Source organism: Choristoneura fumiferana, chromosome 4 (genome assembly GCF_025370935.1).
Source record: "Choristoneura fumiferana chromosome 4, NRCan_CFum_1, whole genome shotgun sequence".
In the NCBI taxonomy this organism is placed as follows: Eukaryota; Metazoa; Arthropoda; class Insecta; order Lepidoptera; family Tortricidae; genus Choristoneura; species Choristoneura fumiferana.
The window spans coordinates 899,494-964,249 of NC_133475.1; the positions used below are offsets into that span (position 1 = coordinate 899,494).

The window sequence follows — 64,756 nt, forward strand, 5'->3', positions numbered from 1 at the left end:
GTTCTTTATAATAGAAATACCTGTGTTTTTTGTTTTGAAGGAGTCAGGTATGTAGCATATTGTTTTTTAAATAACCATTTTAATAGTAATATGCATTATTCATATTTGTAAAGTATACTTTTGGCGGTGACTTAAAACAATTCTACTGCACACGATTGAACTGTTTAAGCCGGTGTTGCCATAACAATATATATTGTTTATTTTTTATTAGTAAGTTTTAGATAAGGTCCTCACTGAAAATCAGCGCCACGGCTTGCCGCGGCATTATGCTGAGTGGGGACCTATTTAGCGTCATGTATGTCTGTAGTTCCCAATCCGCACTGGGCCCGCGCGTGGAACTACTGCCCCAAGCCCTCTCATTCTGAGGGGAAGGCCTGTGGCCTGGCAGTGGGGACGTATATAGCTGGGATGATGATGATGTCTTTATTTGTTCTATGTTTGTTTTATGGCGTTAAATAAATGTATTTTCTTTCTTTCTTCTTTCTTTCTTTCTTTTTTACGCAAAAACTACTTGACGGATTTGCATGAAATTTGACGTACATGTAATGTATGGTTCGTGTGGGATCAAAAAGTTTTAAACTACATAATAATTCTCCGCGCGAGCGAAGTTCGCGGGCAAAAGCTACTTTAGTACACAAATAAATAATGATACCATTCCACCATAGACTTCTTTTATTTTTTTTAAATCTATACTTACGGATAGGATTATTCTATAAGTATAATTCACACTCATTTTTAACCGACTTCAAAAAAAGGAGGAGGTTATCAATTCGGTTGTATTTTTTTTTAATAAACATTTTAGGCCCCGTAGTTTCGAAGTTATTATTCGCCATAAACATCCGGATTGACCGACCGTTTTATTATGTTAATTATTTATTTAAAACACAGGTAGATTTAGTGTTAGGTTAGGTGATAAAATTGGCAAAGAGTCAATTTGGCGGGGACAATCAGATTATACCTAGGTACCTGCCAAGAATTGCTTACTTCATTGTTAACGCAGAGCATTTTTTACTAGTGGCATAATTTATGTTTAGAGTTCCTAAAATATCACTCAAATTTTAATCAGAATAGTACATTAATAACACAGTGTAATACTAATAAAATCAATAGAGTATTTTAATACTAATAATTATTTGTTTGTCCCACTGGCGGGGAGATGATCGGTTGCTGGGGCTACGAGGCAATACTTTTTCTTAAAATAGTTTGGCGCCATCTTCGTAAGAGAGGACCCCCGCACTGGGTCGTTTCTTGTGCAAAGGTTGTCCACTGCTGTCCACTGCGGCAACGCGGCGAGTGTATAGGGCACCTAAGCATAATATGTTATGTATAAGTTAATTAATGTAATTAATTTTAAAATTGCCACGCCCCAACAGGGCATCATTTTTTATATTTTTTTGTAAAAGGTGTTGCAATGCATAAATACTGAATACTGAATACCTGTGCACCTCTACCCTTAGTGTAAGTTTTTGGTAACTAAATACGTCTCGATCGCGTTCGCGTTAAAATCTCAATTTGTATGGAAACACGAATAGCGCCTCTAGCGGAACGTTTGCGAATAAGACCTACACTAAGGGTACTGGTAAGGCGCGGGGCGGGTTATTTGACTGATCGTGTGTCTATTTATCTGTCTTTACTGTTATTTATTTAAATTTGTGTAAATTGACATGTTTTCTTTAATAAATGATTACATTAATTTATAGGGTATAATATACCATTATTTTTTGTGTTTGATATCATTAATCAATAAATTCCATGGCACAGTTTTAACAAAAATACCAGCCAAGTGTGTGTCGGGCATCGTGTAGTGAAGTTCTGTAAGAATTTATGATATTATGTTTTTGACAAATATTCCTGAAAAGTTAGACACTTTTTTTTTTATTCAACTGGATGGCAAACGAGCAAGTGGGTCACCTGATGATAAGAGATCACCACCGCCCATAGACACCTGCAACACCAGGGGGATCGCAGATGCGTTGCCAACCTAGAGGCTTAAGATGGGATACCTCAAGTGCCAGTAATTTCACCGGCTGTCTTACTCTCCACGCCGAAATACAACAGTGCAAGCACTGCTGTTTCACGGCAGGATTAGTGAGCAAGATGGTGGTAGCAATCCGGGCGGACACATGAAATAATATTAGAAACATGATAATAATGACGACCGAATAGCTAAGTTGTTGTAAGCTAAATCTCTTCCTATTTTCAAAAATCTCGTCAAGGCTCACTTCCTGACACTGCCTTCTTAGCTCTGTCCTCAGTCTTTCTGTGTTTATCTATTTTATTTCCTAATTTCTTATCCTTTTTCTCCCATTGCGGACTTATTGTTAATTTATATTGCTGTATTATGTTAGCGGTCTATGTTTTGTATAGTATTGCATGTATGTATTTGTAAAGTTGTTTCATTTGTATTTATTTTATTTTAATGTTATTGATATTTTGTTTGTTTTTATTTTCTGTTTCTGTTTCCGCCACCTATTTTTGTAACGTTTATATTAATTTCTTTGTCCCAAATGGTTGTCTGGAAGAGATCGCTTTTTAAGCGATAAGACGCCTATTGTCTACTAAGTGTTTATATTATAAGTATTTTTACTGCTTTATGGTGTGCAATAAAGAATATTTGTTGTTGTTGTTGTTGTTGTTGTTGTTAGTACCCTGACTACGAAGCTAGCGGTTGCGGGTTTGATCCTCGGACGGGCAATTATTTCTATGATTAATACGAATGTTTTTACTTGAATCTTTAATTGGTTGTTTGTATGTATTGAAATATATATTTATCTAATATAATATATGTCTATTAGTTGTCCAGCACCCATAGTAGGTACATGCTTTGCTTAGTTTGGGGCTAGACCAATTGATGTCATTTGTTCCAAGATATTATATTATTATTATTATTTATTAAGATATTATAGATACTCGGTAAAAGTTCTTTAAAACTGGCCTTTAGAGCTCTAATCTACATAAAGCCACTATTAATAGAATACCTAAATGTTATTATAACGGATAACTCACGTCTTAAACCGAGTTTAGCTCGACATGTTTCGGGCTATTTCGTAGCCCTTCCTCTCAGGAGCACGCGACCGGCGGCTGCCGCAACACGCACACTACGCGCCACCGCTTTGCTCGCACGACTGTCCGACGAAACTAACACCGACTCGAGCTAAACTCGGTTTAAGACGTGAGTTATCCGTTATAATAACATTTAATATGAGTGAGTCTCACGGTAGCTTTTATGTTCAAAATAGAATACCTACCTGAGAAGTAGCTACAAACATCTAAATTAGCGTCTAGAACTAAACCCAGGGGCGTTAGCATTCCTAACCTGCCCATTAAGCTCAGCTAAAACACTAAATCAATCGTTCTGGTCAACCTAGATCCAATTCTCCAGCTAATTTAGTGGCTCACCTTTACACAACAATGCGATCGATAAATCGCTAACACCTCGGGCTGTCGTCGGCGCGCGCGCGAGTCGCGTGCTTGCGGCGTGCCGTCTGCGTGCTTGCTGCGTGCCGGCTGCGTGCTGGCTGCGTTCCGGCGTGCCGGGCGATGCTAGGGCTGGCGATAGCCCCGACACAAAAAGAAGAGTGTTATAAGTTTAACGCCAATTTTGTCTGTTGCATCGTAGTTTTTAAACGGATAGACCGATTTTGATGCGATTTTTTACGAGATAGCAAGTTTTATTTCGGTTTTTAGCTATGCTGTATTAAAATCCATTTAACCGTTTATGAGATGAACTTTGACTTTGATTTGCAGTATTATTTTCATTTAATTGTTATTTAAGGTAAACGTATGAATGCTCGTCGCTGTCCCAATAGTTGTCATCTTTAATCTTATGTCATTAGCAATAGAGATGACAGCAGGGTGTCCTCCATTGGGCATCAGCGTGTCGAGCACTCGGACGTTAACCTTACTGTTTTCTAAAAAAAAAACTGTTTAATATAAGGTTTTAATTTGAACGAAGAACCAAAGTCGGATCGTATCGTACGGTCCCTCTTAATCTTATACTCATACACATACTCATACTCTTTTATTGGTAATATCATTATTACATTTTATTGGTATTATCATTATGTTAAGTAATATTAGGCAAGATACGAATTTTGAATTTTGCACTTCGTAGTAAGTATAGGGTAAGGTTACAAAACCTCCCCACACTCGAATTCCATCTCTTTCTATCATAAACATCCAATATACTCAACCCCGGCTCGCACCTCTGAGTTTTTCAAAATTCATGTGCGGAATTACATTTGAAATTTACCACGAGCTTTGCGGTGAAGGAAAACATCGTGAGGAAACCTGCACAAACCTGCGAAAGCAATTCAATGGTGCGTGTGAAGTTCCCAATCCGGACTGGGCCCGCGTGGGAACTTATGGCCCAAGCCCTCTTGTTCTGAGAGGAGGCCTCTGCCCTACAGTGGGACGTATATAGGCTGGAATGATGATGATGACTCAACATACCAGGCCAGTGGCAACCCTAGCTGCGCAGGAGTGGCCAGTAAACGCCGGGGCGTGCGCGACCGGTGCAACCCCGCAGCTTATTACGCGTGCACTAAAGGTGAGATATTTGGACTTGATATAGGGAAATGATCTATTATAAGCGAAGGTGTGTTCATTGATGCATTGTTCTGAATTGTTGGCCACTTGTTTATCCCCGCGACTTTGCTTGGGTTACAATAAAAATAACCTAACCATAAAAAAACATTTTGAATACAATTTTTTTTGCTGACTGTACTTTTTATTGACTGTACTTGCATTGTCATCCAAACTACATTTGCATACCAAATTTCAAGTTGATGCTATTAGCCGTTGAAGCCGTTGGACTACCAGAATGTCAATACTAGATTGTATTGTCACGCGATTTACATAAGTATTAAATTTAAAGATTTACATAAGTTTTAAATTTGAAGTCTATCTGACTACTGAAAGTTAGTCAAATTTAACTTGCAAGATTTGATTACAGACAGACAGGCAACGGGACAGGTGAAACTAAATAAAAGCTTGTAAAAAAACACACACACACACACACAAAAATCACGCCTGTGTTCCCAAATAGGGTAGCCACTTTTAGCAATTCTAGGTTTTAAGTTTGACAATAGAATAGAATAGAATAGAAATATTTATTCGCTCTTTGCACAAAACATAATAAAAATACATTAAAGAAAAAAAACAACAATATGCGAAATAGCGAAGCGGTCCCAGCTCAGCATAGTCCCCTCCCTTTCCTTAGTAGGCTGTGAATCCTTCGCTACATTCTGGATTCAATGTAGGTACGCAACACACCATTTTGCTCCCTTGTGACACAAATAACTATTTTGCCGGTTCAGTTTTTTTTACGGTGGAGACTTGGGGTTTTAAAGGCGCGCGGTGAACGTTTGGTCATTTTAAAGCTACACGAAAACTCATTTATTCTTAAAATTTTCCGCTTTCAAACAGCTTTCCCAATGTTTTTGTTATGGCATACGCGTGATGCGCAATAAAATCTAATCAGCAACGCGCTAAAGAAATAAATAGCGGTCGAAAATAAACAGCGGCCAGCTGTAAATTACCTGTTGGCTCTGTGAGCCTGATCGATAGATGTGGGTGAAACTCTTTGATACTTGATAAGTATAATAATAATGTTGAAAATAGCCTGAATGGCTTCGAGAAAAGTATGACGGCCGTGCTTTTGTTTTTGTTTTGCTCGACTTGGCGGGGGCACTTCCGTGCCCCCGGATATTTTTTTAACACTGAAAGTGGGGTAGAAGTACCGTTTTTGGCCAGTTGACATTTGAAGTAATATATAGATTGAAACAATATGTTTAGTGTCGAAAATACAAACTGAGTCATGGATGCACAGAAAAACCAGAAAAAGAGACCAGTACTGGGAATCGAACAGTGCAGCGAGCGTGTTCTGGTTTTTCTGTGCATACATTTTTCAGTTTGTATTTTCGATATGGTTTCACGGGATACCCGTAAAAGTAACAAATTTGGAGTTGAAATTAAATATTAGAAAAAGACTCCAATAACCATTCATAATTATGTTTAGTGAGTTTTCAAATGTTTATACTGAAACGAATAAAGTTTGTAATGTTTTATTACTATAAATCTATTTCAAACGTGTATTTAAACAATAAATGGCCATAAACGGTACTTCTGCCCTATAGTCGCAAGTTTGCGAATCCGTATATGTATTGTATTGTTTAATCCTTTATCCGACTATTATAAATGCGAAAGTTTGTAAATTTGTTTGTTTGTTACCTTTTCACGTCTAAACCACTGAACCAGTTTAGGTAAAATTGGGTATACAGATTGTTTGAGTCTCTGAAAAGGACATAGATAGTTTTTTTTCCCGGAAAATTGCATAGTTTCCACGGGATAGCGATAACATATTCTACGCGAACGGAGACGAGGGCAATAGCTAGTTGTAAATAAAACGAAGAATACGCAAATTAAAGTGAACATAACCGTTGGGGAAGAAGGTCTTCGGGTAGCCATCATGAAATGGAAGACGAAGCATTGGCGCTACTGGTGGATGCAAACGGTGTTGTAAGGGGCCGGCCTTTGTTCAACGGTGGACGTCTTTCGGCTTATGAGAGAGAGAGAGAGAGAGAAAGATTTATCTACACATATTCGATACACATAAAAATACATTAGATGGAGAGAACAAAAAAAAATAACATCGAATAGTATAAAGTGGACCCCACTCAGCATACTGTTACGGCAAGCCGCAACGCTGTTTTTCAGTGGGACCCATTTAAAAAACTAAAACATATAAAAACATACAACACACTATGACGACACGAACGCCAGCGGAAGGAAGTTCGCAACCGGAAATAATGGCAACACTCGATCAGTTTAACCATCTTCGAAACAGACGATGACATAAATATAAAAATATATATTACGGGACAATTCACACCAATTGACCTAGTCCCAAAGTAAGCTTAGCAAAGCTTGTGTTATGGGTACTAAGCAACGGATAAATATAATTATATAGATATAGATACATACTTAAATACATATTAAACACCCAAGACCCGAGAACAAACATTCGTATTTTTTATGCAAATATCTGCCCCGACACGGGAATTGAACCCGGAACCTCAAGCTTCGTAGTCAGGTTCTCTAACCATTAGGCCATCTGGTCTTCTTAAATAATCCACTAGTTGCTATCGGACACTTGATGTATGTCGCTCTCCCGCGGAAACTTTGCAATTTTCTACAGTAAAAATAATTATATGTGTTTATTTGTTTTGTGTCAAAATTAAAAAAAAACATTTAAACGAAACATGTTCACAAAAGTTTAAACAGTAACAAACATTTAGGGGCTGTTTCACCATCCATTGATTAGTGTTAACTGGCGGTTAGGTGTGATGCCGTCTCTATTTGTTTTGTTCAAATAGACGGAGACGGCAGCACATTTAACCGTCGGTCAACGCTAATCAATGGATGGTGAAACAGCCCCTTGATCTTCCAAACATTCATATTTATAATATTAGTTTGAAGTACCATCAGCCAAATAAGTGGTCTATCAATTTTTAAACAAGTTTCTACGAAATTAATATGTCGCTAAAGTCGAACTTTCAATTTTACAGATACGTCTATTGGCATTAATGTTTTGTGACATGCAACGATTATCAATTTTAGGGTGGTAGACCACATATTAGGCTGATGGTACGATTTGTAGGATTTATTGAAAGTATCAAGACCGTCCGCGCACCGCGGGCCATGTGGCTATCGTCGCACGCGCATCCCGCAATCACCATTACCTGCTTGGATATTTTTACGCGCTATTCGTACGCTTATGTGCTCGATTGGGCTTAATGCTGTTTAAACTGACGCCATTTGGGATATTGCTGTACTAAAATTAGATTAATAAACGGTAAAATGTTATAGAAAAGTTTTTAGCCCTCTTTATTTCGTACTAGCTCTCGCCCACGGCTTCGTCCGCGTGGAATTCGGTTACTTCGGGAACTGTGTAATTTTCCGGGATCAACTTATAGAAAAGTAAGATCCCGGAAAATTATCCAAGTAAGTATCATTAAGTATCTTACCATCAGGAGACCCGCTTGCTCGTTTGCCACCCAGTCGAAAAAAAAAACTAAAATAAAGCATCAGGTACCAGGCTACTTACCTGGCCTATATCACTCTATTGCCCATAAACTATCTCTATGCCAAAAATCACGTCGATCCGTCGCTCCATTGCGACGTGAAAGACGGACAAACATACAAACACACACACTATTACACACATTTATAATATTAGTCAGCGCTTGCTACCTTGCTAGGTACCTGATGCTTTATTTTAGTTTTTTTTTCGACTGGATGGCAAACGAGCAAGCGGGTCTCCTGATGGTAAGATACCACCACCGCCTATAGACACCTGCAACACCTGGGGGATTGCAGATGCGTTGCCAACCTAGAGGCCTAAGATGGGATACCTCACGTGCCAGTAATTTCACCGGCTGTCTTACTCTCCACGCCGAAACACAACAGTGCAAGCACTGCTTCACGGCAGGATTAGCGAGCAAGATCGTGGTAGCAATCCGGGCGTACCTTGCACAAGGTCCTACCACCTGCAAAAAGTAAGTTTAAAAAGTAATTAAAATTGAAGTTAATATCACAAGTACGGTTACTCTAGAATTGCTAATGTGGGTAACAAACGGTACCGTATTAATGTCGCTACACACTGTCCGTCAATATGCAGGTCTGTCCATCACCGATACAGATTTCTGAAATTTATACATAATGAGTATGTACATACTTTATTGCCGCTATAGCAAGATATACCTACAATTTAGATCTGTGCGAAACCAGCAATGCGCGACTCCAACTCGCACTTAGCCATGTTTTTACACGAAAGCTCAAAATAAATGTATATTGTGACTAATTGAATTTCAATTTAGTCTCTGTTCAAGTGATCCCACAGTAAGGAAAAATAGGAGCTTTAATGCATTGTAACTTTGATAATTGTGATAAACAGCTATATATAGACATAAAGTCGACATGAGCAACAAACAATAAAAATTACCTGCGACTATAAGAGAAGTAGCACGAGTTATAAAGTCAAACTAAGCCCCCGCCATTTGCCGCTAATGAACTGCGTGGAGAGATGGGATAGAACAATAATAATTGTATATATCGATAATCTCTGAAACCTCTTACTGGATGGCCATTTGATGATAAACACATGCTGAATAAATGAACTAAAATCGGCGACTTGCTTCGAAGAAAATGCAAGTTGAAGTGGCAAAGGGGCGGGCCAAATCACTTGAAGGGCAGGTAACCATTGTTGGTGAAAGGTTCTGGAATGGTAGCCACGAACTGGAAGACGAAGAGTTGGCAGGCCTCCCTAGGTGGACTGACGACATCACACAAGAGTTCTATGTTGCGTTCTAAGGGAGACTGTTGAACAGCAGATGCCTCCAGCTGATGATGATGATGATACTGTCAGTCAGGTAACAAAACTACATCAAGTCTCTTCAAAGAACTCTTTGACACAAAGGTCAAATCTTTACACTTTTAGGTACTGTCAATTTTATGCTTTCTGACAATTTTATATAGTGTAAATGTAAACAATATAATATCTTTGACCGCGGCTCTAGGTGCAATGATTATTAAATCAAAATAACCTTCAGTTTTTAAACTCACCTTGCTATTTCTCGAAATCCGCCTGGAAATGAAACGCAAATAGTATGAATGGCAGTTGATGAGCAGTTTGTTAAACATAAATCAACGGGGATCCGGTGCAAGACCGTGTTATAGCTCCGATCCTAATTATAAAGTGTATTACGAAGAAAAACAATAATGGATATGAAGGTAAGTATAAAAATGACTAGGTAACTACTGAAAAAGGTAACTCGTTGTTTAATTTCACCAGATCTGTTTAGTTATTTGATAAAATCTCTGTAACACGTCAGTGGGGTTCAGTAAAGTTCATGATCATCATCATGTCGGCCGAAAGACGTACACCACTGGACATAGGCCTCCCCCAAGGCTCGCCACTCAGACTGGTCTTGTGCTTTCCGCATCCACCGCGATCCCGCTATCTTAACCAGGTCGTCGCTCCATCTTGTTGGAGACCTACCGACAGCTCGTCTCCCGGTCCACGGACGCCATTCGAGAACCGTCTGACCCCATCGGCCATCAGTCCTACGAGCAATGTGCCTTATGTGCCCCGCCCACTGCCACTTCAGTTTCGCAATTCTTCGAGCTAGTAGAGTTCTGTATATAATTTTATTCACTAGACACGTTCAGTGACTACGATAAAGATAATATAGGTAATTTGTTTGTTTCAATTTTATTCATTCTATTTATTTTTATTTTTATGTCATTATGGATTCATCTAGTCTGAAAAATACGAATTTGTTTGTTTATAATTTACTCTGTGTCAATGCTGAATTATGATTCACCTCTCATACAATCAAAAGTTGTCACCGATCTCTTAAAGTAATAAAAATGTAATACTTGTCAGTTGTCCTCATTTTTTATTTTTTACAGTAAAGCTATACGCTGGCACAATTGACTCTAAAAGGAAACGTAATGTCGATAAATGGAAAATTTCAACCACCACAACACTACTAACACATCAGGGTTGTCACAAAATGAAATTATATAACGATTCGCATATACTGCAATACACGCGATTGTTTACCTTCTCCAATTACCTTCGTTCACGGTAAACCCGACTCTGCTTAGTCGCATTAAGGGTATACAAAACGCATGTGAACTTAAGCTTAACACAACCTGTTTCATGAGTAAGTCTTTATCTTAAGGTGACACAGTGCGGTTTGTTATTTTGCGTAGAAATGAGTCGAGAAACTTAGAAAATAATGGGGAAGTGTTAAGTCTATTTACATTAGGGAGAGTGGTGTTATTTTTTACAGGATTAAATTTTAAATGCATTATAACTTTTGTTGTTGGTAAATCGTGTTTTTTGGACAAGAAACGTTGTGCACGACTGTGCATATATAACCTTGTTTTTCTATGTCTTTTGTTCCTTTTTTTTATGATTAGTATTGTCTTTGGATTGCTAGAATAATGTCAATTGAAAAATAAAAGATTTGGTTACAAAAAATGCTAATATTGTCTCTATTTTAATATTAGTAGACCAAATAATGGTCCTTCTGTTAATATAACAAATAATACAACCAGTGTAATACAGTGCAGTGCTACAAAATGGTTGTCACACGTAGCCAAACAAAATTAATACAATCGGCTACAGATAATCAGGAACCTCCTTCAGGTAATGTTTCAAGGCACGTACAAATACCTCAAGGCCCCAGTGAGAGCGAAGCAGTGACATCGCGGGAACACCAAACTGATTCCGCCACTGCCGCGCCCGTGGCCGGCCCCTCAAATACACGCTCGACAACATCGCGCACGAGCCGCTCCTCGGCGACGGTTACTGCGAGGAAACTCGCAGTAGAGGCACAGCACGCCCGTCACCTCGCACAATTGGAGTTGCATGCCAGAAAAGTGGAGCTCGAGCGGAGGACGGCCGAGCTGGAATACCAGGCTGAGCTCGCAGCTATTGACGCGTGTAGTGAACATGGTTCCGTTAGTAGTAGGAGGCATAATAGTGTCAAAGAATGGGTACAATCTACAGCCAGCCGTACTGGCATGCCCGAAATTTGTAATGACACCTTTAACATGTTGCCTTATGGTTATAACCAAATCGGCAACCCAACTGTAGGCTCAGGAACAGGTGAGTTAAATAATAATGCTATTCCTCAGCATGTGCCTACTAACTCTGCCTACTATTTACAGATTCCTTTACCGAGCTTGAACATCGACAAGAATGACACGATCCATCGTTACCATCGTTATTAGCAGCGGAACAGCCGACGACGTCCCAGCCCAATAATTGCCGAGACATCTACGAGGCGACCGACTGTACTACTCCGGTCAATTTCTGCTCTCATGACGGCGTGGATAACGTGTCTCGATTAGTAAAGACATTTGAACGCTTGGTAAATAAAGTCGAACCTAGTAAACGCAATAAATATAAAATAAAGCTTCCGACCTATGACGGCAAGTCCCCTATGGACTGGCTTGTTTTTAAAAGGTCATACTTCGACTCGAACAAATCATTCTCAGCAGCAGAAAATGTAGCTCGATTGAGTGCAGCCTTAACAGGGGTCGCGCGTGATGCGGTCTGCATGCTTCTTGCAACAGCGCCAGAACCCGACATCATAATAGCAGAGTTGGAAAGTCGTTTTGGACGACCAGAGCAGATAGTGTTGCGGGAAGTTGCAGCGATTCGCGCCCTGCCCAGAATCACCGGCGACCTAAAGGACCTAGCAACTTTTGCCGCTCGTGTGCGTAACTGCGTTGAAGTAGTCAAGCTGTTGAACGAAACCGACTATTTACGTTCACCGGAATTATTTAGCGCACTTATCAACAAACTTCATCCGCTCCTACGCACACGATGGCTAGACTACGCCGCAGCACAGGCTTACACCGCGGCGCCGTCTAGCAGCGCAAAAGTAGAGTTATTATCCCAATTTTTGTCGCGAGAAGTGGATCTACACATAAAGTTCGATTCACCGGCCGATGTCCCACACGTGCAGCGAGAACGCACGCACGCTACATCGGAATCAGAACCAGGGCTACGTAAGTATTCTGATACAGGTAATACACCTAAAAACAGGAAAAAATATCAGAGCATTGTGTGTGCACTTTGTAAACAAAGTCATGACTTGTCATTATGTGACACCTTCAAAGCAATGACAGTAGATGATAGGTGGAGTTTCATTAAAGAAAATAAAATATGTTATCGATGTTTGCAAAAAGGTTCGCATAGTTTTAGGTTGTGCAACAAAAATAAAAATAAGTGCGAAATAAATGATTGTCATCGCAAACATCACACTTTGTTACACAATCCAAACTTCCTTCCCATAACATCGGATCGCAAAAATGAACGCGCTAATTACGCACAAGCCACACCTTCATTAATGTCAAATACAACTAGCTCAAACGACACAAGTCATGAAAGGGACGTTACCGCTCACACCACCGCTAACCCGAGTTCTCTTAGTCCAATCAACGTTAATCCTACATCTCGGCCTCTCTTGAAGATAGTCGCAGTAACAGTCTCCGGGCCAGCAGGAAGTGTTGACACGTTTGCCCTCTTGGATGACGGGTCGACGTCATCATTTATAGATTCCGACATCTGCTCTCGTATCGGAGTACGAGGACCGGAAGGGCAAATTCACGTTGATTGTGTGGGTGGTTTACATCGAGAAGCGTCAGTACAATATGTTGATTTTGAGATAAAAGGGCGACACACTAGTCAAACATTTTCAGTATATAGAGCACGGTCGATTGAAAACTTAGGACTAGCATGCAAGCAGTCAGTCAAGTCAGTTGATTTGCGGCAATATCCGTACCTAACAGACTTATGCGCTGAATTGTGTTACGACAATGCTATTCCTACGTTAATAATAGGGATTGATAACTGGCATTTGTCGGTTGCGATCGCCATCAGGAAAGGCACAAAGTCGCAACCTGCAGCAATTCAAACGGCGTTAGGTTGGGTTCTTTTTGGATTCACCAGTTCTAAAACAAAGCCAATTGACTCGCTATATCACGCCTTTTCAATTGATTCTGAAAACCCTAGGTCTGAGCTCGAAGAGCTTATTAAAGCTCAATACAAATTAGATGGCATCGGAATCACCAAGTACGAGGCACGTAGCACCGATGATCAACGTGCGCTAGAAATTTTAGATCGCACCGCTCGTCGACTTCCTTCCGGGCGTTTTGAAGTAGGTTTACTTTGGAAATCAGACCAACTTACCGCGCCTGAAAGTTACCCCTTAGCATTGTCGAGGTTCAAATGCTTGGAGAAAAAGATGTCTAGGGAGCCCGACTATGCTGAGCGGTACCGAAAAAACATTCAGGACACACTGGATAAAGGTTACGCCGAAGAATGCACCGGGGCAGAACCTTCGGGTATATGTTGGTATTTACCACATTTTGGGGTGATAAATGCCAATAAACCCGCAAAACTTCGCGTAGTTCATGACGCAGCTGCGCGGTCTCAGGGAGTGTCTCTAAATTCAATGTTACTTACAGGGCCCGATCTTTTACAAAATCAGCTTAGTATTTTGATGCGTTTTAGGGAAGGACGGATCGCCCTATCAGCTGATATCAAGGAAATGTTTCCACAAGTAAAAATAATAGATAAAGATAGGGACGCTCAACGATTCTTGTGGCGCGACGATCTTTCCGGCCCTATTAAGACCTTTCGCATGAGCTCAATGATTTTTGGTGCCTGTTCAAGTCCCTCGACTGCAATCTATATAACTAACCTAAACGCATCAGAGTTTCGAAAAGAGTTCCCCGAGACCGTGGAGGTTATTAAAAGCGATACCTACATGGACGATTTTATCAGCAGTGTTGACAACGTGGAGAAAGCAAATCGTCTAGCCACTGAAGTGGTAACCATTTATAAACGTGGCGGGTTTGAAATGCGCGGCTGGACTACAAACAAGCCAGAAGCTGTAGCCTCGTTGCCGGACGATTTGCTATCAGACACTGTCAACAATATAACACAAGACGTGGATTTGTGTAAGGATGCCATTTCCCGCACTTTGGGTCTCATTTGGCAACCTCTTCATGACGAGTTGACATTTAACTCTGGCCTATCGAAAGACTCATGTGCCCCCTTAACCAAGCGCCAAGCCCTTACACAAGTCATGCGCATTTATGATCCTTTAGGGATATTATCACCGATTGTAGTAAAAGGTCGAATTCTCTTTCAAATTTTGTGGCGAAAGGGATTGGAATGGGACGAACAGCTTTGCGAGGTGGATTGCAAGGCGTGGCACGAGTGGTTCGAAAGCCTAAAGTCAATTTCAGATATACGAATACCTCGGTGGTATAATATGAGTAACGTGGAAGTGGTAGAACGGGAATTGCACGTGTTCTGCGATGCAAGCGAGTTGGCGTATACCGCTGTCGCATACTGGCGATATGTTCATGTCTCTGGCCAAGTTACGCTAGCACTTATTGCCAGCAAAATACGCGTAGCACCGTTAAAACCAGCGTCTATTCCAAGGTTAGAACTTCAAGGCAGTTTGATAGCCACTCGCCTTGCCACATTTATTTGTGAGTCTCACCGCGCTAAACCCAGCCGACGTTACTTTTGGACTGACTCGATGTCTGTATTGGGTTGGTTGCGAAGTGACGCTCGGAAATATAAGCCCTTTGTGGCAAATCGAGTAGGCGAAATTTTGGAAAACAGCTCTGTGGCCGAATGGCGGTGGGTCCCCACGGACCTTAATGTTGCTGACGATGCTACACGTATTAAACCTAGTACATTTGGTGTAGAGTCACGCTGGATATCTGGCCCAGGATTTTTGCTCACTGATCCAAGTGACTGGCCTCCTAATCCATCAAATAGTGGCACCGTTGGACCACTCGATCAAATAGAATTAAAACCATTAGAGCGCACCATCAAATCATCATCTGCACGCTTAAATTCATCTTCGACTTCAGCACTTAGTAATGTTGCTTGCCACTACAATGAAGTAAACGAGTTGCCCGTAGCTGTAGTTGCGGATCCGACACATTTTAGTTCGTGGTTAAAACTAGTAAGGGCAACCGCTAGAGCTCATCAGTTCATTGCTGCATGCATCACAAGGGTTAGGGGCAATTCTGGGAACTTTATCCTCCCCCCATATAACCCTTCGGCGGTCACATCTCAGACTACCCTGCGGCAACTTAATGTTCAAGCTTTAGAATTGGCAGAAACCCATATTTTACGTCATAGTCAAAAGAACACTTTCAACCACGAACTGCAATGCTTACTACGTGGCCGGCCCATATCGCCGAAAAGTCGTCTGGCGAAATTGTCACCGGCTATAAACCACGATGGTTTGCTGTATTTGAAAGGGCGCACAGCTGCTGTTGAACACGTTCCTCCTCAAACAGTCTACCCTGTTCTGCTCGACGGCAAGGACCCTGCCGTACGCCTGCTGATCGGCCATTATCACAAGAAGTTCGCCCACGCCTACGCCGAAACTGTCATAAATGAGCTTCGCCAACAATATTGGATAATAGGGTTAAGGAACGCTGTCAGATCAGTTGTACATACATGTCAGCTATGCAAGTTGTTGCGTGGACAACCACTACAGCCTCCTATGGGAGATTTACCGAGAGCCCGACTCGCGCACCATCATCGCGCCTTCACTTTCACTGGTGTCGATTACTTTGGCCCCCTTCAAGTAAAATTGGCCGTAGACGAGAGAAGAGATGGGTCGCATTATTTACTTGCCTTACCTCGCGGGCTTTACACCTTGAAGTGGTTTACAGCTTGTCTGCCGATGCTGCTATTATGTGCCTTCGCCGTTTTATCGCACAAAGAGGGACACCGAGCCAGATATACTCCGATAACGGAACTTCCTTCGTCGCCGCAAACCGACAGTTACGTGCACTTTATAATGAAGCCGTTGCTGACTATGCCGCTAATGAAAAAAGCCTCCCGACTCCAACTATTTCGATTGGAGATCCTGTCCTCATTGCCGATGGAGATCTACCGAGGGGCACGTGGCCACGGGGCATAGTTTCACGTACATTCCCAGGCCGAGATGGAGTGCTAAGAGTGGTTTACATAAGGACTGCCGCAGGGACGTTACGTCGGCCCTTAAAAAAAAGTTGTTCTCTTGTAAAATGGGGGAGGATGTGCACGACTGTGCATATATAACCTTGTTTTTCTATGTCTTTTGTTCCTTTTTTTTATGATTAGTATTGTCTTTGGATTGCTAGAATAATGTCAATTGAAAAATAAAAGATTTGGTTACAAAAAATGCTAATATTGTCTCAATTTTAATATTAGTAGACCAAAAACGTGTTTAAATTAGCTTTAAAAGTAAAATGATTGCTCGTTTAAAGATATAAGGTTAAGAGGTAAGATTAACAATATCGAAGCAATAAGTGTATTTAGTAAAATTTCATATTTACAATGAACTGTTGTCGGAGGAAAATAATGTCATGAAATAATAACACAGACGTATGCGACGCAGTTTAAAAGTGTGTATGTAATTTAATTTGTAATCCACACTGCTCCCGCGTGGGAACAATCGTATAAAGCCGTCTCATTCCGCCCAGCGGTGGAATACTTGTAAGCTGCAGACAAAATGTCACGCAATTTGCTGTCCGGTCTGCACCATCTTTAATCTTTGCCTTCTGCAAATATCACTACATTAGTCTCAGCTTTTTTGCGTTCCGCATAACGACAAAACAAGCAATGCATCAACGCCTAAAGATCATAATTATTCATAGTGCCTGTTATTAATAGTAGGCATTAATAGTAAGCATGTCCGCGCATCGAGACATCATAGATTAACGATTAGTGTAAGACTGGCGTACACACGCAACAGGCAAAGAATGACAGCAATATTTTTTTATTGAAATAGAGTGGGTAATAAGCAAGTTATTTACGTGATGGTAAGTGAGCTATGGATACCTACCAACAATAACAGAGGATTGTCAGTGCGTTGCCAGCCTATATAGGGCTAAGAACATTAATCATCATCATCATCATCTTGGCCTTTATACGTCTCTCTGCTGGGCGAAAAATCTAAAAAAAAAATATTAACCACTTGCCGCATATTTAGAGGTAGATAGATTTCAGAAATAGAAATAGAATATGGTAACTAGGTACAGATATTATAAATAAATATTAATAACATTCAGTGCCCAGCAGTGGGACGTATATAGGCTGGGATTATTATTATTATTATTATAATAACATTCAGCCTGTTCTGGCGTCGACATTTTACGTTCATAAACCAATGTTAGAAAGTTTTTTTTTCTCTAAGTCGAGTACGAGTATGTATGTAAGTAAAGTCGTTTAAAAATTACTCGTTTATCCAATCTGAATGTCTCTCCACAACACAATATATCCCCGCGTGTCTAAACAAAGCGCAACATATAATAATGCAAATGCCAGACGGCTCTGACGCATTGTATTAGTATGTTTCACAGGCACTGTCTTAGCACTTAGGAAAATATTAAATCAAGATAACCGTACGGTTTGATCTCCGGTCTGTGTAGTTATTTAACAAAAACACTAATCTTTTCCCTCGAATCTTGGATGTTTCATATGTATTTAAGGATGTACATATTTATTTAAGTAGGTTTATCTGCTGTCTGATACACATAACACACGCTTTGCTTAGGTACTTTGGGACTTGGTCAATTGGTGTCAAATTGTCCCATAATATTTGTTTTTGAATTCGCTAATTGTTGTTGAAGTTAGATGAACTTGCAAAAGTACATTAAGATTCGCACCTAAGCAATACAGAAAACATGTACATAGATGAAGAAATTCAGCGAAATATTGCAATTCTTCAAACTATTAAATCTAGCAAATTAAAGTAAATTAGTTTTTTTTTTATTATTCGTCTGGATGGCAAACGAACAAATGGGTCTCCTGATGGTAAGAAATCACCACCGCCCATACATATACTTAATTAGAAAAAATATATAAATTACACGGGTTAAATAAATCATCATCATCATCATGTCAGCCGAAAGACGTCCACTGCTGGACATAGGCCTCCCCCAAGGCTCTCCACTCAGACCGGTTTTGTGCTTTCCGCATCCACCGCGATCCCGCGATCTTAACCAAGTCGTCGCTCCATCTTGTTGGAGGCCTACCGACAGCTCGTCTCCCGGTCCGCGGACGCCATTCGAGAACCTTCCTACCCCATCGGCCATCAGTCCTGCGAGCTGCGAAATAAATACTCGTATTTAAATTTTACAAGGACGTAGGGTTATCGTTCACAAACATACGAGTATTTGTTTAAGTAAAATTTAACACCACACCTTTAATTGCAGAATGACCATGCACTTACTAAATAATTTAATGATTTTTGTTTTCATCAATTAATAACAACATAACGTTAGTCTCACTAATACCTACTGTTCAAGAGTCTGAACATGGCTTAAAGCTCTATATTGTCTATTTTCCTTACTCTGTGAATCATTCATTCGTTCTCGCTCTCTTACTTTTTCTCTCAACCATCAAGCACACGACGCTCTGTGAAAAATTGTGAATTAATTAATAAAACCCAGTTTTCAAGACAAAAAACTTTTAATTTATGTTCCCATGAACACCTACTGGTACGATATAGTATCCTTTACTATCTGTATCGGGTCGGTTTGGTCCCGCTCACGTTTATTGAATTACGCTTATAATCGATGAGTGATTTAAACATTTTGAACATTGTTTTATTTGCTATCCCTACAAACCAAATGAAAGCGAGCTTGTCGCAATATCTCACCATCCAAATCCTTCCTTTTAACAGAGTCCTAAGTAAATCTACAAATAAGCCGTTAACCTGCCGATTTAATCGTCGATTAGTCTTCATTACGTGGCTTTCGCTAACTAATAGTTACTAATAGCGCTCACTGTACAACTGGACTGTTCTTCACTGCACTAAACCTTTACCCCTTTGTGTTAAAGTTCGAATTGTTTAGTTTTAACGGCAATGGTTTGAGTTAGTTTAACTGATGTAGTGCCTAGGCGACAACAGTCGGATTAGGGGTGTCAACCTATAGTCATTAAGTACAAACGCGGTTCCAGGGTTGTCGCTAATATCAGAATACCTGAGTAGCTATCAGGTGTATCAGGTAATTTGGAAGTAGGTAATTTATTGAGTCCCCTACTGGGAGATCTGCCAACGGATCGTCTTCCGGTTTCTGGTCGCCACTCGAGGACATTTCTCCCCTAAGGGTTATCTGTTCTTCGAGCCCGTGGCCCGCTCATTGCCGCTTCAACTTGTATATTTTTCTAGCTATGTCCGATAACTTTAGCTCTTCGACGAATTACCGTATTCCAGATTCTATCGCAAAAAGGAACAATCATATTAAATGTGAGTTGTCCGGTACAATATTATAATATGAGTGAGTCTCACGGTAGTTTCATGTTCAAAACTCCAAACATCTCTTTCCATAGCTCGTTGTCGTCGTCGTTGTGACTCTGAGACTCTCTAAAGGGCCAACAGTCAAAGACCACGTCTCAGGGCCATAGGTCATCACTAGCGATACACACTGTTCCAAGACTCTAGTCTTCAGGCACTGCGGAATATTGGACGAGAAGACATCATGAAGTTTCCCGAATGCTGCCCATCCGAGCTGGATTCTTCGGTCTCATGCGTGGATTCACATTATTGTCGATTTGTCGCATCACTAGCAAAAGTAACTTTGTCGATAATTTCCTAATGACTTGCTTACTTAGCTGCTGTGTATCAGTGCCCGTCGTAAAAGCAATCAGCACACGTCCCGACAGGTGCGGCAGCACGCATCGCGTATGTTAAGGGCTTTACGGTTATTACTATAATTAGTGCAGATAATTTTACGCGAAAGAGTAGAGAAATTAAATTTTAGAGCTAGCAACTCTACGAGCAGCAGATCTTGAAATGGAATCCGGTTGTTGGGAAGGTTTCCAAAAAACAGAACTGATGCAAAAAGACTAGGCACTACCTATAGCCAATTCAACTGCCAAATGTAATAGTGTGCGCGAACGAATACGCGGGTAAAAGCTAGTTTCGATATAAAACGTTTAGTTAATTGTCGTTTAAAAGCAAAGCAAAGTGGTAACCCCTCATTAACATAAACTACATTGTATGTGTTCTTATGGAGCCAACAGCTTAACCGGTGAGATGAATCTCACAGTTTATATTCCGTGAGAGAGAATTACGACTGAAGACATTGTATGAATGAATCTAAGGCAGCAAATGGGTTAAGTGTTATTATAATTATGAAAGATCTCCTTAATATTGTGAATGAGACATAAATTATAATATTTTGTGTAGTAACTTGTGGTATTATATGACATGTTCATTTTGATTTCGTTAACATTCAAAATAAAATAAGTATTTATTTTTATCCATTTCAAAGCGATTTCAAATAAAGCCTCGCGCGCCAGAATATGCCGTCGTCGGGTAATTAGAGGATTAAAAATTGTTGAGAAGGAAAACATACACACTGGACGTACAGGACAGCACTGTATTTCTTCCCATAGAGTAGCCATACAACTCGCTTCATCATCATCCCAGCCTATATAGGTCCCACTGCTGGGCACAGGCCTCCTCTCAGAACAAGAGGGCTTTGGCTATAGTTCCCACGCGGGCCCAGTGCGGATTGGGAACTTCACACGCACCATTGAATTGCTTCGCAGGTTTGTGCAGGTTTCCTCACGATGTTTTCCTTCACCGCAAAGCTCGTGGTAAATTTCAAATGTAATTCCGCACATGAATTTGGAAAAACTCAGAGGTGCGAGCCGGGGTTTGAACCCACAACCCTCTGTTTGAGAGGCGATAGGTCAAACCACTAGGCCACCACGGCTTTATATATATGTATATAAATATATACAAGAATTGCTCGTTTAAAGGTATTAGATTATTATTAGATAAACTTATCAATAAAAACATTCCAAAGACGTAAAAGATAATACCTATTGAATTCATGCAGTAAGGTGGATGGTTCTAAGACATATTCCATCAAAATCCGTCCAGCTTTTTTTGAGATATTGAACTTTGAAGTGACAAAGTCGGGGGTTTTCAAACTTATTGTTTTTAAGGTTTTTAAAAACGCGGTGTGCAAAAGCCTTAAGGCACTTGTCCCACCGCCGACGATGAGCGAGAAGCGAGTAGAGCGAGTAACTAGAAACGAGTGCGCGAGCAGCGAGAAGCGAGTGTAGTTTTGTCGCTCGGCTGTAAGCGAGTGTTCGCGTGCGACGGGCGATTACTCGCTCCACTCGACTCGCTCGTGCGGGGCGGTCGCCAAGCTGACATCGCTGAGCGAGTATCTATAGCTCAGCGAGTTTTATAGCTCTTGTCGCTGCGACAAAAGATGTAAGAGCGAGTTCTCGCCGACAGTGTGAACAGCCAGCGATCAACTATTAATATATGTGTCTCTTTTACTCACACAGGATCTTATATCTTTTGTTCGTTTCTTGAGCGAGAAAATAGTTGATAGCCAATCGTTTCCTCGCTGGCGGTGAGACAAGTGCCTTAACCACACAAATAAGCGCTAACATTTCATGAAAACATCTGTGGTGCATAGTTCAAGAAAGATTGGGGAGATTCGTATACGAGTAGTGCTTGTTGTTGTAAAACTGATAGTTTTTTTTTTAATTATAAATAAACCCGTTTGCGCGTATGACGACGACATTATTGATAAGTACTGGAGCAGAGTAATGAATTCAATAGGTATTATCTTTTACGTCTTTGGAATGTTTTTATTGATAAGTTTATCTAATAATAATCTCATACCTTTAAACGAGCAATTCTTGTATATATATTTATATACATATATATTTCGGGGATCTCCGAACGATTTCGATGAAATTTAGTATGTAGGGGTGTTCGGGGATGAAAAATCGATCTAGCTTATTGGTACTGTTTATTTAGGCTTATAATCACACTTCCCACTAAAATAATATACTACTTATACTATGAGGACAAGGAGATGTGATCTCTCCGAAACTGTTCACCGCTACATTGGAGGATGCTTTTAAGGTTTTGGACTGGAAAGGACGAGGCATCAACATTAATGGCGAGTACTTCACTCACCTTCGATTCGCCGACGATATTGTAGTCATGGCTGAGACTATGGAGGACCTCAGTGCTATGCTCGCTGACCTCAGCAAAGTTTCCGACCGAGTTGGCCTAAAAATGAACATGGGCAAGACAAAAGTCATGTCTAATGTCCATGTTGTGCCAACTCCCGCAATAGTCGGGGGCTCTACGCTCAAAGTTGTTGACGAGTATGTATACCTGGGACAAACGGTCCAGTTAGGTAGGTCCAACTTCGAGAAAGAGATCACTCGTCGAATCCGACTCGGCTGGGCAGCGTTCGGGAAGCTTCGCAGTGTCTTTTCATCCAAATTACCGCAGTGTGTGAAGTCAAAAGTCTTTGATCAGTGTGTGTTGCCAGTGATGACATACGGATCTGAGACGTGGGCGCTAACGATGGGCCTCATGAGAAAACTCAAAGTCACTCAAAGGGCTATGGAGAGGGCTATGCTCGGGGTTTCTCTGCGGGATAGAATCAGAAATGATGATATCCGCAGTGGAACTAAGGAACCGACTTAGCCCGAAGAATTGCGAAACTGAAGTGGCAATGGGCGGGGCACATTGCTCGCAGGACTGATGGCCGATGGGGTCAAAAGGTTCTCGAATGGCGTCCGCGGACCGGGAGACGAGCTGTCGGTAGGCCTCCAACAAGATGGAGCGACGATCTGGTTAAGATCGCGGGATCGCGGTGGATGCGAAAAGCACAAGACCTGTCTGAGTGGAGAGCCTTGGGGAGGCCTATGTTCAGCAGTGGACGTCTTTCGGCTGACATGATGATGATGATGATGATGACTTATACTATTAAGTTGGATGACAACGCTCTTGCGGTACTTACCTACCTAGACTCGATACAAATTAATTTTAGACTAGCCGTTATCTGCGTAGAAGTCGCTTTTCGCTATCCCGCGTGAACTATGCGATGTTACGGGATAAAACGGGACGGTCCGGGATGTTCGTCCTTCCCCGGGTCTCAAACTATCTGTTTAAGTGCCGAATTTCATCTAAACTTGTTCAGTGGTTGAGACCTGATAGATAAGGTGGATAAGATAAACAAACAAACAAACAGACTTACAAACTTTCCCATTAATAATATTAGCGGGATGTTTAATTAGAACTTTCATGAAAAAGACCCCTTTTATAACCTTTGTATGTAAGCTATTTAATAAAATATAACCTAACTAACAAAAGTTATGGAAACCCCCGACTTTGTCACTTCAAAGTTCAATAGCTCAAAAACAGCTAAACCGATTTGACATAGCCATTTCAAACTTCAATAATTATCAAAAAATATCTCAACGGATTTTATTAAACATACTTCAGAACCATCGCAAAAAAAACTCGCTTTCACGTTAAAAAACCGTATCGAAATAAGTCCATCCGTTTAAGAGCTACGATGCCACAGACAGACCGACATATAGACATTGGTGTCAAACTTATAACACCCCTCTTGCGTCAAGGGTAAATAAATGACGCACCTGTTGTTGTTATGAAAGGGGATTTTACTACGAATCCGTTTATCTCACAACTGGAGGACCCCGTTTGACCCTCACACGCGCTTCATTCAGATATTCAAATTCTTGATGTCACGATCTTTAGGATTATGTAGTAAAATATTTGCCACTTAAAAACCTCTCAAATACACTTACTCGTCATCAATTATTTTATTTTTTAATTAAAAATTACAGCATTACACTAAAAAAAAAACAATGCGCTGTTAAATCTAGTTATAAGAACACCCAAATACTCCGAAATATTTTATTCCGAATTTCCTGATTCCGATTTTCAAAACTCCGATTTTCACAATTCCTAAGTCATATAATTCCGATTAGGTACTTTAAAACACGAAATTTATTTTTCCGAATTTCAGAATATCGATTTTTTAAATATTTAATATTCGATTTTTATAACTCCGAAAAATGAAAAACACGAAATGTTATCGGCCGATTATCAATTTTCCGAAATGACATCGCTAATTCGGAAATATGACATTCGGTAAAAATAAACTTCGTGGTTTTAATAATCGGGATCTTGAATTTCGAATCTCGAATTAATATCAATCAATTTAGGTAAATTGACCTAGGTACATAGGTTAGGTTAGGTTATTTAGAATTGCGTCAAGTCCCGAAGCACGTTAACTGCGCGGAAAAGGAGCTGAATAGGTGCATCCATTTTGATGTGATACTCGAACATACACATTTTTCTTCAATACATTTTTGTTTATATATTTTTTTGTACTTATTCCAAATTTGCCGTAAATAAAACATATTTCTTTCTTTTTTCATGTTAAGCTCAAATTAATTTCTGCCAAAAAAATTAAGTGCGCATAAATATAGATAGATAACAAATCCACGCAACTCAAGCCCGCCTCACGCTTGACGTGTTTACTGTGTACTTCCACGCTGGACATAGTGTATTGAAGATAACACGGGAAACCCGCAACCACCCGCGTTCTGCTATTTAACCGAAAAATATCTCAGGCTACAATCAAAAACACATCGTCTCTCATACAAATCAGTTGTGCTCGAGAAAAAGGAACTAGTTTTTTTAGTGTTCAGTGAAGAATTAATAGGTAAGTTACTTTAATTAGTAGTGAAAGGCAAGGGTCCCGCCAGTAGATGATCAATTATACTTTAATCCATATTTGGTATATGTTTTGTTTTCAAGACCAAATATACCAAGTCTTTATTAAATTAAATCACATTAGCATTACATTATATCATAAAAATAATGTTAACCAACCTTGTACAATTATGAGTTTACATACATAAAAAAGAACTAACCTAAGATAGCTTAACTAACTGTAACAATGAAAATTATAAAAATAATACCCCGTCTAAAAGATCTGCCTGTGGCAGGGTTCCCATGACGCTGGCCGCATTACCCCTTTGGATCGCAAGTGAGATCATTACAAATTATAACAATTAAAATTAAAATTACAAAATTAAAATTAAATCAAACTAAACCAAAACTAGACCAAATTCCCAAAGAATTCTGACTTACTTAAATACTTTCTTAGTTAGTTATATAAATATAACTATCTAAAATACTTTTAAGACTTTTTTTTACCTCTCTATTATGTGTTTTTTTTATGGGCAATAAATATTTTTTCTTTCTTTCTTTCTCTCTTTCTTTAAGCCATATTTATTTGCACTTGTCTAATTCTGATTTCAGAGTTTTTGGCTATTAAACTCACTTTGTCTCAGTCCCTAACTATGTGCTCCTCTTATCCACTCAAAAGTTGGCTGGTAGACATCGCTTTAGTTGATATGTTCGTGTTTATACATGTATCTCAACGTTTGACAATTTTTGATTGTTTCTGTACAATATATAGGGTTTACATACATTAATAAATAAATATTAAATTCTCTATTTTGCAGAATACATCATGCTACAATTGCTGATACCACTGCTGCTGCCAATCCTGGCCACAGCGACAATCCAGATCGACATACAAGCATCTGACACCTACAGTGACACCAGAATACAAATATCTGGCTCTAGCGAGTCTGTAGTAACAGAAAAAGACCGAGAACTCTTCAAAATAAGAGACTGGGAACTCAAGCAAGCCGCTTACATGTACTCTGGAGGCAGACCTGATGACGTCTACGTAAAAAGTCCTACACCTCTAGAATGGGGTGATTTATATTCCAAGTTAGACTGGCCTGAAGTTACGCGGACTATTATCCCGAAATACGCAAAGATTCTTGACATTAACACTAACTCTGTCATAGTAGCTAGAAAGCATTTTAAGAACAGAAGCCAGTGGCCGTCTGTTTATGGCGGGAAATTGTCACAGCAAGCTGACATGACTGTCAAAAATACTTGGATCACCGGGGGATCCTATAACTTCGGGGAACAGGTTAGCTACAGCATCTCAATCGGCTCTGGTAGCATCGGGAAGTCCAGAAGCGTGTACTTTTCTAATTGGTTTGGATACGGACATGAAACATCTTCAGGGATATCCATTGGTTCAGATATATCTGTTCAACCAACGTTACAGCCTGGTCAAGAAGTTAATGTGGTCTTAACTGCAACCAGGGGTGTTGTACGGGTTGAAGTGACGTATGAAGCGACGTTAAGTGGGTTGGTGGGTGTCAACTATTCGGGGAAATACAAGGGACACCATTTCTGGGGGTACGATGTCAACGGATGCTTGAAAGCCGTTGGGAAACCGAGGAAGATCACCTTCAAGGAGGTCATAGAGATCGGGTTTTACTTCAACGAGGATGTGACGTCTTCGTAATGTTTTCAATTTAAGCACTAGTATTAATGAAGTGATCAAAAATATTTTTTTTGTAAATAATTTTGATTGTAAATAAAAATATGAAATAAATTCAACTGCATTTTTTTAATAATTTTGTTTGTTTGTTTACCAGATGGCCTAGTGGTTAGAGAACCTGACTACGAAGCTTGAGGTCCCGGGTTCGATTCCCGTGTCGGGGCAGATATTTGTATGAAAAATACGAATGTTTGCTCTCGGGTCTTGGGTGTTTACTATGTATTTAAGTATGTATCTATCTATATAATTATATTTATCCGTTGCTTAGTACCCATAACACAAGCTTTGCTAAGCTTACTTTGGGACTAGGTCAATTGGTGTGAATTGTCCCGTGATATTTATTTATATTTATTTATTTATTTATTATACTCTACAAAATATACCTAAACTTGGAAGATTCCGTATAAAATACGAAATCCTTTGAAAAATATTACATATTTTTTTCGTAATGGCTACGGAACCCTGTTTTGGGCGTGACGACACGCTCTTGGCTATTTTTTTTAAAACAAATCACCTCTATGCTGCTCACCCTGTAGTTTGGTTTTGATAAAGCTGTAATGTTCTCAAAAACTGCATACAGTCTTAAGCCCGCATAAATCGTGTGGGGCCATAAAGCATGCTTAATAAATCGCCAAGCGCGGAAAATATACGGCGTCCCTTGCAGCCGCGTGATGAATAGGTGCAGGACGTCATTAAACGCACTAATTTATATCTCACACAAAGGCGGGATAGTTGAAATATTGGTTTGATAGACAAATTTTAGTGTATACATTTTATAAGTTTTCGTTTTTTTAGAAATAGAATAACAATCTTGGGTAGTTTTTTTTATATTTTTATAAATATAGCTCTGGATAGGGAGATGTGGAGGTAAAGAGTGGAGGCTTTTGACCAGCAGTAGGTTACGAAAAAAAAGTTTAGACACAATGTCTATTTATTTGTGTGTCAATGTTTATTGTCTATGAGTATGTTGTTAATGTTGTTTTGTAGCTACCTATCTATTTGGATTTGTTGTGTATGTGTATTGTATAAATGGTTATGTATTCTTGATATTGCTGTAATATAATATAAATTCACCACATGATAATTTTTATTCAAGCGATAAGGCCGCTTATTGCTTACTTCAGAAAGTATCTGTGTATATACCTGTGTTTTCTGTACTGTTTGCTATGTGTTGCTGTGCAATAAAGAGTTATTGTAGGTATTGTATTGTAAAATTGACAGTGCTTTAGTTTTACTGTTTGGTGTAATTTCATTGAATAAATAAATAGTAAAAAAAATAAAAAAAATAAAAAATGTAGGCTAAGAAAAAAAACATAAAATCATGATTGTTATGGTTGTATGGACCTAAAAATATTTTTTTATTGGCATTTTTGAATACGTAATAAGACGGGCCAAGAAAGTTTACATTATTTCTACAGTCAAGTGCAAAATTATATCCCACAAAAATTTGTTACCACGTCCTTATTACATAGGAATAGTTTAGAGACTGTGGTACATACTTTTGAAGCGATAGAGAAGTTCATATTTTACCAGTCGACTGCACCTATCCAGTACCTACTAGCCAACAAGTGGGAAAAGACAAATGAGGTTGCTAGTCGTATAAAAGTAGGTAAACCGAAAAAAAATATTAAAGAAAAAGACTAGATTATTAAAATTAACTTGCAGTTAGAATAAGTTTTTGTAAAAATATATTTTTAGTACTTATACAGTTTTTGTTGACTATAATTTTTGGTAACTGCAAGTCAAATTAAGACTAGAAAGGACAAATTTCAAGCTAAACAAAAGTTATAAGAAGTTTCTGGCAAATAAAATAATTTACATACTTTTTACTTGCTATATTATTTCCTGTAGGTAGCGCTAAATAATTTCGACACTGAACAATTTTAAAAAATATACTTTGAAGTCGAATAAAATGATATTGTAATTTCAAATCACCTAAATTTTCGTAATTCTCTCACACATCGATTTCTGTTCGAGCGACCCACTTGGCGCGACACGATTTGTCGCGTCGGGCGGGTCGTCGCGCCGCGGCAAGGTTGCGAGTACATCATAATTAGACGGCGTCGCGCGCGTCGTTTTGACGCTACACAGAAATATCGGGAGATAATACCGGCAACGATATTAAAACGATAAAAAAAAAAATCATCACACTTGCTCGTAAACAGTGTCGTAACATGCAGGCTACCTTAGTTGCAACCCCCCAAATAAAACCCTCGACCTTAATGTGCTTGTCATGAAACCCGTGGTCGGTAAATGAGTCATTGCGCGTACACATTGTCTTGTCATGAAGCCCAAGGTCGGTCAATGAGTCAGTGCCCGTACTGAAGCTGCTGCAGGACTACATGGACCACCACATGCACACGCAAGTTGCGGCGCATGCCGAGGGAGGTAGAGGGCGACGCTGCCAAGAGCACAGCCTAAGGTATCGCCAATATTTGGAACAATTATATTTTTTCTTTTACAAATATAAAATTTTACTCGCAAATGTGATGAAAAACATTGTATGTCGCACGGGCGGTACTAGAATTACGAACATCGACTCATTAAAGCCCTCAGTCTTCGACTTCGGGCTTCTAATAGACTCTCGTTCGTAATTCCTTATTTACCGCCCTTAAGACACAATGTACTATTGTTTTTCTTTTTTGTAAGATCTCTTTGACTCTTCACTGAGGGTTTCTGTAAAGAGCTAGTTTGCGCCAGTAGCGTGAGGTCTTAGAATTTTGTGCTTCGTTTGTGATTGGTTAAATAGCTAATTGAGCCAATCACAAGCAAGAATGTGGCGTCAAAAGTACTTCTCGGAACTAGCATCATCTAGTGATATTGCGACTAGGTTGTGGAATCGGTGGCCGATCACCGACCAACAATCTTCCTCCGTATGCTCGTTCAGGGAGACATTGAAGAAGATGTGGCTCACACTATAGTTCCTTGATTATTTAGTATCTTATCTTACTTATACTTGTGTTATTTATGTATTTCATATTTAGTTATAGATATATTAATGTTTTATACATGTCTTATATTTATTGTATATAGTAAGGTATTTGAGGCTTACATAATTGCATTTATATTTATTCAAATGTTTTGCTCTATTTGTCGATCCTTGTTTTTTTATTGCTCTTCTCTACCACTCAAAGGTTAACTGGCAGAGATCCCTGGATCCCTGGATAAGTCCGCCTTTGTAGTTAACACTTTACTTTTTTTTATGTAACCTTTTTGTTTTTCCATTTTGTACAATAAAGACTAAACAAACAAACATAATATTTCGTTTGTCTAAAAACACTCGATAATACTTAAGAGAGCACAAGGCTTAGCAAATTATTATTAAATTGATTTCAAAGAGTATGTCAATGATATTAGTGTACGTAGAAATATACCGAACGCATATGAAATAAAATAAAACGTCTTATAAGCTGCAACTACGAAAAACAGCTGATTTTCACTAGCTAACATTTTTAGTGTCGATTAAGCACACTGACATTATTAACTGTTATAATTAATGTGTGTTGATTTGTTTGTTGTAAAGTGCGTTAGTATTTTGGAATTGATCGTTCAGAGTGGCGACAGTAGAACACGCCAGGATTCACCGTGGTGATTTATTTCCTTGTGTGTTATTCTGGGACTAGAACATACCGTCCAATTAATACCACGGAACTTGATTAAAATGTAGTCCAGCGGTCGTAAACGGGTTATTTATTAACGAAAATATTGAGACAATATCCCAATTATACCGATCCTTAAAATACCCCGTCACGCGTCATAAAAACCATAACAAATTTATACTGTCCTCCATTTTGAATGAAAAATTGTAAATATGCTGGTATCTCGACAAAACTAACATTTATTACGACTTCCTCCGGATGATTTGTCGCTTTCTAACATTTCATAACGATATGAGGTGATATCGTATTTTTATGATTCTTAAATTTTCTTGTAAAATATGATTTTGTAAATATTTTGCGTTGGACGAACGTACCTGCGTGAAATATGTTTGCTTGCTAATATTTTGACATAATTAATAGAAATATGAACAACCGCCAAATTAAATTGAAACAAAAAAATGTAATAGCACAAAATGTTGTAAGTCTAATCCGATTTTATGTTTAATTTAGCTATCAAAAAATTTTTACTACTACACTTTGATGTCTAGCTTCCAGATAACAAAATCTACTTTGAAATGTTTCCCGGTTCAGACAAGGAATTATTCAAAAATCTCTGAATGCACTTTAAATTATTTTTCATTTCTAAATCAAAATTATAAAGAGACATAACTTTGATTTAGAAAAAAACCGGGCAAGTGCGAGTCGGACTCGCGCACCGAGGGTTCCGTGCACATTTATAGGTATGTAAACGGCAATCGTGTCTTGAAGATATTTCTCTATTTTTCCGTATGATTTAGAGCCCTACTCTTAAGCAAAATGTACGCAGTGTGGGGTCAGATTAAATTGGTCATTAATGTTTACAGACAGACATAAAAAAATCAAGATTTTCAGAATTTTCTAGTTGGTTGTGTTATAATAGCTACCTTCATACCAAATTTCAAGTTTCTAGGACAACTGTTTTTCAGTGCACTGCTATCTTTATGGAAACACGTTGTTTAATGACTGTAACTTTTGATTGCGTTGACTTAGAAGTTTGATTTTTTCAGAGTCCACGCATTCCTGATAAAAAGGGTCTTGACAGACGGACGGACGGACGGACAACAAAGTGATCCTATAAGGGTTTCGTTTTTTCCTTTCAAGGTACGGAGCTCTAAAAACAATAGAATTTTTTACTATCTTCAATATTTCAGATACTTTTCCTCCATTTGGCATGATGTATGACAAAAGGGCCATTTTACTTTCCAAAAACAAACACTTCTGAGCGGTAGAATAAAACAATCATTACACTCATTGAATATCCTCGAAGTCCATAATACGTCCATAATGTACCTAACATACCTCAATTATAAAAAGCAAACCAATTCAACGTCGTCCAACGCCCGCCCTATGAACAGAAAAGCCTCTTAAAATGAGAAAGCAATACAATGTACCGCTCACCTACAAGTTGGCGTAAAAAACTAAAAGCGGGGATTAAGCGCTCCGAGTTAAGGGGCACCCAGCGAGTTAAGGTGGGCGTACACGCGAAACCACTCAGTGGTTGCCATTAGAGACGCCATGTGGGCCGCAGGCTTTTTAAACTCGCACGATAGATATGTCGGGCGTTAGAGAAGTTTTATAGCCTTTGAGTTGAAAGGATTTGTAATTTTTGTCGTTTATACACTTTGCTAGTATCGTCTTGGGGTTTTTGAAAAAAACGGCCAAGAGCGTGTCGGACACGCTTTTTTTAGAATTTTTATTGTACCATTTTGTTGGCATAGTTCACATATATGTCCGTGCAAAATTACAGCTTTTTAGCATTGATAGTCCCTGAGCAAAGCCGCGGACGGACGGACAGACAGACAGACAACATGGCGAAACTATAAGGGTTCCGTTTTTTCCATTTTGGCTCCGGAACCCTAAAAAGCAATCGTTTCGTGTGTCTGATCACGAAAGTCGTTTTTTTTTTAACAAATTGCAATAAGAGTACCTGTAGGTAACTGTAAGAAAGCTGCCGCATGAGCCGCGGTACATACAACCTTGTCTCAGTAAGCCATCACTGTATTTATCAAGGTTTTTGTTGAGAAAGCTAATGGATCAAGATTGCGTTTATTTTCTCTTCTCATCTGAAAATGTGTGGGAAAACAGATGTGAACGATAGCCTCTCATGCACAGAGGTGAGTTGAAGCCCGGGTTCGTACTGTCGTCGTCTTCGTTCTAAGTATGCCAAAATTAATGTATGAAATTACAAAACCATGACGTTTTCAGGAAAATCATAATTATTGAGTAAACCTACATACATTCCCAAAACAGTACAATGCTGTGTGAAGATCCCAGTTCGTATTGGGTTCGCGGGAGAACTACAGCCAAGTCTTAGGTCATAATAAGAAGAACAACAGTGACCCTCAAAACTAATAAAAGTTTAACTATCTGTGTAGTGAGCGACATACATTTTTAGGGTTCCAGAGCCAAAATGGCAAAAACGGAACCCTTATAGTTTCGCCATGTCTGTCTGTCTGTCCGTCCGCGGCTTTGCTCAGGGACTATCAATGCTAGAAAGCTGTAATTTTGCACGGATTTTATATGTAAACTATGCTGACAAAATGGTGTTTTTTTTTAGTGTATGCTAATTTTCATGAAAATCAAGCACCCCCCCCCCCCTAAAATCTAAACTGGTGGGTGGAAAAATTTGAAAAATTTCAGGATGGTAGTAAGGTATAATATCAAACTTTCAAGGAAAACTATAACGGCTAAGTTTGCTTGAGAATTATTAGTAGTTTAAGAGTAAATAGCAGCCTAAGGTATAAAATATACCTAAACTTGGAAGATTCCGTATAAAATACGAAATCCTTAGATAAATATTACTTATTTTTTTCGTAATGGCTACGGAACCCTATTTTGGGCGTGTCCGATACGCTCTTAGCCGTTTTTTTTAAACTAACTGCACCTGTTTCAAAAGAAGTAAGTAATTGAAACATTTTCTATTTGTGTGCCACATTTACTTCACATTTCATTACAAAAACATTGTCAATCTTGAGTATAACATCACTTTGCACCTCACCATCAAGACATTTCGAAATTTTCGTCATTTGCCAAAACGCCAATATTTTGTTCATCTAATTTCATTTCGCACCGGATGTCTCGCTCACCGCCTGTCACCGGCCAAAGGTGTTCACATAATAATCATTGTCCTAATTACATTCAAAGTCATAAATATATCGCCGGTTTTCTTATAAATTAGCGTACTTAAAAGCTTTTATTTTGTCGAAGTGTCCTCCGCCTGTAAACTGGTACCTAATTAGGAATATTAAAGAGACTTTGTACTGTTTTGTTGTTATGTGGCACTTTGTAAGGTTTGGTCCACACTAATTATTTGATTTTATTAAATTCAGGTGCCTAATTTCCATCCCAGCCTATATACGTCCCACTGCAGGGCACAGGCCTCCCCTCAGAATGAGAGGGCTTGGGCCATAGTTCCCACGCGGGCCCAGTGCGGATTGGGAACTTCACACACACCATTGAATTGCTTCGCAGGTTTGCGCAGGTTTCCTCACGATGTTTTCCTTCACCGCAAAGCTCGTGGTAAATTTCAAATGTAACTCCGCACATGAATTTCGAAAAACTCAGAGGTGCGAGCCGGGGTTTGAACCCACGACCCTCTGCTTGAGAGGCGATGGGTCAAACCACTAGGCCACCACGGCTTACACGGTGCCTAATTTACCTACTTATTATTGTCTTCTTCAAATTTGGTTTACTCATAATTATTATAAGTAAATATAAGTAAAAGTTTCTCATTGGGATTTTTAATTCAAAATGAAGTCACTATTTTTGGCAAAAATATTGCGGTTAGAGTTTAAAACACCTTAGACATGTGTAGGTAACTGATATTACTTATCTCTGCGTTTTGATTGATACAATATTTAATTACTAACTAGAAGTAACACTTGCATTTTTTGTGTCGCGTACTTGTTTAGGTTTTTCATTACTATTTTTTATAAACTGTTATTTTGTTGCAATGATCGGTGGGATTATTTATTAAAACAAATAATACAATCCTCATTAAAAACTGGGTATATCCATAACTATGGTAAATTCTACGAAATAAAGTCAAATATGTGGGTAGATAAGATGACAATGCAAGTACTTAGGTACAGTAAACACAAAATACAGTTAGGAAAAAGCTTGTGTCAGAAATGTTTTATTATAAAATTATCTTCTTTTCTAACTAGTGCTAACAAAACTGCACTTTACTCTTTAGGTATTTTAACAGCGTTGGCACTTCATACCGGCGCACAACGCGCGACCATAAATCGCGCACTTTATGACCACACCTTATTATTTTGGTATGACTAATTTGGAAAATGTGCTAAACGCACATTCTTAAGTAAACATAATAATTATACGTCTTTTTAAAAGATTTAAACTGAAAATTTTAAAACCACTTCAGGTCAATAATACGAAAAACTGGCCAATTAAGTTGTAGTCGAAGTCGTGTAGAGAGGGTTCTATAAGATGAAGTTTTTAATTTTTTTTCAATTGCGCCTCTCATATTATACCTACCACACATTTCTTACAAGTTTTCCTGTTAGGTATATATTCAAGCAATAAGAAAACCTACATACTACCTAAAACACAATATTAAAAAAAGACGTTAATTCGTAAGATGTATTATAATATACTAGCTTTTGCCCGCGGCTTCGCCCGCGTGGAATTCGGTTATCGCGCGCTGTTCCCTCGGGAACTGTGCAATTTTTCGGGATAAAAAGTAGCCTATGTCACTCTCTGACCCATATACTATCTCTATGCCAAAAATCACGTCGATCAGTCGCTCCGTTTCGATGTGAAAGACGGGCAAACATACAAACATACACACTTTCGCATTTATAATATTAATATGGAAGGTCCAAGAAGACTCGAGGATAAAAACCCGTATCCTTCATACTCGTACATAATAGCTGGCCCTCAACCTCAGTCTCTCCAACTCAACCTCTAGTCAGGTTATTTTTTATTTCATTTTTATTGGACTGGATGGAAAACGAGCAAGTGGGTCTCCTGATGGTAACAGATCACCACCGCCCATAGACACCTGCAACACCAGGGGGATTGCAGATGCGTTGCCATCCTAGAGGCCTAAGATGGGACACCCCAAGTGCCAGTAATTTCACCGGCTGTTTGAGTCACCACGCCGAAACACAACAATGCAAGCACTGCTGCTTCACGGCAGGATTAGCGAGCAAGATGGTAGTAGCAATCCGGGCGGACCTTGCACAAGGTCCTACCACCTGCAAGAGTGCAAGGTTATACATAGATAGAAACTTTAATCCTCATAATATTGACCCGGATAACTCACGTCTTAAATCGAGTTTAGCCCCATTCGGGCTTATCCTGTTTCTGGCTAATCCGTAGCGCGACTACTCGACGAAACTGACACCGGCACACAACTACCCGCGTTTTCATCATCATTTTTATTGGCTCTGTGCACGACATCAGCGCCATCTAACGTCCGCAACTTTCTTGGCTCTGATGCTCTGACGTTTTGAAATTTCATCGCGACATTGTGACAAAATCAAACCTATAACGTATTAATTTATAATAAAAAATTACTGTGATACCGTGATTTGGGTGGACAAAAGGTTGTGAATTCATTTTTGGTAATTAAAATTAAATGAGGTAAGTAAAATTAATTCAAAAAGTGTGGTTTATTTTCGTTATGTCAGGGTTTGTTTACTTCATGTTTAGTTGTAGGTACTTTTACTGTAAAATGAAAAGATAAAGCTATCTTATTGTTTTTTTTTGAATAATAATAAAATTATATAATTGTTCTTACATCGCTAGTAAAAAATTAAATATCGTTTTCAGATCAAAATTACATATCAAATATAAAATGAAATATACAATCTTAACCACAAACCGTTTCATAAGGAAAATTGTTGCTGGACATGTCCAAGATGTAGAGGAATTAAGAACAAAACAGGAACAGTGTTCAATAATTCAAGCTCGCATCATAACACAAACATATTATTACTTAAATGAGGTAGTAGTCTATACAAAATGCTTTGTTAATGACAGATTCATATGAGTATGACAGATGACTGAGCCTAGATTATTTCTTCTTTTGGCCACTATGAGCGCTGCGATAGATTTCATTACCCCCACCTAGTACTTCGCACCCTCGCAATAGCCACTGTCAAATGTAGGGTAGCACACAACACTAACAACATCGCTCTGCAAAGGTACGTTCACACTCACCGATGACGCAGCACGAGTGGTTTGAAGACGTAAGTTATCCGGGTTATTTAATTGTAAATTTAATTTAAAATGAAATAAATTTACGTTAGTTTCATGTTCAAAACATGGCTCTATACACGTTTTTGATAAAAACAAAGGAATAGACGTTAAGAGGAAAAAATACGTTAACAATCATACACAGGACAAAAAGTAATAAAACAGATATAGGTTACCTATAACCACCTTATGATAGGTAGTCAATATAACCACTGAATTGAACTGTGAATATACTCAAATTCCAACAAAACAACGCCCTCCGTATCATAAATCTACCACTTCCATAAAGCAGGTCGTCCACCTACGCATCCGTCATTTCTTTATCACAAAAAGGCAATATCCACCTTCAGAAAAATGAGGTACGCGCGCCCTCCGGCCTCTAAGACAACTATTTATCGGGAAATTTCCCATAAATCAGGGAGTTTTTATCTGGCAATCTCAAAGGTGGGGTAAATAACAAGGTGGCATTGGCGGTAAGCGTTTTATGGGCTTGTTATAAATGGATTTTTTTTAAGGATAATAAATAGTTGTTTGAATTTTTTATTATTATCATGGTTAGCTATTCAAACTTAAAATATGTAAACGATACAGAAAACAGATGCACAGAGAGAAAATTACAAGGTAATCAATAGGCGGCCTTATCGCTTAAGAGCGATTTCTTCCAGGCAACCTTTTTCACAGTAGTTAATGCGTTAAACAAAATAATATATTTAATTTGTATGACTTCGTATGGGCATATTACGGAGACCGTAGTATGTACAGTCAAGACGTAATCTTGCCGCCAAAACTTCCTTCCACACTACTTACCCTGCCCGTGTGACCCAGTTGTAGGCTTAATATACACCGAATCATCATCCCAGCCTATATACGTCCCACTGCTGGGCACAGGCCTCCTCTCAGAATAAGAGGGCTTGGGCCATAGTTCCCACGCGGGCCCAGTGCGGATTGGGAACTTCGCACGCACCATTGAATCGCTTCGCAGGTTTGTGCAGGTTTCCTCACGATGTTTTCCTTCACCGCAAAGCTCGTGGTAAATTTCAAATGTAATTCCAATACACCTAATAAATAATAATAAGTAAATAAATAAAATAATAAATAAATGCCGGTAGTGCCTAGTGGTTTGATCTATCGCCTCTCAAGCAGAAGACCCCGGCTCGGACATTTGAGTTTTTCGAAATTCATGTGCGAAATTACATTTGAAATTTACCACGAGTTTTACGGTGAAAGAAAACGTGAGGAAACCTCCACAAACCAGCGAAGCAATTCAATGGTGTGTGTGAAGTGCCCAATCCGCACTGGGATCCGGATTGTGAGAGGAGGCCTGTGCCCAGCAGTGATGATGATGAAATAATAATAACTAGGTACCCTACTCATTGCAACTCCGACAACCGCCCGCTTTGAGCTACCGAACTAACCAACTACACTAACACCTAGCACGTTTAAAAAGCAATTCCGCCGCGAGCACACCGCAAACACGCGTCATGCGGAAATCCGCCGAAATCCGCCAATCCGCCCGGATCCGCCGAATCCGCGGCTCCCGTGCATGCGACGGTCGAGCGACTCCGCACAAATGGACGGCTGATTTGCTCCGCCGATATTTACGAAAAACGACTGGCTGCTGATGAAAGGTTTTAATCGCCTTTAAAAAGGTTTTACGGTTTAATCGTGGTTCTTCTACCGTAGATAATAACACAATTAAATATTAACTAGTACTCATACACCGTTTTATTGTTGCCTCTCTTATGTGTCACGTCAATGTCACTTGTCAAGTCCTATATATCAATGAACTGGGGGCCTACCACGCTCTCTTAATACGATTCAGTTTAGGCTCTAAACTGAACTGCATCGCTATTTCGTACCACGACGTTACTTTTGCGATTCAGTTCAAGCACGGTTCAGCGACAGCGATACAGACGTTTTCATTCACTCACTTCAAGCGGTTTTCGTACCATGACGCTAAACATGAGTGAGAATTGAATCGCTTAGTGTCAAATTTAGCGATTCAGTATAAGTTACACATTCTGACAATTTTTTTGGAATTTTAAGTGTTTTACTTTGAATATTTTTAAATTTCAAGAACTTTTAAACTTTTATTCAAGTTTTATAACTTTTCATAGGTACTCACAACATTGTGCTTCTTATCTCCCTCATTGATAAAACTAATTCTTCAGTGAGAAAAGAGACTTAGACGGCCTTATTAATAAAAAACATCTAATTCGAATTTAATCCGTACTTACACTTGGACTAGTTACTCCTTGACTAAATAAGTATTAAGTCAGTTTTAAAATTTGTATTAATAAACATGGACTAGCGAGGTATTAGTTAAACATTTCTTAAACCTAGACTATGACGTAAACAATGGCAACCCAGCGTGAGAAAAAAATAAAAGAATGAGTCATTGAATGAACGAGGAATGAAAAATAGAAAAAAAACAAGAAAATGTCTTTAATCTGTGGTATGAACCACATCCGAGTAGAAAGTACCAATTATAACATGCGGCCGAGCATGGCGCTGTTTGTAATGTATCTCGCTCACTCTTGTTATAGTCACAATAGTGTAAGTGTAGCGGTAATTAGTTCGACGCTGGCCACCAGAACATGTATATTTGCATTGTCAGCATAGATTGTCAGCCTTTTGAAAACAGCAGGGCTACTACGAAACTCGAAACTTGAAGTTCGTGTCGTGCGGTCCCTCTGACACTTATACTATTTAATACGAGAGCGAGAGGGACGGTATGATACGAACTTCGATTTTCGAGTTTAGTAGTAGCCCTACAGTCACTTCAACATCATTGTTTGTTATTACGAGAATAATACTGAATGAAACTGAAACTGTTGAATAAAGATCGCATGTTAAGTAAATACACGTTAAAAATAATTTAGTAAAAACGAAGATATCACGGCCCCAGACTCTTATGGCAGTTAAGACTTTGATATGAGGCGGTATGTGACCACCTATCGCATCACCTGCTAACTCATTTTTCACCATATCAACTATGAAATTGGCAGTATCACGACTAAATCGGTATTTAGTTTTAAATTCGTGTGTATTTAGTTTTAAGCTCGAAAGGATTTTGCGAACTTTGTAATAATTCTACATGCCTAACCACCTCCTGTTCTAATTCCTCGAGTTCTTCAAGCTCTTGCACGACATGCAAATCATCGGCAATAATAATCCATGCTATACTATGCTATATGCATGCAAAAATAGTAGTTAGGTAAATAAATTACTACAATAAATTTCAAATAACACAGGCAAACTACAACCATCAATCGAACAGAAAAGTTAGGTTACTCCAATATTACTCCATCGTTAAACTAGGCATCACCAAGGATTAAGTTTTAGTCCGCGACTAAGCCTGATAGCTTACTCTTTCCTTACTTCTTGTTTATTAATACTGACTTTTACTAAATCTCAAGTTCAACCTCGAATTTAAGTTAAACCTACTCTACTACTCACGTTTATTATAAGGCTGAGAGGGATTAGTGAAGCGTAACATTTATTTGTAATCAAACAAGGTTGCTAGAACGCGGAATGACATAGAGTTTGGTTTTATGTACAAGTTATAACATAAGTTATTTATATTTCTATTTCTATTTCTATTTCCAAACTAAAGAGGTAGGTATACAATATTTGGTTTGCATATAGCGGCATCCCTTTCGCGACTTAGCGTTTCAGTTTCGGACCAGAGACAATAATATCGGTCTTTCGTTCACTTGTAAACCATTGAGACTCAGCTCTGAGAAATAAACGTCGTGGTACCAATTTCGATGATTCTTTTTAGGTGCCTAAATTGAACTGCTCTGCATTTGGATCGTTTATGAAAAGATCATGGTAGGCCCCTGAGTCGTCTGCCGAAGTTAACGGATATCAAACGCGCGACTAACATGACCAACTATGTTAAAGGCTGATCGAAACTACTTAGTAACAAAAATTGACTAATCACGAGTACTTAGATACGCACCACTGTTGCACGCAGGGCGTTCGACGGGTTAACATTAAAGCAAGCTCTTAGTTTTTTTAATATTTCTTTATACGTAGTAGATAGGTATACCAAGAAATTAGACGAAAACGGTGCGCCCTAGGAGTAGTGACCATGTTCGTTTGTACTCGGATCTTTGAGCTATTTACACCTTAAAATGATCCAACCCATCTGAACTACTTTCCCCCCTCGGTTGCATTCAAATTGCGGCAGTCCACTTAACCCTCTCCAGCAAAATGCAATACCTATTTTCCATTACTGCATTGACAAAATGACAGCAATATTTGTTCACAAATGAACCCGTGAAATTAACCAGGTCCGAGCCAATCAAACCAATCGTTCGTTCGTAGTTTAATTCGATGCCTAACTAATTGGACACATTGCTAGTTAGTATTAATGTTACTAATATTATAAACACGAAAGTTTGTGTGAGCCTTTGTTAGGCTTTCACGCTAAAACTGCCGATGGATTCGCATGATTTTTTTAATGACTCTTGGAATAATAAAACCGGCCAAGAGCGTGTCGGACACGCCCAAATTAGGGTTCCGTAGCCATTACGAAAAAATTAATACGGAATCTTCCAAGTTTAGGTATATTTAATACCTTAGACTGCTATTTTCTCATAAACTACTAATAATTCTCAAGAAAACTTAGCCGTTATAGTTTTCCTTGAAAGTTTGATATACTTACTACCATTTTTTTCATTTTTTTTCACAAACCGGTTTAGATTATAGAGGGGGGGGGACGCTCGATTTTAATGAAAATTTGCACTTTAAAGTTGAATATTTCGTAAACATATCACTGAATCGAAAAACCGTCTTAGCAAACCCCTAATGGTTTTAAAATACCTATCCAACGATACCCCACACTATAGGGTTGGATGAGAAAAAAAAATCACCCCCACTTTACGTCCATGAGAGGTAACCTAAAAAATTTTTTTTTTGGATTTTTAATTGTACTATTTTGTCGGCATAGTTTACGTATATATCCGTGCAAAATTGCAGTTTTCTAGCATTGATAGTCCCTGAGCAAAGCCGTGGACGGACGGACAGACAGACAGACAGACATGGCGAAACTATAAGGGTTCCGTTTTTGCCATTTTGGCTCCGGAACCCTAAAAACACTAGAAAAACACGCTTTTATAAACGCACGTAAAATGATGGATCGTTCAAGTTGTCTCTATTTCTGGGCTGAAGTGTAAACTATGTGCTTTTAATTATAATATTTGATTGTAAAAGCGTGGGGCGCTGGAACAGGAAATACTTCCTTGTTAACAAGTACTAATACTAACTTCCTGGCGGAAGCTGCTAAGTATATGGATATGGGATGTGTAGGATGAATTATCCATACCAATGCGAAAGTGTGTTTGTTTGTATGTTGGTCCGTCTTTCACGTCGAAACGGAGCGACGGATCGACGTGATTTTTGGCATAAATTCAGTTTATAGGCCAGAGAGTGACATAGGCTACTTTATATCCCGAGTAAATGCACAGTTCCCGAGGGAACAGCGCGCGATAACCGAATTCCACGCGGGCGAAGCCGCGGGTAAAAGCTAGTTGAATTATATAATGAAGATATATTGAAAGATCAGATACAGACATCTTACCGTATCTGCTTAGTGTGTGACATGATTATAAGGCGTATGTGAAATATTATTATTATCTGCCGCACTCAGAAATGTTAGTTAAATAGTTAATTTGGTTAATGGTTAACACGCTGTCATAACTGCTCTGATGATGCTGTGTAGAAGCGTAACGTGGTCGAGTATTGTTTTAACTAGTGGCGGTTACATTTTGTTGTTATCGTGGTATAAATGTATAATAGTTTGGAAAATAGATTGCAAATGTAACATTGTCTGGCTAATCACTTATCTCTCTTCTTAAGGTAATTTTCCACCGGCGAGACGAGGCGAGACGAGAATTGAAATTTGTATGGCGGCGCCCGCGGTGGCCCGCGACGGCTCGCGGCGGGCGCGCGAGAATGCATACTTTCAATTCTCGTCTCGCCTCGTCTAGTCTCGTCTCGCCGGTGAAAAATCACCATTAGTTGCTACAGGATGGTCGTGGTTGTACGTGAATCAGTAGGGGAGACCGAGGAGAGTTGACAGAGGAGAGTAGTGACAACGTCGATTTTTGGAAACTTATTAACCGGTAGCGAGCTCGCAGCAGCACTTGTTTGATAGTTCGAGACTTGAACTTTTTTTAAACGCGCGCTATTGCGTGCTCCCTTGCAGTGAATAAGCTCCGAAAAATCGACGTTGTCTCTACTCTTCTCTGTCACAACTCTCCTCGGTCTCCCCTAGTAAACCTTGATGACCACTTCCTTAAAAAAATAACCTTACCATAAAAATCTTTACCTGCCCCGTTGTCTGTCCGTCTGTTTGTCTGTCTGTAATCAAATCTTGTAATTTAAATTCGACCCACTTACAGTAGGCAGTTAGATTTACGTGAAATTTGGTATACTTATGTAAATTGCGTGTCAATACAATAATTTGGTAGTGACATTTGGTAGTCTGGCCAGGATCGTCTCCACAGGACGGAACTCTTCAACGGTTAGCAGCATCGACTTAAAATTTGGTATGCAAGTGTAGTTTGGGTGACATTGCAAGTACAGCCAACAAAAAGTACAGTGAAAAAAAGCTTGTATTAAAAATGTTTTTTTTTTACCAAAAACTTATTACCTATTACAACGAGTAGAAATACCAAAAAATCTACATCCCTTTGGATACTCACATGCTGTGGCACCCGTGTCACTTTGCTCATAATTTAATTTGTCATAACAACGTTTTTCATAATATTAGAAGCGTGCTCCTTCATTCACGATGTAAGAAAATAAGTATCACGGGACAACTTAGAAACACCGATTGGCCTAGTACCAAAATAAGCAACGCTTGTGTTATACATACAACGGATAAACATACAGACATACATATTAAATACCCAAGGCTTGAGAGCTATAATTCTTATTTTTCTTAAATAACTACCCCGGCTTGCAATCGAATTTGGGACCTCAATCTTTTTAATCAGGTTCTCCAACCCATAGGATATTGATCGTGAGAAACGTGAGAAAGTCACTTCAAATGTAACAGCTATCAGTTCACACGACACAAACCATGGTTGCAAACTAGCAAATTATAATTAATGATCGTTTCATACAAATTAGATGAAGCTACCCTTATCCGGATAATCAAGTTACCTATACATTATACCAAGGAGCCCCCCTTGGAGCCAATTACCTCTTCACCTCGCACACCGCGGCTGACGAGCACTCGTTAGAAAGTTGCAGACAATAGAGGTGACCGATACAGGGTGCTGCCGAAACTGTGGGAAATGCTTTGCTCCCAATTTTGATAAACGCTTAAGTAAACAAGCAAATGATTATTTATTTGTTTCACGAGTGGATAGCCAAGTAGTAGTAGATGCCCAGTCAGGGCAGATATTTTTATGAATAAAACGAATGTTTGTTCTGGGGACTTGGACGTTTAATATATAATTATTAAGATATGTATTTATAGATAAGTACGTTTACCTATAGTACAGGTTTTGCTAAGTTTGGGACTAGGTCAATTGGTGTCGAATTTCCCATGATATTTATTTATTTATCAATAAAAATTACAGCATTGCATTAATAAAACCAATCTACTATTAAATTTGATTTACATACAACTATAACCGCCTACTACTACTAACCAACAACAACAACTAACAGCAACTATGAGGCCGCCTATTGCTTACCTTGTAATTTTCTCTGTGTACCTTTTTTTTTTTTTTATTCGACTGGATGGCAAACGAGCAAGTGGGTCTCCTGATGGTAAAAGATCACCACCGCCCATAAACATCTGCAACCTAGAGGCCTAAGATGGGATACTTCACGTGCCAGTAATTTCACCGGCTGTCTTACTCTCCACGCCGAAACACAACAGTGCAAGCACTGTTGCTTCACGGCAGGATTAGCGAGCAAGATGGTGGTAGCAATCCGGACGGACCTTGCACAAGGTCCTACCACCTGCACCTGTTTTCTGTATCGCTTACTATTTCTGGTGTACAATAATGAGTAATTGTATTGTATTGTACAACTACTTAAGGATTTTTTAATGTCGATTAGTCGATTCTCTAAGACGACGGAATACCACCCTTTGGCCAGAAGCCGGATTGCAGGAACATTTGCTGGTGCTTGTAGAAATCGAAATAGAAATATTTATTCGCTATTCGCACGAAACATTAATAAAAATACATTAAAGAACGAAAAAACAACAATATGCGAACTCGCGAAGCGGTCCCAGCTCAGCATAGTGTTGGCCGGGTAGGCCAACGCTGGTCTTCCGCTGTGACCGCTTGGCGACTTCACGGAAGGCGACAAAATTTCCTAAAAAATAATAAACAAAAAGCAATAAAACCAAAATACAAAACTAATTACTTACAAATAAAAAAAAATAGTAATAATAATAATAAACAAAAACAAAACAGTCTTGTCTAGCACTTGTAGTCAAAATGATCTAAAATTGTTAGCCCTTTGAGACTCGTGTGGAAGGATGAACAGCTGGGATCCCTGTAACCAACGCCGTGATCATCACCGTCCATGAGTACAAACAACTCAAGAGGAGTCATTGCCGGCCTTTTAAAAAGTATAGCCCACCGGTATTGTTATTCGACACCTTTCGTCAAACTTGAAATGTTCAAAAGATGGCTTTGAAACTCCCTTTTCCGCGCCTCACAACACCCTGTACATTAATAGGTAACAACGTTAAGTAAGCATGTTTTGTCTCCTAGTTAAATCTTTGTTCGCCCCCCCCCCCTCCCTTCCGTCACAGTGACATCAAACGCGAAAATGACAGGAAGTGAGCCCATTGTTAAGTTTCAGGCTTGTTTTAATAGCGACTTTGTGGTGAAGTGGTGGAACGAGGTTGCCATTGATTTTTGGCTTTGGGTTATAAGATGGGGGTTATTATGATATCGTAAAATAGTAGATTGTACAACAAGAGCATAAAACGAGCCATTTTACCCAAGACGTTCATATAGCGAGGGGAAAATGGGTTTAATGCTCGAGTTTTACACTCTGCTTTTCACTTCGATGGCGAGGAAATGAAATAGAAACAGTGGAAGCAATTGTTCACTTACTATGTACCTTTTATTGTTCACGCATTACTATTATAATTATAAATTTTTAGTTTTATTGATTTATTTGGATTGATTTTCAGTTTTATATACTTAAATTAAAAATTATTAAAAAAATATGTAAAAACTTGTTTGTTTGTGCCTGTTTACACCTGATTGCCTTGGTCTTAGACGAAGATTTTACTTTATGCACTAGAGTATAAAAAGTCATTTTATGTCGCCTGGACCCAGCATAAACACGGACTTTACGAGCATGAGAAGTGAAAACGATATTTGCTTATAGAATTAATACTGTTTTGATGCTAATCTGTCCATCCGTACGTTTGTTCATCACAGGTAGGACGCGCTTCGTCAAGAACTGTAATAGATACGCACTTGACCTGTACGAGTACTGTGTTTAAATAAATATTTTTGCTATGATAGAGTAAAGAAATTCTATCGTCATCATCATCATCCCAGGATTGTACCCTTTCTTTTTTTTTAATTTGGGAAAATATGGGTTTTCCTACTCAGAATCAAGAGCACAATCGAGTCCGATAGTTTGAAAAAAAATCCCGAAAAAAATAACAGTTTTGTGATTTTTTTTTTCAAACACTCATTATGGGCGTGACATGAAATTTTGTATGAAAAAATGGGGACATTTTTTTACACGATCGGAATCGATCGTGCTCTTGATTTTGAGTAGGAAAACCCATATTTTTTCCAAAATTAAAAAAAAAAGAAAGGGTACACTTTTTTTTTAAAACGCCCAATAAGTTTTTATAAATCTACTTTATATTACTTTGTCAACTGTTTTGATTTGATTCCCACGGTTTTGTATGAACATAAAACTTTTAAAACAGATTTTTGTTAAGTGGAATCCCAAAAAACCACCTTGAAAATAAGAATGAAAAAAAAAACATTTATTCATGACAAAATTCGAAAAAAAAAATGTATGTGCATGTCACGAAATGGTCCCAAAAAATCAGCAAAAATTGCCGGTCTTGCGAACGGCGCTGTTCTTCCTTTTGGGACCATCTGGTTATCATGTATGAATATCAAAATAAATAAATACATTTTACCAAAGTGAAGACCGACACCACAATATTCCATTCAAAACACCTTTGAAAATAACCTTTAAAATAAAAAAACACCTTTGTCATTCCCACGTACGCATTCGATCACCTCCCCTCTTAATTCCAAAGACAAAAGACGATCAGCGGCGCCATTCAAAACTAAATGACTCCTAAAATTAACAAAACACACCTCGATACGTTAAAACTGGGTGCGCGAGATAAAACCCCTAGCGCAGTGTTTCCCAAACTGTGCCACTTAAAGCAGGTAATTACGACTGATATTAAAATGTAATTTTGCACAAATTAACTTGCACATTTATAACTTTGTAAATTCTCCTTCCACGAGCTTTGCGGTGAAGGAAAACATCGTGAGGAAACCTGCACAAACCAGCGAAGCGATTCAATGGTGCGTGCGAAGTTCCCAATCCGCACTGGGCCCGCGTGGGAACTATGGCCCAAGCCCTCTTGTTCTGAGAGGAGGCCTGTGCCCAGCAGTGGGACGTATATAGGCTGGGATGATGATGATGATGATGATGATGAAATTCTCCTTTCTTAACTAGGTTAGCTCGAACACCTTTGTTAAGTAAAAGCTCATATTTGTACTATTTTCTGTGTACCATTCATACTTAAATTTTTTATGCGTAATGATACACAATTTACATGCATACACTTTTCACTCAAGTACATTCACGGATATTGGTTCAATAGGTATTTACCGTGCGAACACTAATTCACAAATATAAGTAGATTTTATTATAGCAAATATAAACACTAATTCACAAATCTGAGTAGATTTTATTACAGCAAACTGTTAAATAACAATGTTTTATTTTTAATTTAAAGATTTCTTCCAAATCCCAAATATTAACCCTGCTTTCAAATAAGAAGGAAGTGATGAATTTCTCTACAGTGTCTCTGTGACAGTGTAAATATCCGAATATGGGTTTTTATAGAAAAGACCGATGTTTTTCTTAGTTTTCATGCGGTCTCCTTTGAGAACCACTGACTTTAGCATCTATTCACACACGTAAACCGCTTGGTGGCAATTAAAATCTTAACGTATATGGTTAATAAACACCTTGGTGGGGTAAGGAGGGAAGGTTAGGTGTCGATTTATGGCTGTGACAATAATAATGATTAACATTATTTTCTATTATTAGGGTTCCGTACCTGAAGAAACCCTATTTAAAAGAAACCCTATTGATGTAGCTACACTGTTTGTCTCGGTCTCTCGTGACCACGGCCACTGTAATGTTGCCGAAACGTCGAGGTAAATACTACTCGTGTGTGTTAGCGTGATAAGTCCCGCTTAAAATATTTATTTTTTGTTTAAAATTTTGTTTAAAATCAAGACTACTAGCACGAGATTTTTAAAGACATGCCGTATTTGTTTTCCTTTATACGATCCCACAGAACGAATAGACAGACGTACAAGATACACGGAAGTGAATCTTCACATTTTTATTGGAGGTTCGGAACCCTAAAAACATCTTATCTTTTTTAATTACAAATATACACGCATGTGTAACAAACAAATTACCCCATTTCCCCACAATGTAGGCTTTATCGACTGCCCCCCACGCGTCGTTAGAGGTAGAGAATGGAATTACCTCGCGCACTAACTCCCGACAATAATCTTTGTATGCCCTCCACCGTCTTACGGGTTGTTCCTGGAGGAACCCGTCAGTTTTGCTGCAAATTTTTATACTAGAGTTATGTCCTTTCCCGGGAATCAAACCGCATGCCGAATTTCATCTAAATCAGACAGAGTTACAAACTTTTGCTTTGATAATATTAGTACCTGGGCGAACGAGCTCCGCTCGGGATAAAACTCGGTACCAAGCGTTTTGTCATAGATAAGAAGACCAAGCTAGATCGATTTTTCATCTCCGAAAACCCCAACATACCAAATTTCATTGAAATCGTTAGAGCCAACAATACAAGAATTGCTCGTTTAAAGGTATTAGATAGATGGATAAATAGATAGATTAGTAGAACGATGCTTCATTATCAATAATCATTAATTAGATCAGATATTCATCAGATATCATTTGATCCGGCAGTTGAATTGAATTTCCGGGATTTTACTAAATTTCCGTCGGAATTCCGAAAAATTACAACCTGGGTTACATTAACGTTGCGTACACTAAATATCTCTCAATTTTCGTGTAGTGCTTAAAATTTCGATACTACATTCAGATTTTGAGAAAAAAACATTTATAAAAAAAGGTCCATGTAGGTATGTGTTGTTCTAGATCTCCAGCTATACAAACACGTACAAACATTTATATTCACATTACATTTACTTTTGTTTTTTTTTTACATATTTCTTTTTAATAGAATTATTTTATAACGTTATATTATGACGTTACGGTATAAACGTAACTGTCACAGCACATATAGTTTTCACTATCTTACCTCATTCCGTGTTAACACAGCTCACAGTTCCCTACAGTAGCAACCTCGCTCTCTCTAGCACTCCGTCAAATCCTCTAAGACCCTTATATCGGCGCTTTGGCTTGCCGACTGCAGATAACCCGGTTATGTGTTTAAGGCCATCCCGTTTTATTGTTATTTCAACACTACACAAGTTTCTTAGACACGTTAATTCTTAAGTGTTCACTTAGAATAAGTAGAGGTTGGTAAATTGCGGTTGGAATATTGAGGTTGGCTGAAATTATCTTGATTGTAAATTGCGCTCTGGAAACCCCCTCGATGCGATGTGCCTTAACTACCGATTCGTACAGTACCATTTTTGTACTCTTCATAGCTCGGCCTCACTGCAAGGTACAGGCCTAAGCTCCACTCAAAATGACTTTGGCTTTGGCTGTAGTTCCCACGTACCCCTAGTGCGGATTGGGAACTAAACGTACCGATTAATTTCATCACAGGTGTGTGCAGATTTCTTCACTATGTCCTCCTTTACCGTAATGTTCATGGTAAATTTCAAATGTACTGTACAAACTGTTGTACAATTACAGCTTCGTAAATTTTTTTCTTTTACTGTTTCAGCATTCGAATCAACTCTGTCCACCACAAAGGTGTACGTACATTCAAGACTCCTGGTTCTTAATAGCTTTAAATTACCAAATAGAAAACCTTCTATTCCTGAGTACTAACTTTTTCTAATTTTTGTTGTGCAAAACCTAGATAAGAGTCATATGTTTTGTATAGTTGTAAATTATTTAGGCATATGGAAAGAATAAAATTCATATATTTTTTTCATAAAATTGATATGTTCTTTATAAAGTACGCTAGAACTACTCTCGATGATATAGAGGAGTCTCGCTGAGGTTTTGTCGATATAATGGAAAAAAAGAATTGCACAAATGAAGGAAATAATTTGAGGCTATTTGAACAAATCCCATCTTGAGAATCAAAACATCATTAAACAAAATTTGTCAGCGCTCAAAAATGACACCAAAGCATTTTACACCATAGCTAATAAGCGATCTTTTTACCTATCATGGTTCATCCTATGTTAAACAATTACCCCGACTCTTTGACCCAAATTAAGGGCCCAACACTGACATTTCTATTGCCCAAAATGACCCACGTAAACCGTCCAGAGGCAGAAGGTAACATTACAAGGTATTGTTTAATTGGCCTTACCCGTATCTCAATTATCGAAGGTGGTTAGGGTTGACTTACGGCGTGTTAATGCTCCCGACGTCGTCGCCAATTACGGCCGGAATTAAATTTACCTGAAACTATTAGGCCTGTTTGGACCCCGTGCGCAGTGGAAGGGTTATTGTTATGATAATGCTTTGTTTATTTGCGAACGTGTATTGTTAAAATTAAAATTGGAGCAATAAAGTTGCTTTGTATTGCAAATGTGTTTTGTGAATTGTAGTAGCGGAGGAGCCAGAAAAACAAATACCTAATATGGGTAGGTACACGTTATATTATACATTGTATTACATATGTGTTTTTGAGGTACAGTCCTGTGAAGGACTGACGGACGGACGGACAGTATAGCGACATTATTAGGCTTCCATTTGTCACTCTGCGGGTGCAGAACCCTAATAATCCATTCTCTTTTCTCAACCCTGAAAATTATTGTCCTTTTTTTTATATTTTTATTTATCTACGAAACACATTAGGATACATCGAGAAGTATTTAATTTTATTAACGTCGTCATAGCCCGCGGCATATTATGTATAGAATCTAGCGGTGACCGTTAACGAGCAGGAGTACAAAATAAGGTTATCGTGGGGGTTAAGCGTTGCGCGGGGTGGGAGGGACCGGAAAGCGTAAGCGCTGATTGGCTGCACAACTGTCACATGCACAGAAATTAACGTTCACCGCTAGATTTTCACGCCGCTCGCTGTCACAGTCAAGTATCATATTAGAGTATTATAGCTACTTAGTAATAGCGTCGTGTGTATAGAAGAAGAGCCGTAGTGTGAGGAAGTAGACAATCTCCATGAAACTCAACACACTGCATCCCAGGAACAGGCCGGCCATGCTGCCGACAGCCACTGAAATAATAAAATATTAACAGCCACAATGCATATGTCAACCTTAAGCTGCATTCACATCTATCTGTCGTGTTGTGTCGTTATACATTTATCTCATACAATTGTTGTGACGAAACGAGCATACGGGTCACTGATGGGAAGCACTCATTTCACCGCCGCCCTAGACACCTGTCAACACTAGGGGTATCACAGGTGCGTTGCCGGCCCTTTGAAAGTGATAGGCTCGTTTTTTGTGGTGAGGATGAAATGACTGACTTCGCATCAAAGCTAAACTTGGAGAGAGAGAGAGAGAGAGAGAGAGAGAGAGAGAGAGGGAGATAGAGTATCACAACACAACATAACAGATTAATGTGAATGAGGCTTTACAGGTTTTAAATAGTTGGCTGGCAGCTAAAACTTAAATAAAATAAATTTTATAGGTTACGCGGTATTAAACATAGTTTTGTTTAATTGAAAAATTCCGACGAAACAAGAATCCGGCGAACCGGAAACTAACGGATCTGGGGAGATCGATTACTAACCCAGCACGTCAGTAAAACCGAAGATGATGTCTCTTCTGTACCTCATTCTGGGGTAAGTGACGATTCCCCACTGAAGATTCGTCCCCAAAAACCATGGTTGCAAAACCTGGAACAAAAATAGATTTTTCTTTTCACTTAACTTTCTTTTTATGCTAGATGTTGGCTCCATAAAATGTTTTTTTATGCTCTAGAACAATACTACTTAGTAAAACTTTGTAGGTATATATTAAGACCAAGTCTATCAAGAGCCAACAGCCACAAACAATAATATAGTAGATTGTACAACAGAGCTTAAAAGTTTATATAGCCACCCGAGCCGGTACGGCGAGGGTAGATAAACGCGTCGAGGGGAAAATGGTTTTAATGCTCGAGTTTTACACTCTGCTTTTCACTTGGATTGCGAGGAAATTAAATGGCAACAGTGGAAACAATGTTCGCTTTCTATATGTACCTTTAATTTTTCATGCATTTTTATATATTTAGTAAGTTTTATTGATATGTTTTGATTGATTTTTATTTTAATATAAATTATTAAAAAAATGTAAGTAGAACCTTTTTTTGTTTGTGGCTGTTGACACTGATTACCTTGGTCTTAGACGAAGATTTTATTTTATGCACTAGAGCATAAAAAGTCATTTTATATCACTTAGATCCCGCATAAACACGAACATTACGAGCATGAGAAGTGAAAAAGCTTTTTTTTATAATCCGTGTTACAGATTAATAAAGTTAGTAAAACTAGGAAAAATACTATGCAAGGAAAATAAAACCTGGTAACGTTTTTTTTTAGATCACTGCTATTTAGGTATTTTAAACGTTTTCAAATTATTAGCGCACTCACAGATGACTGTATGACGTAGTTCACATCATCGCATATAGGGAAGCAGCCACAGCTGATTTTCTTATTCTTTCCGCTTTCCAGTTTATAGAGCTGACCTGGAAACAATTTTTCAATTTATTCACAAGTAAAAAGCAATATTTATCTACCTAAAATACTTGGATACTGAAAACCGCAATTCTATTCTGTATAATTAATTTTGTTTCTGTTAGGGTCCTACGGGCTGTTAAATAAGGTCGTGGACTTTAAAGGGTGGTCTAATTCGCAGTCTCATTTTACAATCATACCTACAAGGTGTTAATTTACGAGTATACAGCGTGTATTTTAACCTCAAACTGTAACCAGACGAAGGCTTAAGTGCTGTGAACCGATATCAAAAAAAAAAAAAATTTAGAATTAACTACCAGAGCGTAATTAATTTTTGAAATATTTTCGAGCAGCAATGTAATGCGTACAATAATTTGATACGAGAGAGAAGCGTTCTGTGACAGCTGTAACATCAACAAGTGCCTTGTTTTGAATAAAAACAAAGTAGTATCACATTGCGTGCTAATTAATTTTGTAAGGAAAATAATAAGTCTACATTTTTTACTAAAACATAATAAAATGTGATTATTAGGGCCTTCACTAACTGCCCTTAAAGTTTGAGGTAGTATCAAAAATACACGCTGTACATTGAAAACCTCTAACACCCCAATAGTCTTTTTTAACCCTTAAATAGACAAAGAAAAATTATCGAAATTTATGAAAATCTCTTGTTCACTAAACTATGTTGGATGTAGCCAGTTAAGCAGGATAATTTAGGAAGGTGGTTTAAACGTACAGTATTCTAAACATTGCCAAGGATATGATGTATTGTGTTTGTTTGATTATACTTTTTATGTATTTAAATGAAACAATATACACATTTTTACGTCAAAATAAATAAAATAACTTTAATTATGAGCAGTATTTAAATTGTCGACAAACATGTCGCCTAAGAGTAAAATAAAATATATTGAAAACTATCACCTTTATATTCCGCTAGACATCGCATCCCACTCACGCCGCATATTGTTTCATCACCTGGAAGAAAATAATAGCAATATCACTTTACAGTCGTTTTCGGCGAACCCATAAAAAGTAAAATCATCCCAGCCTATATACGTCCCACTGCTGGGCACAGGCCTCCTCTCAGAACAAGAGGGCTTGGGCCATAGTTCCCACGCGGGCCCAGTGCGGATTGGGAACTTCACACACACCATTGAATTTCTTCGCAGAGGTTTGTGCAGGTTTCCTCAAGATGTTTTCCTTCTCCGCAAAGCTCGTGGTAAATTTCAAATGTAACTCCGCACATGAATTTCGAAAAGCTCAGAGGTGCGAGCCGGGGTTTGAACCCACGACCTGACTTGAACTGACCTGCTTGAGAGGCGATAGGTCAAACCACTAGGCCACCACGGCTTCTGCCATAAAAAGTAATCCTGCTAAAAAGTAATTTATTGAATCAGGCGTTACTTTGCGGAGGTCAATAACAATGAACAAAAACAATTACTTTGCTCACCCGCAACCTTAAGATAGCTACGTATAGGTATTCAACAAATGTGTGTTTATGTTCCTCCACCGCCACACTGTAAGAACACACAAATCACACAAGCCCAACTAGGTATCACTACCACCACACAACACGCAATTCGAAGTCTACTACAGTAGTAACTAGACTATATTTAGTACCTGTCTGCCCACAGTACAAATTTTGGGACTACATAGGTCAATTGGTGTCAATTGCCGCATGATATTAATTTATTTACGTGAAGACTGTACCGCGACTTCCAAGTTTCTTCTGTATTCTATATAAAAGGTAAGTTTTACATATCATACCGATTCGCCTGTAAAAATACGGTATGCAACCGCAGTACTTTAAACATAGTCGGATGCGGCACTCCATTCGGCACATCGTGTAAGTATAGACGGCGTTGTGCTTTAAAACATTCTCATGCAGGAATCGGCAGCGACGTTGTGCTACTGTCAACCTGAAGTATAGTAAAGAATCTTCTCTTAGTGCAAATATTCACCGATAGTGTCTTTTTCAGCCTCGACATTGACGGAATCATCGATAGCTTCGATGTATCTATATTTTTTCCAAAAATTTAATTGAAACATTCACCAAGGTTCAGCAAAAGAGTTAAGCGATTTCACAAGTGTATCTTTCTGACCAAATATCCTGTGGAACGATTTGTGAAATGATATCCCAAAAACACAGGGAAGCTTAATGTTCCATCTTACAGACTGGCTAGAACCAAAAAGTCGTTTCTGGGAAATTGCATACGTTTTTACTTGGTTTTTATAATAAAATTCCAAACGAAACGGATACAAAATTCAGATCTATTGTCAAGAAGACATTAATATCTAAGGAGTATTATAAAGTTAATGATTATATCATGGACAGGGATATTTGGAAATAATTCCGATCCGCATTAGCGATCCCTTCAAATAGCGAACCTACTGTGTTAAAAATAAAGTTGTGTTAAATACTTGTGATGTATATGTCGGCGGCCGATAGATATCATTTAATAATATTGTAAATCTGTTTAAAAAAATATACCTCGTTCAGTTTCTTGCCGGATTCTTCTCAACAGAGGTTTTTCCGAACCGGTGGTAGATTTTTTTTGACATTCATAAGTGCTTGTTATAGCCTAAATTGAATAAAGATATTTTGACTTTGACTTTGACTTTATCCTCGCTCCCCACAGCTCTAGTGGGAACAGCTAAGCGGAGCAAGGATAGATAAATTAAGCGTTTTTATTAAAACGCAGGCTTGCTCTTGAATATTAAACTCGGCGCAATTTTTCACAACTTTCGAGTGGCGTTTTCGAATGATGTTATTTCAAAAAAAGCAGCATCGGTTCATGTTGCTCGCTTATACAATTGCATTTCTTATGTCTTTCTTGATGGAACACAACACACCCACGCTCATACTCACTAACTTTCGCATTAATAGTAGAATTAGGCTCTGTTTCCACCAGAAATGCTTCATTTACATTGCCTCGCTCCGCTTAGCTGTTTCCGCTAGAGATGTGCTGTGTGAGGATTATTTAAGCGTTTCTATTGGTTCATGAAACACACATTCCTCGCATATTTTTGGTGGAAACTCAGCCTTATTGAAATTTCCGTACTTGGCAGCTTCAGGCGAGGTGTAGACAGTGAGAGCAGTCACATAAATCTTCATGTAGAAGTCTTGCTCCGAGACTTGAAACTTCGTCGATATGTCAGGCACTTCCAAAGGACCGTGTATGTAAACCTAAAAACAGAATTTTACATAAAGAAATGAAACAATTACTTTGCTCACCCGCGACTTTGTGATAGCTACGTTTATCCAAGAAATGCGTATTCATGTGTTCCCTACGAATAAAAGAATATTTATTCGTGGTGTGTTCCTCCACCTCCACACTGTAGAACACACACAAATCACACATCAAACCCATTTTGGAGTTTTCATTTATTCGTGGATCACTGTCTATCCCACTAGTCCCATTGACATTAATTACTTAATTGTTTTTTTATGACCTAGTTTTGATATATCGGGTGTGGCTAGTAATAAGAGCAAATAATTAAAACATAGATCATACTCGTCAAACTGAACAACATTAGTTCAGCGACTTTTCAAAATAATTAGTTTTTTTGTTTTTATTACAACTTTAAGTTTATTCGAAGAAGCAATGTAAAGCAAAATGCTTGAGGTTTGTATCATGACAGGCGACGTCGGTTGTGTTCTAGGATGGCGTACATTGATAGCAGTATTTAATTTGTATGAAAAAAGGAAAATTTAAAGACTCCATTATTTTTAAAAGTCGCTGAAATGTTGTTCAGATTGACAAAGACGATCTATGTTTTAATTTTTTGCTCGTATTACAAGCCACACCCGGTATTTACTCTATATTAATTACAAGATCTAAGTTTTTGTTCAATGAAGTTTTTTTATGTAATTTAAGATTATTAACTTACATCATAAGCAGTTGACAAATTGATAACCTGTGCAAATACTTCACCGTCCAAGGGATGCACAAAGAAGGTGTCGTTTTGCAATTTTATATCATCCCACCTGTTAGCGTCTCTATACCTGTAATAATATTATTATGATATTATTTAGCTTGAGAAATATAATATCTTCTAGCGCTAAATTAAAGATGATAAATAGTTATCATATTAAACTTTATTTTGAATCATAACTAACAAAGCAACGTCTATTATGACTTTAGTCTGTTTTAATCATTTTAATTTTAACTTTCATTGCAGTTAAGCTATTTTAGGCTTCTTTCCTTCTGTGTTAAAGTTTTAAAAATCCTATATTTTCTGACAAATTACAAATCTCTACCACCAATCCTTGAGTCCGGTCATTGCCAGTCATAGTATTGTTTATATTTGTACATATAGAAACTCGGTATGGATAAACCCTATTCAGACCAACTTCTGATCTCCTAGTTATGATGCCTTTAATAGAATGTAAAGGAATCTTGGCTAAAATAACATGTCTGCGGTCTTAATACTCCTCAATCTCGTCTTTTCTCTAACTTACGCAGGTGAATTATATTCAGCAACTTTAGAATTAACAGCATAGCACAGTCCCATTTCAGTGATTGTCGGTTGAATCTTCAGGTTTATCCCAGATGCACCTATAGTTAAAGTGGGACCGAACGGCGCGGCCAAACTGACGAGAATCTTGAGGTATTCATTTGGATCAATGAGATCAGAATCTGGTAAGTCTTCAAAATTCCTGTACGTGAAATTTGCCAGTTTTCTTATGAAACTTTCCAAAGCAGTTTTGTTTTCGACTGTTGATGTCCTAAAAAGTTTTTAATAAATAAGTAGACTTTACTGTTCTACTGTTCTTAGTAAATACTGAAATTTTCAAAGCTTCTGAATAATCAGAGCAGTAGGTGCAAACGCTGATATTTTATAATATAAGTATGTTGTTAATCTAAACCCAAATCCAACTCACTTGACAAATACGTCGAGTTTCTTCTCATCGAACCTAGTATGAGGGCAGATGGTGACGCAAGGGAAGGTGGTGTTCCACGCGAACATATCCCGGTCCATGGAGACGACGGTCGGTGAGGACTGATACCGAAACCATGTGGTCTGAGAGAGATAGACCGAGCCGAAGACGGAGAGGATGACCATGGTTAGCCAAAGGAGACTGGGGAAGAATGTAATGAAGATGGACTTGTTAAAAATTTAAAACTAAAATTGAATCAAGCATTATCTTGAAGCAAATGTATACGCACAATATCAAAACTGTCAAAAATAGTAGAGATTTGAAAGCCAAGTCAAGTGTTGAATGCCCTCTATGTATGGAATATTGATTAGCATAAGGTTGCTGCCAAAATTCTAACAAGCCAAAAACGTGGTAAAACAGATTGTATTGAGAAAACCTATGGCAAGCAGCTGATACAGGCCAATGATGATGATGGACCAAATCCAAACAAAAAGCTGTAAAACGATGGAATCAATGAGTACAAAGAACTGAAATGTTACATTATATGGAATACTACTTACATTTCAAACACATGTCTTCCAGTAGCAACCAAGTGATTCAAGCCATGTATAGAAGAAGTCTCCAAAAAGACCACCAGGTACGCTATCGCTTTGTTCCTAAGTAACCGCACTATACCAGTTTCTTTCGACTGATTGTGGTGCGTGTTCGCTGAGCGTTCTAACTCTTCTTGAATTATGTGCGCTTGGTAGGTGCGTTCGAAGAACATTCTTGATTTTTTTGAAGATAGTGTTCAAAATAAGATCGGTTTAGTCCCTTGACTTACAAGGAAAAGTACCGAATTGTCCAGCTCCGATTTGATTTATATTGATATATTATGTTGGAGAATAGTCTAAAATAATAGACTTGTTATTTTGTACCTGCTCAATCTCAACCTATTGGAGAAAATAGTCCTCCAAAAGTTCTGAAAAGTCTCTAACTTCTGTAGAAAGTTTTGTTCTGCAGAAAAAGTTTAATTAGCCCGAAACTTGTCAAGCTTAACTTGATTTAAGACATTAGGTACCCGGGTTTATTTTTTTAAGTATGAATAAAAGCATATAAAAGTTTGCTCAAACAAAATAAATACACGGTCCACTTACCACCACCACAAACAAAGTAATTCTTTCTAGCCCCAGCAAGGGCTTAAATTGACGTGTCAAATGTACAAAAGCCGTGACAATTCGTGACGAGCTTTCATTATCCAGCGATTTAATGATTTGATGATATCATCCAATGATTTCGACAATTAACCGGTTAATATTAATGAGTTTTCACTTGTGTTGATTTTATCACTTTTGTCGTGATGGTCACGTAATAACTTTGCGTGTTGTTCAGTGAATAATATGGTAATTTATAAACCAGTTTATTACGATCAGCATCATGTTTAAGAAACTAATAAATAGGTACTAGGTAGATTCATTTAGAAATTTTGAGCCTTTATGGTTATCATCACCAAAAAACATCTAGCAGCAGCGCAGTTGCTTTTAACGCAATAAATACGTAGCAATACCATTAAAAATCACGTTGTAATTTTAAGAAATTCTTATAGGATTTTTGTTTGTAACTCCTTCACGTTAAAACGACTCGACAGATTTAGATACATAGCTCAATGTCTGGAATAACAAATAGGTCATTTTATCCCGATAACCATTCAAGCTGCTTTATTATCGGTTCAAAAGATCGAAAATAAAGCGTTACTTTCAAAATTTGACATTGACACTGTATTAACACTCAAAATACTTCGCTACAACATAAACAAATAAATAACCATTAAAAAAAAGTGATAAATCGACGCACAGCAACGTATTTCATGAAAGATGTTCTACAAACAAAATTAATAGGCATTATGACACAGGCCATCAAAATCAGTTTTGCTTAAAAAAATACGACAAAAACAAAATTATGGTGATCGCTGAAGTTTTTGAATTTGAACTTTGAGGTTGAGGAGGAAGGGCGGAGTTGGATGATGAAGTTTTTTTTGGAAATATGGTTTAGAAAAATCACCTCGCATCATCACTCTGACGGTAGACCAACACAGTTTCCGTTTAATAAATTCGTAGTTGGAACACGTTCACGGGTTAAGTGATGATTAATGGTGTCTGAAAGGATCTTGACGCGTCCTCAGATCAGCGTTGTATGGAAATAAATGAGTAATGTTTTAGAGTAGGTAGGTACTTACCTATTTTTGTAAATAGAACTTGGCATATGCACTTGAAATTTAAGGTCCTAGTTAGTACGTACGTGTAGTAAGCACCTGCGCTGTTGTTTTTTTTTTTAATTTTAATATTTTAATGTGATTCAACAAGTTAAAACAACTTTTTCAGTCCCAAGTGAAGTTTACATAAACAATTGCGTGAAATTCGACTGTCAGAATTTGTAACATAATAACTGCTACTTAAAAAGTATCTTTGATTAATACAAAAAAAAACTTTTTTACAAGTAAATAAAAAAAAAAGCCAAAAGCTAAAGCTGAAGTGGGACTGGGCCGGACATGTCTGCCGCATGCACGGACCGATGGGCACGGACGTAACCGAATGGGATCGAGGATGGGTATAGGAGCAGAGGCAGACCCAGAGGAGAATGGCGGGACGACCTGAGCGCTTTTCAGCTCGATTGGCAGATGCATGCCCAGGACAGGAAGAGTGGCGGAGAAAAGGGGAGGCCTTTGCCCAGCAGTGGGACATAATACAGGCTACATAAAAAAAAAAAAAACAAGTAAAATATCATTAAAAATGCACACAAAAGGATAAAAATGCCCCAAAGCAGGAAGCAAGGTAAACACGGCTCACCTCCGGTGCGTCATAATTTCCGAGTGTCATATCTTGCGAAACAAATGAAGCGAACGAAATAAATTTCATTAAAACTTCGCTCTTACTTCGGAGAAAAAGTGAGGGTTCCGTAAAAGAATTTTCCGGTACAGAAAAATACTGGTAATAGAACTACGCAGACGTCTTGCTGTAGGTACATTGAATACCAATATACAGTCAGCGTCTAACGGTGAGTACACATATGTACTCGTATAATTTCCGCGTAACGTAATAGTTATCTCCGCCGATGTAGCAACCAACGAGTATTAGGCACTTGTCTCACCGCCAGCGAGGAAACGATTGGCTATCGACTATTTTCTCGCTCAAGAAACGAACACAAGATATAAGATCCTGTGTGAGTAAAAGAGACATATATATTAATAGTTGATCGCTGGCTGTTCACACTGTCGGCGAGAACTCGCTCTTACATCTTTTGTCGCAGCGATAAGAGCTATAAAACTCGCTGAGCTATAGATACTCGCTCAGCGATGTCAGCTTGGCGGCCGCCCCGCACGAGTGAGTCGAGTGGAGCGAATAATCGCCCGTCGCACGCGAACACTCGCTTACAGCCGAGCGACAAAACTACACCCGCTTCTCGCTGCTCGCCCACTCGTTTCTAGCTACTCGCTCTGCTCGCTTCTCGCTCATCGTCGGCGGTGGGACAAGTGCCTTATGATTATTTTTACACGAAAAAAATACGCCATCCTAAAACGCCCTGAATGTCCAAAATAAGGATCATGAAATAAACTTATCAGTTCTTTGCGAAAAAAAAACCTATAAGTTAATGTATTACAAAATTACAAAAGTGGAACTACCCTGTTCTTATCAGGCTAATCTTAGTCGTCAGTGACATCTTTGTCTACCCTTCTAACTTAACCGTTAAGCCGAGTTTAGACTTGCAAGAAACATCGTGCAAGTTGCATTACATTACGAGGCCGTAAAGCCAACGAGTTTGTAGTGGTCAATCGAGCGCCGCAATGTAATGCAACGCACGATTTTTCTTGCAAGTCTAAACTCGGCTTAAGACAAGATACGAGATTTAAAATAAATTTGAGATGTACGGAACCCTAAAAAATCACAACGGTCCATTATTCCTCGAGCTCCCCTAATTAATTTCACGTCAGAAGCGTTGGTGACAGTCGCAGTAAAGAGAGGTGGTTATTCAGTAGCTGCAAGTGCGACAGAGATAGCGCTAGATGCGTTTTCATTAACGTCTTGAAATAAATGGATGCCACTCTTTTATAGAGTTACCATGGAGTTACCTGAGAAGTAAATTAAAAGCTTAATTTTTATTTATTCTTCCTAATAAATTGCCTAAATTCAAATATTTGGATATTTGGATGTTTTTTCACCAAGCAAAAATGACTCAACGGGCTATAGATGAAATTTAATATAAAAAAATATATAATTGTCACAATGAATTTATTATAAATGAATTATTTGTGCAAGCCGTGGTGGCCTAGTGGTTAGAGTTGACCTATCGCCTCTCGAGCGGGGCCCGTGGGTTCAATTCAAACCCCGGCCCGCACTTCTGAGTTTTTCTAAATTCATGTGTGAAATTACATTTCAAAACCACGAGCTTTACGGTGAAGGAAAGCATCGTGACGAAACCTGCACACTGTGACATAATTCAATGATATGTGAGAAGTTCCCAATCCGCACTGGGCCCGCGTGGGAACTACGGCCCAAGTCCTCTCATTCTGAGAGGAGGCCTGTGCCAGCAGTGGGACGTCAATAGGCTGGGGTGATGATGATGATGATGAATGAATTATTTGCGGATGAAGTCGCTGGCAACAGCATCCATCATCCATCTTCCCAGCCTATGAACATTATGTCCCAATGCTGGGCACAAACCTCCCCAACTCATGTTAAGGAATGTCTGAATGTGTTGTGTGAACCGAGGACATTAAAATCAAAGTACCTTTATTCAATAAAGGTTATAAGAATTTCTTATTCTCTTCTCTTCTTCAACGCTGAGTAAAGGTCTCTTCCATTTTAGACTCTGTGCGGTCCTGAGTTTTCCGCATCCAGTCCTTCCCAGCCGCTCGCACCAAATCGTCTGTCCATCTTCCTGAACCCTTGAAGAAATTCCTGAAGAATTTATAAATGCCAAAATCTACCATCGCAAGAGTTGACGGACCAATGGATACAGTTGCAGATACGGCAAGTTGTAGTTCAGTTGTTCTCCAGCTGATGATGGTGATGAAGAATAACGAACATTAAAAGCAAACATCATAATTATAATTAATTCAGCACACGGCGGCTCCCAATTACGAAGACTGGAAGACTACGGGAACAAGCATAATTCCGGGACGCTACTGAAAGTACCGTGTAAATATCAGGCGAGGTGGGAATCTTAGATGCTAAGCTAATGTGGAGAACTACTGCACAGTTAAAAATATTTATCTACACCCATGTAGTAAATCCTCCATTATGCGTTCAAAAACTATAGATAATGACCAGCATTACGACATTGGATTCTATTATGAATACGGCTGTATCATAATCAGATTTCATACATCATTGCAGCAGCAGGTCGTCGCGCGCGTAGTCGGCGCAGCTCGTGGGCCAGACATACCTACCTAGTTCTCGTTAATGCAGGTCATTCTCAAATGGTTCGCGGAACACATAATAGAGGATTTAATATATGGATATAGATAAAATATTGTATGCAACTGTACGTAATAGGCCTTAAAACACTCATGTGACCCTATTATGAAACGAGGCGTAGCCACCACTCTCGTGTTTTATGGACCTCTATTACGATACAGTTGCATAAATAACTATTTTTTCTACTCCTATACTGTAATCTGTGATTTACGAGTACTTAATCACGAACAATAATATAACAGCATACATAACAAGATTCTGGAAAAGTCTATGTTGTCTATTCCCCACACTGCAACAGCACTGTATCGTAATGTTGCTAAAACGATCCTGCAACTACTTACTTTTTTTCTCTTAATTCGTATGTTCGGACAGGCTAAGGTGCAGCCAGTTACATATTTTATATGGTTTTTATACAGAATAAAAACTTTCCAAACATATAATCCATAGCCTGCCAACATAAGTAACGCGTATTTTTAACATCGTCACAGGCAAGTAAACGTTAATCAAGAACACAATTTAACTTAGACAAATTTTGACATTTTCATATTTCTCACTGTTTATTGTTGTTTACCTCCTCTTTGCGTTTGCCATACTTTTTACTATTTCTCTAATTTTGTATTGTAATTAATAAGTACCCAGTCGAAGAAAAAGTATTGTATGCAACGTTGTATAAGTAAGTCAAAAAAAGCTCTTTCGCTAAAGCTCACATCGTAACTGACGCTATTCACTTTTTTTGAACCTTATTATACAACTGTTGCATAAAATACTATTAAAAATCTAGTTGCGATAAATATTTGTGATTAAATTTAATAACATTGTAAATCTGTTTGAACAAATTGCCTTGCTGAGTATTTAACTTGCCGGGTTTTTCTCAACAGAAGCTTCTTCTAAATCGGTGGTTGATTTTTCAGTCGGGTTTTTGTTTTTGTAATTTTTGGTAAAATGGTACCTTAATTTTTGGTTAACGGTAACGTAAAAGTGGTATAATATATTTATATTATTATTTGGAATAGGCTAATTAGTAGCTTCCATTAATCTAATGATACTTCATAAAACCGTCACAACAGCTCAAAAGCACGATATTTCCATCAGATCCAACGTAAGGAAAACAACAGCTAAAACCTTGTCACGAATACATTTGTGTTCCGTAACAATTATTATTTAACAACAGTCTCTCTCCACCCCAACCTATCCCCAACACTGCCACTTAATTTGAACATCCGAATGTTTAATAAAACATCTACTTTGATTTACATCCGAAGAAATCCGTACCTTTTGCGCTTGTTTAGTGTAAACACGCCCTTACAGCCCTTTACTCGGTAAGCAATTTGAATTTTCAGTTTAATTTTCTTCGCTCATGTTTGTTGAGGTTGTTCAGCATTTTAATGATGTATAATTAATAAGAGTTTCTTGCAACGTGAGTTACGGTAATGAATGAAAGTAGAAGTGCGTGACACGTGGAGAAAGAAATGTACTTACATGAACAACTTTTTTTTATTTCTTTTTTTCGCTACATGGACTGACCACATCGTGAGAGTTGCGGGCCACCAGTGGATTCTGGTTGCGAGTTGTCTTCATTGTGAATAAGTTCTAAGAGCAATACAGGGGGTCACAGACTGTATAGAAATATTAAATCGGA

General features: G+C 38.5%; 2 protein-coding genes across 2 annotated transcripts; one reads left to right on the forward strand and one right to left on the reverse strand.

Moving 5' to 3' along the window:
• The first annotated feature begins 25,022 nt into the window (after positions 1-25,022).
• LOC141427007 (U-megalopygitoxin(8)-Mo12-like) lies at positions 25,023-26,873 on the forward strand. The gene is made up of 2 exons (XM_074086230.1): positions 25,023-25,131; positions 25,940-26,873. Exon 2 carries the CDS (start codon positions 25,948-25,950, stop codon positions 26,803-26,805), a length of 858 nt encoding a protein of 285 aa, XP_073942331.1. The 5' UTR covers positions 25,023-25,131; positions 25,940-25,947; the 3' UTR covers positions 26,806-26,873.
• A 23,416-nt stretch (positions 26,874-50,289) lies between these two features.
• On the reverse strand, positions 50,290-59,086 carry LOC141427008 (sodium channel protein Nach-like). Its single transcript, XM_074086231.1, has 10 exons — positions 58,225-59,086; positions 57,668-57,865; positions 57,245-57,511; positions 56,674-56,788; positions 55,845-55,969; positions 54,550-54,701; positions 53,704-53,757; positions 52,696-52,790; positions 51,855-51,960; positions 50,290-51,333 (listed from the first exon to the last, which is right to left on the reverse strand). Exons 1-10 carry the CDS (start codon positions 58,428-58,430, stop codon positions 51,215-51,217), a joined length of 1,437 nt encoding a protein of 478 aa, XP_073942332.1. The 5' UTR covers positions 58,431-59,086; the 3' UTR covers positions 50,290-51,214.
• Positions 59,087-64,756: the final 5,670 nt, after the last annotated feature.

What these genes read in the sequence shown, in the direction of transcription:
- LOC141427007 (XM_074086230.1), top strand. Translation starts at nt 25,948, where the DNA reads ATGCTACAATTGCTGATACCACTGCTGCTGCCAATCCTGGCCACAGCG.
- LOC141427008 (XM_074086231.1), bottom strand. Translation starts at nt 58,430, where the DNA reads ATGTTCTTCGAACGCACCTACCAAGCGCACATAATTCAAGAAGAGTTA. An exon ending in AAACTCGACGTATTTGTCAA is followed by an intron (nt 57,512 to 57,667) that starts GTGAGTTGGATT and finishes AAAACTTTTTAG; the next exon opens with GACATCAACAGTCGAAAACA. An exon ending in ACTACGTCATACAGTCATCT is followed by an intron (nt 51,961 to 52,695) that starts GTGAGTGCGCTA and finishes TTTTTGTTCCAG; the next exon opens with GTTTTGCAACCATGGTTTTT.